The 59510-nt window shown below is 42.1% G+C and overlaps 3 protein-coding genes and 1 long non-coding RNA gene across 4 annotated transcripts; 3 read left to right on the top strand and 1 right to left on the bottom strand.

Annotated features, from left to right (window-relative positions):
* Window positions 1-21240: 21240 nt before the first annotated feature.
* Window positions 21241-24242, top strand: LOC109425828 (ATP-binding cassette sub-family F member 1). The gene is made up of 2 exons (XM_019701175.3): window positions 21241-23421; window positions 23483-24242. Exons 1-2 carry the CDS (start codon window positions 21399-21401, stop codon window positions 24154-24156), a joined length of 2697 nt encoding a protein of 898 aa, XP_019556720.3. The 5' UTR covers window positions 21241-21398; the 3' UTR covers window positions 24157-24242.
* LOC134289929 (U11/U12 small nuclear ribonucleoprotein 35 kDa protein-like) lies at window positions 24181-24923 on the bottom strand. Its single transcript, XM_062856761.1, has one exon. It carries the CDS (start codon window positions 24908-24910, stop codon window positions 24245-24247), a length of 666 nt encoding a protein of 221 aa, XP_062712745.1. The 5' UTR covers window positions 24911-24923; the 3' UTR covers window positions 24181-24244.
* A 7304-nt stretch (window positions 24924-32227) lies between these two features.
* Window positions 32228-33358, top strand: LOC134292142 (uncharacterized). The gene is made up of 2 exons (XR_009999490.1): window positions 32228-32597; window positions 32677-33358. It is a non-coding gene; the product is annotated as an uncharacterized LOC134292142 (long non-coding RNA).
* Window positions 33359-34688: 1330 nt separating this feature from the next.
* LOC134289930 (uncharacterized) lies at window positions 34689-37229 on the top strand. Its single transcript, XM_062856762.1, has 2 exons — window positions 34689-35023; window positions 35086-37229. The coding sequence occupies exon 2, from the start codon at window positions 35862-35864 to the stop codon at window positions 37227-37229; it is 1368 nt and encodes a 455-aa protein (XP_062712746.1). The 5' UTR covers window positions 34689-35023; window positions 35086-35861.
* Window positions 37230-59510: the final 22281 nt, after the last annotated feature.

A 59510-nucleotide genomic window follows, 5' to 3' on the forward strand; every position in this document is an offset into this window, starting at 1 on the left:
CGTTCGTGTTCGTGGTTCATCGCGTAGCCGGGCCAATACTCCGTTGTACGTGAAGTTTAAATTGCCGCATTCTCGTTGGAGGTTCACTGTTTGCTGCTCGGCTTGCTTTTTGATATGAAATACCTCCATGATCATCCTGCCCTCCGGGTGTTCGATGCGCTCCAGTACTGTCGTTTTCTCGAAGTTGAACACGTGGCCCTCTACGAAGGTGTGTACTGCCAAACCCGTTTCGTTTCCTTTTAGTTTTTTTGAGTGTTTTCATAGTACTTCGTCTGAAGTCTCCTCCTGCATTTCTATCAGTCGATTTCTCTAAGAATTTCGTCTAGAAGCTCCGTCTATTGAATATTTGTGGATTCTCTCAAAATTGGTTTTCAGAAGACTTGGACTTTTGAGGATTTCTGGGGATACCTCCAAGGATGACTTCTGAAGAAACCTCCATATCCCTTTTTGTATTCTCTTTGGAAATTTCTCCAGGAATTCCTTCAAAAATTTCTTAAGATTTTTCTTCAAGAGCTAAGTCTGGGATTCCTCCCAGATTAGCCCAGACATTCTCACAAAGAACTCCTGGAGTATTCCTAGAAAGAAATCCGGAAGAACTCCTACCCGAGCAGAAATAAATAACTGTTACATACGAAAGTCAGATAGCATACCAAAATAAGGAATTGAATGGTTATCCTGGTTATCTTATTTTGATATTGTGTAGGAGTTATGAGATCGACAAAAAAAAGGGCTGTTTGAGGTATCATTGTGTTGTTGAAAAAGGACTACTTGTATGGAAAAAAAATCGTCGCTTTTGCCAGATATTGTGTTTATTATTCACCTAGTAAACATGGAAAACTCACAAGGTATTATTTAAAGTATTCTTCTGTGATGAGCTTCATAATAGCTTATTCAGATTTTGCGTACCTGAGTTTGGTATTCTGCAGCTATTTTCTCTTGGTCGAATTGAAAGAACTCTTGAAAGATTCCCAGAAATAAATCCTAAAGATTCCAAAAGATTTTCGGAAGGAATTCTTGGAGTATTTCCAGAATCAACGCTTGAAGGATTCCTAAAAGGAAGTCCTCATAAATTTCCAGAAGAAAAGCGTAAAGATTCCCAGAAGTTTCCCTGAAGATTTTCACAAGAAAGTTCTAGCAAGTTTTCAGAAGAAACTACAGAAAGATTCCTAGAATGAACCACCGAAGAAACTTTACAGGATATCCAGTAGGAAATCCTGGGGTATGTCTAAAGAGGATTTTAAGGGAGCCTACTAGAAGGCTTTTGGAGGAATTGTAGAACTAATTTGTAGCTGAATTCAAGAATGAAGACCTACAAGCAATTCAGAAAAGAACTCCTACAGGAATCCTAGAAGGAGCTCTCGAAGGAATCCCAGACGAAACTACTACAGAAATTCTTGTAAGAATCCCAGAAGTATGGTTTTTTCGACCGCTTAGTCTAGAGTGTGCCATTCCAGATGGATTTCATGAAAGGGTGCCGGATGAAACGCTATGAAGAATTTGAGAAGGAAAACCCAGAAAAAAAACTTATTGACGCATTTCAAGAACTGGAATCCTAGAAAGAACTCTACAGAAAATAAAAAAAATGGGAGGATTCCCGTAGGAAATGCTGAAAAAAAAAGAAACATCGAGATGAATTATTGTACATAGGGGGGGGGGGGGTGGTAAGACGGACCACTGACTAGTTCTATCACTTAAGAGCTGAAATTTGGCTTCATTTTACGATTAACTCTATCTTCTTATCAGTTGATGATTATTAAACCACTCCATGAGAGAATACATAGTTTAAAAGTGCAAAAAATAAACAATCATTTACCTGGCTACGCGCTTTTGTAATGGGATCTAATTTTGAGGCGGCAATAAATAAGCTTTTTTAACATAAAATTGCGAAGTTTTCGCATTTTATTTTGAGTTTCCCAGTTGTTTTAAACTGTTCCGTCCTATACACAACGAAATTCAGGTAAATTTCATGGATTATGAATAACGGTGGTGGACTAAATAGTTTGCGTTGCGAGGGGGTAAGACGGTCCGCCTTTAGGGTGGGTGTTACTAGCGTATCGCGGTAACAATAAAAGACCATGTATGGTTTCCGAATTCGTAGCGGCCTTTATTCGTCCGAAGTTTAGGACCGTTTTCAATTCCTGTGCATGTAAATAACATTTTAGGGCATGTTTTAGGGTTAGGTTTTAATTTATAGTTCCTTACGTTTAGTGCATATATGTGTCTTTTAGTCTTGGTTCCGGCACTAACTTCCTGCGCACTGTCTTACTGTTCTGTCCTGTCAAGTTTTGTTGCATGTATAATGGATTTCTTGTTAAAGTAGATCGAGTTCTTACCTCGTAGGATGAACCAATCAAGCCTTAAGATTGCTCGACTCCTCCGTACTGTAGGTTAAGTTTGTACATATAGGTTCTAAGTTCAAGATAAATGTTTAGTTTTAGGGAAATTTTGCAAATTACATTATATACTACCTTGGAATTCACTTTTAAATGAAAAATAGTAATTAGGTTTATAACATTAGTGTAGAAAATTAGCTTTTAAGTAGCGATTAATATGATCTTCGTGGACTGCATATCACTTTTTCAATTCACTTTTATCCTCTACTTGTTTTGCCATCTCATCTGCCCTGACAGCCGATCCGTGACGCGCTGTCATACAGACAGTTGTGTCGACTGGCAGGGTCGATATTGTTAAGGTGGTATCGACGCCGAGGGGCTTCGGCGACAGTGGGTAAGACGGACAGTGTTGGGGTTACTTTGATGGTGCCATGAGAAACACCTTAAAACTCACACATTGTTCATAGATTGAAATCTATGGAGTACAAAAATGATTGTGGAAGCCGTGTAAAGCATTTTATATTGATTGTTTGTTTAAAAAAAATCATTATATTTGAATTTTTGTTGTTGGAACAGTTTGAACTTCGTAAAATTACCAGAGGAGTGCATACTGTTAGGCGTTTGTCAGTGTATTGAGGTTTCCAATTTACAAAATAGATTTTAATTTGCAAAAACACGTTTCGCTAAAAGATCCAAAGCCAAATTTAGATTCTACTATGATTGATCTACACACTTAATTTTGATTACCGAGTTCGGTAATTTTTGACGAGAATAAAACTGCTGAGCACCGAGCTCGTTCAGCAAAAATGCATTGTTTACCTTTTCCATACGATTTTGACAGTTGTTTTACTGAACCTCAGTAAAATCGATTACCGAAACAACCGAGATCGTACTGCTGTTATAATCTTGTCAAAAAAGTACCGAACAGGCAATTCAGAAATAAGTGTGTACCGAATATAAACGGCCATAAACATTATTATACACAATTAATGGCTTATTAGCTAATTTTCCAAACGTGTCCATCTTACCCACCCTACTGTTAAAAAACATACATTTGGAGATCACTTTTTAATTATCTCAAAAGTCATGGAAAATCAAATTTTATTGCAAAATCGACTTGCAGACTGTAAAGTACCTTGGTTGAAGTAAATAGTATGAAGATAAAATTTTAATTATCGTGTTGTTTACACTGTCAAAATAGAGTGTTTCCTAAACATGTCCGTCTTACCCCCACCCCCCCTACTGGCTTTTCGAAGCGCAGGAAGAACTTAGAACGGGGTTTCTGGTTAATTTATAGTAGTAACTCTTGAAGAAAATACAGAAGTAACTCCTGGAGAAATCCCAGGGATCCACGACTCTTTACTTATCCAAACAAAACTTATCATCAACGTTGAAAGTGTTCAAATTTGAAAAACGACTTCCAATAGATGATAGGATGGTGAAAATAGAAATATGATAACACAACAGTTTATTGTATAAATAATTATTCGGAAAGATCTCACCCAGTTTCAAATTCATAACGCGATAGATTAGCTGCGTTATTCACCCCAGATAGGAGCGATGCATGAACAGCGAGGAACAACACAATACTATTCTAGAGGAGTTCGTAGAGATTACACACAATCTCATGGAATTTCCAAAAACTATCGCAGAAGAAACTCATAAAAGAATCCGTGTACGAATGCCTGGAGGAATCGCAAAAGAAACCAGGACCAACGTGCCCTTGGAGTTTTCGAACGGAAGGTGATGCGTACCATCTACGGCGGAGTGCAGATGGAAGACGGGACTTGGAGAAGGCGAATGAACCACGAGCTGCATCAGCTGCTGAGAGAACCAACCATCGTCCACACCGCGAAAATCGGGAGGCTACGGTGGGTGGGTCACTTCATCAGGATGTCGGATAGTAATTAATCGGGTAAAAGTCATGGGCCGAGTAGAATGGAGACGACTCCAACAGAGAGCAGAGGACACTCAGGCCTTAGCCTGAACGATAAGGTAAGTAATCCAGGTAGTCAGCATCATGCGCCAGACATCATTATAACATATTCACGAGGGCATCGTGTATTGTACAATCTCTTTTTGGTTTTCGAATCACGTCGTATTAATGATCAAAGTCAAACAGTGTATAGTCTGTTTCCAAGTCTACCCACTGACTATTCCTTGGCTATCGTATCTTTACAACTTCCAACAATCACAGGAAGCGAACAAAAAACCTCCCAGACAACCGCATTCAAGGCTACTTCGATCTGTCACACCTACGCATAATAATAACACATGGGCAAGCCAGCGTACCAAACACATCCAAGCAATCTACCAGACTCGATGCCCTGCTCTGCCTGGAAGAGTCTGTCAACTTCCCCTGCAAATATCCCCCTGAGATAGACCACGAACTCTATCACGCAGCCGTCAGTACTCAGTAGTGTCGTCATCGGCACGGGATCCAGCCAAACAAGAGGACAAACAACCCATCAAAAGTCATCTCTTTACACCGTTTCACCAACGGTATAAATTTTGCTAGCGCATATAATAGCCTCGCTGAGGGAACGTATCTTTGGCAGATCTAAGATGATCAATAAATCAATCATCTAGGTAGGCGGCCGATAAACCTCCACCCGCGAACTTGAAGTCCGGTACGGTACACACACACGCATACTCTCGATGAAGTGGTCCTATCTGCTTCGAAGTGATTTTTCGGTCAAAATAAGTCCAGAGAGGGCTTTGCGGTAAAATGCGTCAGATATACGGACATGAAGTTCATAAGGCCAAGTGCTGCCTCGAAACATGGGAAATTCCTTGCCAAATTCGTTAAAAAATTTCTTTGATCGCAGTAGGCCGAAAGAAACGACGATTCAAATATCAGTCCTTATAAAAAGTATCTGCCAGAAATCAGGCAAAAAATCAATTATCAATCATTATCAATGTTTTGTATATAACATTAAATAATATTCTGCAATGCACAATGGGTATCTGAAGTACTGAATGGCCAAAGAATACATCATCAGGACACATAGAATTCGGATAACAACGATAACGCATCTTGCTTCATAGTTTCCTAGAGAGAATAAAAATGTTTCAAAAATTGAGCCTAAAATATTTTTGAATGAGCAAACTTCTTGACTTAGCATATATTAGAATTTTTAATAACAAAAAGGCTATTTCTCATATTATTAGCATGGCATCGAGTCGTTTTACTCCGCTAACGCATTTCACGCTGATTCCCCTCTGGTGAAGCAAGTGTCTTCTTCATTGGAGACGTGTGACAATTATTGATTTATGGTCCTGGTGATCCTCGCGTGCTCCAACCAGGTGACTTTATCAGGGCACCACATTCTATCAAATTTTATGGTGTATAGCAACTAAACTACTATCATCGAGTCGAGTCGAGTCGAGTATAGTTTCCGCCGCCGGTCGGTCCAATATTTGACCAGGCGTCGTAAAACCTTCTGCTGCATCAGAATGACCGCGGTTAATAGTGTGGTGCAGTTTCGGAAAGTTTTACGTTTTACATCCTTTGGGGCCGGTTGTAAACATCTCTAGTGTCTGCCGATAAGTGTATACCTATTTACTACATCCAAGAAGGCTGTCATCCAATTGATAAGAAAAGTCCTTGTCATTATTTGCATCGCGTCGCATCTCTCCATCAGTGACGCGAATGCAACTTAGTAGGCGGCGACTACCACGACGGTCAATTTTCACGTGACAGTCACTCTTGTGGGCACGACCCGAGGATATGGGCCCGGCATGCTTTGTTTGTGGGGTTGTACCTTCCGTCGCGACGATCCGTTGGAGCGCTCGCGGATGATAACCGGGCAGCAGCGCCGAAGGAAACCCGAAGCATGCGGCGTGTACTTGAGAGCGTGGGCGAGATAGATAGAGATAGGAGATGTACATTTTGGGTTTGTTTCAAGTTGAATTATCATCGTCGTCGTCGTTACGGTATTGACGGCATTGTCAATTGGACTCATGGTGTCATATATTTTAACACGTGAATAGAGCGAGGGATTTGCAATGTGTCGCATTTTTCGTGTTTACAGTTTTAAAGAATCGTGTCTGCCAGATAAGACAATAGATAGATAGGCTGTTTTACATGATGGAATGATTCAGCCCTATTATGAACAGTTTTCAAATCGTGGAGTCTGAAATGCGCTCATTTCCAGAATGCGAAGATCGACTCGCCATTTTCTCTGTAGTTCAAAGTACGATTCGGGAGACCGTGGAAGCAAAGAAATCCCACTTGTCCGCTCCGGTACACCCCAAGTAACAGAACTAGCTGAATAACAGTTTCTTAATCTAAAGTTTGCTTAAGAGTAGTTTGTTCAACTATAGTACAGCAAAAATATTTGTTGGGACATCCTTTCAACCCTTATGTGGTCGACAGGGTAGCCGGGTACCCAGCGCCCATTTAAAAAGCACGGTGTAGAAAAAAGCAAAAGGTTTGTCAGACACATAACGGTTAACAATGTTGTCAGGAGCGGTCTCGTCGCAATCTGCGCATTCTGGACATGCGGGGGAGCCTGCATGTCCGAATCTGTGCAGATATCACCTAAAAGTCCTAAAGCACCCATGGTCTGACAGAAATTGTGTCAAGTGAAAATTCACCTCGCCATGGGGCCTGCTTATCCACTTGGACACCCTCGTTATGAGCCTGTGTGTTTATCTACCGTTCCTGGAGGAATCCTATTCCCTTTGCCACTTCAGCATATATGATCTTCTGATGATTCGCCTCACGCCTCTAATGCCGCGTCGCTCGAAGCACTCTTCATCCTCTGCCACCACTAGTGATATGGACATTATGCCCGCTAGCACACATACCCCGTCCTTTGAGGTATTTGACATTACCTTCGACAATTCCATTATCGCCACGCTTGCTATTTTTCAGGCATATTCTACGTGACTTCCGAATTTCAGCTTATCGTCAATCATGACCCCCAATTGCTTCAGGGAGCGCTTAGAGATGATCGCATAGCCATTCTAAATATGACAGGGCTAGCCTCGATAGCCGTCTTGATAGCTATTGTCGGGATACCGTCCGGACCCAGAGGCTTGTTCAACTTAAGCGATTTCGCTATTGCGGTGAACTCGTCGTTTGTCCCGGAGCGACCTCAGTTTAGGCGATTTGGCCATAGGGGACGGGGGCCTATGGTCTCGAATTAATCTCTTCGTTATGTGCCGGTTTAGCCGCCATGTAGGCCTCACTTCGCTCCATTCTACCCTCATCGGGGCGAGCTCTTTGCTTCCTCCTTCTAGCTCTCAGGCAAGATGCGCGGAGTTCTGCGATTTCTTGAAACCACCACTATATCGGTTTGTGTCCATTTCTGGGTATAAGGATCGCCTTGGCATGTACGGCTTAATGCCCGACTAGATCATCGCTGGATAGATCGTCGGTGTTACCCTCCATAAGCAAAAGCTCCACAAATGCCGGCTTATATCGAAGAGCGACGTCAGCCATCCCCAATGACGATCGATGACCTTGGGCTGTGGCCGTCTTCCTCCGTGTTCCACCCTGTAAGGTCACAACAATGATTGACTCTGCACCGTTCCTACTGTAGATTTTTCCGGCGCCTACGTTCGCGACATCCACGTTCAAACTAGCCATAGCTTCGAGTAGAGCCCAGCCTCTCGCGACAGTCGAGCGGCTTCCTTATTCAATCGCCCAGGCGTTGAAGTCTCCACCAATAACCACGGGACTCAATTCCACTAGAGCGCGTTGTTGATAGCGGGTCCAGCATAAACGAGAACTGCCGTATTGGCCAACTGGGAGGGGCATAACAACTGCAGTAGTACAACCCGGTTATCTTCGCTATCACGCAGCCCTCGTGCGTCGTGGAAATTATTTCCTGGACCGGAAAAGGACCTCCTGTACAGATCGCCACCAGCTTGGCCTTATCCGCTGGTTCACATTATCGAGAGGGATGCGGTATGGGTTCAATGTGATGGTAGGGCGATGGCTGTACCCTCGCACAAACCTAACGACGAAGTGTTCCGGAAGCTTCTAGCCGAGATCGAAAACACCGTCAACTCCAGAACCTGCACTCGCACCTAAGGTAGCATCCACAAATTACGTAACGCTCTAGGGAGAGGGGATAGTATTTTCGAGTGGTACGCTCCTTACATTTATTTTCATACAAAAAAGCGTAGGGGTGGTGACGGTAAAGTGGACAACCTAAGCATTTTGTTCGTTTCCCGCGGAAATGCGGCAAAATCCGGCTGCTCTCCGAGTAACATGGACGGTAATGATATATACTCTAGAAATCTTGTAAGGGGTTGCATTTAAAAAATAGTGTTTTCTTTGATTATTTTCTTCACCAAATCGTGCATCAAAATAGCGCGAAAAAAATTGGTGGGGGTAAAATGGACAATCGATGGGGTAAAATGAACAAGTCGTTAAAAGTTATATAACAGCATATTCTTCCTATGTTTTTAAATACAAACTATCAAATTTCATACGATACCTTTATTTTGTTGTTTTCAAACTTTTAATACAAACTTTAAAATACACATAAATAATTATTTTAAAAATAGTGTAAAAAACAAGCACTGTTTTGGATGAAAATTATATTTTGTTGGTATAAAATATTTTTTTATAACTTTTTACTTCAACTATCTCACGAAAGGTATGACGGCTGATGATTCTGAAGTTTGCAAAAAAAATATGAAATTTTGGTGAAATTTGAACCGATTGTCCATTTTATTACCCCCACGGTCTGAAATCCAAAGCTTTTTTTTACAAAACAATTTTTTTTTTCGGTCAAATATATTCTTCTACGTGGACTTTATTGGTTTAGGGTGTAAAACTTGTAATAATTTGAAAATAACTTACGAGAAAACCTTAGCAATTATAAGCAGATTTTACATCATTCCCGATTTTTCACGTGATTTTTAAAGTTTTTGTCATCTTGAAGAGGTTTATTTGATTTTAATGTTTAAGATCAGCAAAGGTATAATGATTCATGCTTAGGCATAAGCTTCAATCGTTGAAACATTTTGAAAAACAATAAAAGCCATGAAACTGTACCCTGTCCATTTTACCCCACCTGTCCACTTTACCCCCACCACCCCTAATGGAGGGGAAAGAGGTGGTCAGAAAATAACGATTTTAGGGCCGGTGAAGAAATCACCCCTTAGTGTTACGTAATAAAAAAAAAGACACTGAAGCACACTACGACGAACCAGGGGAATGTCTCAAGAACTTGCTAACCAATTCTGGAAGCACTGGCTATCTGATCACTTGGCGGAGATAACTCGCCGAACGAAATGATACACTGACACGAAACCGATCGAGTTTGGTGATGTGGTGGTGATAGTTGATCCGAAGCTACCCAGGAACTGTTGGCCTCTAAAGGGAAGGTCATTGGAACCAGTGTCAAACAGAAGGATAGCCAAATCACAGTGGCTACCGTTAAAACAGCACTGGAATGTTTTTCAAGCGTTCCGTAGCTAAGCTAGCCATATTGGATGTATGGCACGACAAACAGTAAGCCGGACGGAGGACCGGGTGCATGTTGACTACGCTCCTGGCACCTTTATCGTATGTTTATGATATTTTTTATCATGGTCAAAATTAAAAATTAACCAACTACTTTCAAATTAAGAGATAGCGTCTTCGGCAAATTTGCTCGAAATAGCAATGCCTACAACTTTGCTGAAGAACTTGATCGCATAAGACTTAAAATAAAAAATATTTTATTCCAGATTTGAGTTAAGACGTGGACCACCATAATAAAAAAAAAATGGAAAAGATGCAGCAAATAGTTTGAATTTATTAACTTATCTGAAATTAACGATAACAGAGATGAGAAGTTTTTTCCTGTTAAAACGTGGATTCGGACCATTGTGCAGTGTTATCATGAATTTGATGTTGAACTAAATAAATTAAATGAAATAATCGATTGGGCCAAAAATTTGACAGCGAACTATAAATAATATTATATTATTATAGCAAAATTTGGATTTTTTCGGAGCTTTTGCAAAAAAGTTAAATACTATGTGAAAAAGTTCATAATAATAGCAGTAAATAAATATTTGTTTTTTTTTTAGTTCAGCAATTATTTTTATTATTTTTTCCCTTACATTCTTATTTGTAACACAGAGAACAGACATCCAAATCCAGTTCCAAAACTGTGTAAGAATTTTAACGGTAATTTGAAATGGCAACACAAGTGGACGACCGGCTTGGTGGTGTAGTGGCTACCGCTTATGATCCCTCTGCCAACCATATCTCACCAATACTCCGACTTCCGCATGCATTTGTGCAGACGCAGAGGTATATTCGGTCTGATGTGGATACAAACGATTACAATCATCACTTCCTTTTCCTTCCCCACATCCTATTTTGTATAGTATTATACAATCGTGTTTAGACTGAGTGAATTTGTGCATAAATTTAACTTTTGTATCTTTCACGAAGATTCAAAATTGTGGGACAAAGTAAATGCAACCTCACTGATGTACAGTAGACGTTCGATAACTGCAACATGTTTACGTTTCACTTTCGATAACTTTCGATTCGATAACTGCAACGTCAAACAGGCATCATTCATTTATTCATTTATTTAGTTGACATCAAATTCATGATAATACTGAATCAACAATTTGCCGCCATAATACTCGATTTGCAGTTGCAGCTCTCCAACGTCGGTCACGCCCAACACTCGCCAGATCACGCTCCACCTGGTCCGCCCATCGTGCTCTCTGCGCTCCACGCCTTCTTGTACCAACCGGATGCTTAGCAAACACCAACTTTGCAGGGTTGTTGTCCAGCATTCTTGCAACATGCCCTGCCCATCGTATCCTTCCGGCTTTGACCAATTTCTGGATGCTGGGTTCGCCGTAAAGTGCAGCGAGCTCGTGGTTCATCCTTCTCCGCCACACACCGTTCTCCTGCACGCCGCCGAAGATCGTCCTTAGCACCCGTCGCTCGAAAACTCCGAGTGCTTGCAGGTCCTCCTCGAGCATCGTCCATGTCTCGTGTCCGTAGAGGATCACCGGTCTTATTAGCGTTTTGTACATGGTGCATTTGGTGCGTGGGTGAATCTTTTTTGACCGCAGTTTCTTCTGGAGCCCGTAGTAGGCCCGACTTCCGCTGATGATGCGCCTCCGAATTTCACGGCTCACGTTGTTGTCAGCCGTCAGTAAGGATCCGAGGTAGACGAATTCCTCCACCACCTCGAAATCAGTCTAGTCAGCTTCCCAGGAATTTTCGTCCATGATTCTCCATAGCTCTCTCTCTCTTCTTGGCGTAACGTCCTCATTGGGACAAAGCCTGCTTCTCAGCTTAGTGTTCTATGAGCACTTCCACAGTTATTAACTGAGAGCTTCCTCTGCCAATGACCATTTTGCATGCGTATATCGTGTGGCAGGCACGAAGATACTCTATGCCCAAGGAAGTCATACCCAGCCTTTACCGTGCCAAGCGGGAGCCTGAGGTTTCTCCGATTTCACTGATACAAACACCAGAGGAGGTGGTCATTAAATAATGTAAATCAAGCATTGTATTATTGGTGAACATGTTTAGTAGTTCTGTTGGTGAATTCACCAATCGCCTTTGTAGAAATGTAGAGTACCTGACTTTGATGAGTAGTGTTGTTTTATTTGCAAATGATTAATTCGACCGCATAAAAAAACCGTGAGAGTAGTAATAACAGTTTTGTTCAACAATTACTGAAGCAAATATTTGAGGGGCCCAGATGTTAGGGGGTGTAAAAGGGACCATTTTGTCGATTGTGAGCTGTACATACAAAAAAATCTTCAGATTTCAAGCTTGCAGGAACTATTTTGAGATTATTTTTACGATGATTAAAAAAATTACACTAAATCGGAGAAAATTGGCTCGCTTTTGAAACTCCATATTGTTGTATGTGATGAAAAATTGGTGAAAAACATTAAACCTCGAAAGGTTGTTTTTTGTCATTTGCACCCCTTGCTTCTAACCCTCTCATATGTCAATTATCTGGAGAAAATTTTGTTCTGTCTTCAAAAATAAGCACTATAGTATACATCAAATACATCAAAATTTTTAATTTTTTTTTGCTGCCTTAAATACTATGTTAGTTCGGAAAGCCGAAGTACTCGCGGCTGTTTCGAGGTTAGGCATTACAAAAATTTTAAATTGGAAAGGAGGAAATTAGGGTACTTAAACAAAAATATTTTCTAGCTTCTAACTCTACCAAAACATTGATAGGACAAAATGTCCTGATCGGTAACGGAATGCAACTGTTTTTGAAAGAATAGTTTTCCGAATTCGGGAAAATTTGTTTGTGACAATCCTGAACAATTTATTACAAAACTTCTTGAGAAATCTTCGAGATTATGTCTTCCGGTAATCTGTAAAACATGTACATTCCAATAACTAGGGATGTTCGCAGGAGGTCGTCTTAGACGCAAGGATACAATTTTCTCTTGCATCTTGCAAGGCAGAAAAATTTATTTTCAACCAAATGGCTTCCGACGTTTGAATTTTATGCTGGCAAATTATGTAATACCTATGATCATTAGGATTATCAAAATTAATTACAACGAGAACTATCAATATGTCTAATTTCCTGAAGAAGATGTTAAACAGATTGTCTGAATAAACAAAAATTTAATTGTCTGATTGTTCTGATTGTGGCAGAACGCGGAGTTGGCTTTATAGTGATCGGGAAGCAGATGAAGCGAGTTATTCGGTGGAAGCCGATAAGCGACCGAATCTGTGTGTTGAGGATGAAGGGCAAGTTCTTCAACTACAGCCTGATCAGCATCTATGCGCCAACGAACGACAAACCCGATGACATGAAGGATGAGTTCTATGAGAGCCTTGATAATGCCTACGGAGAGTGCCCAAAACAAGATGTCAAAATAGTCATCGGAGATGCAAATACGCAGATCGGCAGAGAAAGTTTCTTTCGGCCTGTCATTGGAACGGAAAGCCTTCATTCTGTTACCAACGATAATGGTCTGCGCCTTGTGACATTCGCTGCTGCTAGAGGGATGGCAATCAGCAGTACCTACTTCGCACGTAAGAATATCCGAAAACACACCTGGCGACACCCGAGTGGTGACACTTGCTCCCAGATAGACCACGTGCTGGTCGACGGGCGATATTTCTCGGACGTCATAGATGTGAGGTCCTACAGAGGCCCGAACATCGACTCGGATCATTATCTTGTTGCCGCTAAAATTCGGGCGCGATTATCCAGCGTCACGAGTTCAAGAAACAACAGGACGATGCGTTTCAATATCCAGCGCTTGTCAGCCGAAGAGGTTGCTGCACAGTACCATCAGAAGCTAGACGAGAGGATAGGAGAGACCAACGGATCTGGAGATGTCAACAGCTTGTGGGGAAGTATCCACGAAGCAGTGACAACAACAGCGCAAGAGGTGATTGGTACCGCTCAGCGACGCCAACGTAATGGTTGGTTTGACGAGGACTGCCATCGAGCGACGAACGAAAAGAATGCCGCCAGAAGTCGAATGCTAGTGGCCGGTACCCGGCAGAACAGAGAGCGGTACAGGGTTGCAAGAGCAGAAGAGAAACGAATCCACCGCAGAAAAAAACGGCAACACGAAGAGAATGTTATTGCTGAAGCGCAGGAAAGTATGGACAGGAACGATATGCGGAGATTTTATGCAACTGTCAAGACTGCGCCAGTGCCCGCCATGTGCAATGACCGGGAAGGAAATTTGCTGACAGACAAAACAATGGTGGCAGCCAGGTGGAAGGAGCACTTCGAAGATTTGTTGAATGGTAGCAGCGAAGGAGCACCCAGGAACAGGATTAACATAATGGATGACAGTCAAGCAGTGGAACCACCAACACTGGATGAGGTTTAAAAAGCCCTTAAGGAGCTGAAAAACAGCAAGGCTGCTGGGAAGGACGAGATCCCGGTCGAACTTCTTAAGCACGGAAGCGAGCAGCTACATCAATCAATCCATCAGATTATTATAAATATTTGGGAGGATGAAGAATTGCCCACCAGTTGGTTGGATGGCCTCATATGCCCAATCTACAAGAAAGGGCACAGACTGGAGTGTGCCAATTACAGAGGGATTACCCTTTTAAATTCGGCGTATAAGATACTGTCGCGTGTCCTGTTCAACAGACTGCGACCTCTTGAGGAGTCCTTCGTCGGCGAATACCAGGCTGGTTTTCGTGAGGGCCGATCAACGACGGATCAAATGTTTACCCTGCGGATGATCCTAGATAAATTTCGGGAATATAACTTGCAGACTCACCATCTGTTCATTGATTTTAAAGCAGCGTACGATTCAGTGAAAAGAAATGAGCTTTGGCAGATAATGTCAGAACATGGTTTTCCGGCGAAACTAATTAGGCTGATACGCGCAACGCTGGATGGATCAAAATCAAGTATTCGGATCGCGGACCAAGTGTCTACGTCGTTTGTGACCTTGGATGGATTGAAGCAGGGGGATGCTCTTTCAAATTTATTGTTCAACATTGCACTCGAAGGAGCGATCAGGAGGTCAGGCGTGCAGAGGAATGGCTCTATCATCACACGGTCGCACATGCTCCTCGGTTTTGCGGACGATATTGATCTCATCGGCATCGATCGTAGGGCAGTGGAGGAAGCTTATGCTCCTCTGAAGAGAGAGACAGCGAGGATAGGCTTGACGATTAACTCTACCGAGACGAAGTACATGATAGCGGGTAGAGACAGAAGCAGGCCTAGTGGTGTTAGTGCTGAGGTAGTGATTGATGGGGAAGTGTTTGAAGTTGTTGAAGAATTTGTTTATCTTGGAACACTTGTGACATGTGACAATGACGTTTCCCGTGAAGTGAAAAGGCGTATTGCAGCTGCGAATAGGGCCTTTTACGGATTGCGTAGCCAGCTTAGGTCCCGTAACTTGCAAACGCAAACAAAATTCGCTCTGTATAAGACGCTGATTCTTCCGGTTGCCCTCTACGGTCACGAAGCGTGGACGTTAAAGGAGGTAGACCGAAAAGCTTTTGGAGTTTTTGAGCGCAAAGTGCTGCGGACAATTCTCGGTGGGAAACAAGAAAATGGAGTGTGGCGCAGACGCATGAATCACGAGTTGTACCAAGTGTACAAAGATGCGAATATTGTGAAACGTATAAAATACGGCAGACTTCAGTGGGCTGGACACGTAGTGCGAATGTCGGAAGAAAGAATAGCGAAAACAATATTCAGCAGAGAACCCGGTAGAGGTAGGCGACTTCGTGGGCGGCCGCGAACTCGCTGGCTGCACGCGGTTGAAGAAGATCTACACTCCTAAAAAATTAGAAATTTACACGTGACGTAAACCATCAACATACGTAAACATTTCATGACTGAATGGCAAATTTGACTCAATTTTACATCCATCATGTAAGTTCGAGTTGGTTGCAGAGTTGACAATCGTCCTTCTCGTCACCACTGCGTGAAGATAACAATAAAACAATCTTCGTCCGAAAGAACAACGGTGACGATTAGCCTTTTCGTCGCCGACTGCGGGCGTCACGACGAAGCTCAATCATAAATAGTCACCCACCAACTTTTCCGTCGTCCCCTTTGTTCCCTGGAAATGAGCGACGACGGGCCAAGCGAACGCCAACTGGGAATAGCTTTTATTGGCGTTTCGGGACTTACGATGATGTGAAACCTCACTAGCTCAGTTGGTAAGAGTGCTGGATTGGCAATCTAGAGGTTCGTTGTTTGATTCCAGGTGCAAATATTTTTTTATTCAAATCTTTTTTTTTTGTGTGTTGCTGGTGGCAACATTGACTCCGTCGGCTAGATGCACTTGGACGAAGAGCTAAACAAAGCGAATGAAGATTTTGTTTTCGTCACGACGCAAGCCCTTCACGACGATTCGCTGGCTTGAATGAGTCATCCGATGTGGAACGAGCAACGCACGGTGTGTCTGGTATAAGAAATTTATTACAAAAAAATAGGCATCGCTAATTTTTACGTTACGTGAAAGTTGACGCTACTAGCTTTCATTCAAGCCCAACATCGAAATATTCCATCGGGGGAACTTTTTCATACAAAAATTGGGTATGTTTGTTAAGTAGAAATAGGGATTAATTTGGAACCGTTCATTTTGTATGGGGAAAAACAGTATTCTGAAAAAGTTGTTCGAGATCCCGCGGTGGATTTTTTTGAGGGACCGTGCAAATGAAAGCTGGAAGTCTCTATTTTTGAATAGCGAAAAATTTGGCGATGCCCAATTTTTTGTTATAAACCTTTCCCATACACACGCCGTGAACGATGACGATCTAGTTTTCGTTCTCGTCGTCGACTTTTTTGGTCGTACGGCGACGATTTTCAGCCCTGATCAAGGTATCAGGTAGACACATATTCAGCCAAAGGCTGGTTTATTCCTCCAATTCTTCTCAAAATACAATCTTGAGGGGATATCCGCAAAAAATCAAGAAAAAGTGTTACACACTCACTTTTATGCAATGTTAGTAAAGTTCGGTCTGTGCGGCCTCTGGCTGAAGATGGTGTAATTATCTTTTCACATCTATTTTTGTTCATCGGCTAAAAGCCAATCTAATTTGGCTAGGATACATGTGTTTTGTTGTGCAAAAGTCAGTATTTAGTCCCTTTTTTGCAGTTAGTAAGTCACTATTTGGTCACTATTTTCATGAATTTGGTCACTAAATTAACTTTTTGCAATACTTAATCATAATGGGCAGGCTTGCAAAATGTGATAGTGCAGCATAATGGTCTAGTTTTCCATGTGTAAAAGTATAATATAACAAATTATGCAACAGAAAAGTGTTGCATAATGTGCTACATTAGGCAATACTTTGCAATGCCCAAGAATGATTTGCGACAGAGAACTTCTTCTGCTCACTATGCTTCTCACGTTGTTTTCATTACTGTCACTCCATCTGTGTTTCAGTTTTAATTCAAACCAGTGAAAATTCGAGGCTTAGTTCGGTTGGTGCACTTTCATGCCGCGATGGGAAATTTTCTGTATGGAAAGGATGTAATTTGTACATCACTTTCACGACGCGACTGAAGTGCAGCGAACATGATGTGATACCACACATTTCTTTTGCTGTGTTGTGTACAACGTATCGTATTCAGAAAGTATTTTTTTGTAATTGCAAAAAAATTGTATGCAACTTGCAAAAAGATGATTTTTTCAGCACTCGGCAAGCCTCGTTGGATAAATGGTCGACTCGTGCTGAAAAAATATTCACTTTGCAACTTGTTACATAAATAACTAATTTTAACCATACGTGTTTGCTACCAGCCCTGTTAAAGGAATCTTCAACATATTCGATGGATGAGCATTAGCATTAGCATTAGCATTAGCATTAAGCGAGTCGCACAAATTCGTAGGTGGTAAATACAGTCCTAGACCGCTGTTATGAGGGTTGCCTCCTTCCCGTCCGAACCAAAGCACAAAGATTTGGGACTAATCTCTGACTCTTAGACAAGACTGACGCAATCCTCCAATGATCGAGAACTGTCCTGGCCACGTTCTTGCGACTGCTGAGGAAAGGGAAAGGATGGTTAGTTTTGGACACCTATGAAATATGTAGACAGCTCTACGATCTGTCAGGCCTAGGTGTCACGGGAACTTGGGTGTTGTTAGTGGAAGGGTAAACTCCAAAGGATACGCTTGGTCAACGTTCAGGCGCACCGTAGTTGGACTTCTTAGAATCAGTTGTTTGCTCGAATCATCCTGTTTTCCTAATCATCTTGATGGCATTTGGTTGAATTACTAGATTCTTCGGTTGATAATCTGAAACAGGGTTGAAAAAATCTCATTCAATTGAATGAATTTCTTCTGAACTGAATGCTTTTTACATTCATTTTCAGCTCCGCTGTGAGATACTTGAAAGTGAACGCAAAAAAAATTCAACTACATTGTGGAGGTAATGACTGCACCATCATCAACATACGCTCTGCGCTGATGAATGCTTCATTTCAACACCGGCCGCATGAATGCGACTCGCCCATAAGCAAACGTGGTGAATTTTTGTCGTTTGAGTGCCGGTCACAGGAAAAATGTTGTTTTTGAACCTCGCCGTCTCCCCGGTGTGAGCGAAGAGAGAATTTTTATTCTCTTTTCAATTGCCTCCGTGAAGGACAGGGGCTTCAACGTCAGAAGCGGTGTGGTGAAAAGACAAAAACAAAAACTCACGTTCGTTGGAAGCTTCGGAATTTTTGCAACCGTGATCTGAAATATAAAATAATATTAACATCGTACGTCAAATAAGCTACATATTAGTGATACGCTCGCCACAGTTACATATTTTTACAATATTTTTTATATCATGCGATAAATTTACCTGAATCCTGCTGAAATAAAATGTTAATTAGCAGTACATTGAAACAAAATAAACTACAAAACACAAAAAGTGCATCAAACTTTGATCTTGGAATAATTATTAAGATATCAAGATCAAAATTTGATTTGGTAGATCTTACACCGCAACGCACCATTCTAAGGTGATCTACCCACGTTACGGGGGGGGAAGTATTCGATGGATGAATTGTTATTCATTTATTTATTTATTTATAGGATATTTTACGTCGATATCCTCGTTCCGTTCACCATGCCGAATATAAACCCAACCTCGCCGAATCCTAATCGATAAGAACATAGTAAGAATAAATTGTTGAAATGGTACAAAATTCGAGTAATTTTATTGAAGTTCAGTCTTTATTCAATTCGAATTTTTTAATTTTTACTATTTTTAAATTTACTATCGTAACGTGGGTAGATCACCTTAGAATGGTGCCTTGCGGCGTAAGACCTACCAAATCAAATTTTGATCTTGAAATTTTCCTGCCTAATCAGGTAGTAGTTTGCAAATACTCGAAGATCAAAGTTTGATGCACTTTTTTTATGTTTTTGTAATATTTTTGTTTCAATTTGGCTGCTAATCAACGTTTTATTTCAGCAGGATTCAGGTAAATTTATTGTATGATACAAATAATATTGTAAAAATATATAACTGTAGCGAGCGTATCACTAACATGTAGCTTATTCGACGCCAATGTTAATATTATCTAATCTTTCTAATCTTTAAGATGGCGAGGAAACTAGGACTTATTGGGCAGATAACTAGTTCGAAGCAGTCTAATAATGGTGTGCCTGAACATTGCCCAACCGCATCCATTGGCGTACCCTTCCACTAACAACACCTAGAACAACACCCATATTACCTTGACACTTAAGCCTGAGAGGTCGTAGAACTTTCTATATCTTTCTTAGATGTCTAAATAACCATCCTTTCATATTCCTCAGCAGTCGCAAGGACGAGGTCAGGACAACTCTCGACTGTTGGAGGATTGCGTCAGTCTAGAATCAAACCCACATCATAACAGATCAGAAAAGTAATGAAAATCATTCTCTTTTGGGATGGCCGTCATTCAGATTGTTTTGAATTTTGTCTGCAAAATATGCATGGGCACAGATAACAGATGTTTATCCTAAATTTTTGTAATTTGTAATTTAGCTTTATTATTAACGATAACCGTTTAGTGTATACACTTTGAATCGGGTCAAGGAAACTTATAGTAGAAAACAAAACTTAACTCAAAAACCTTAACTAAAACAAAACTTAACTCAAAAACCTGAGTAAAAATTGTAAAAACCAAATCTCGCGTTTAGTATCATACAGGCGTATCTACAATGATCGATTTCTCTTCATCGATTTACTCTTCGGATTATTCCGGGAAATACGTCCAATAGTCGGATGATCTATCGATGCATTTCGATGAAGGACGACTAGGACTAGCATCTAAAACAACAAAAAAAAAAACAAAAATGATTTGCCGGCCAAGTTATTAACCAAAGAGAAAATCGATGAAGAGAAATCGATCTTTGTAGATACGCCCGTATGATACTGAGCGCGAGAACGTATTATGTTGTCAGTTCAAAACTTAATTGGCGACATTTTTCTTTTACTTCCGCTCTCGCTTCCGCTCCTTTTGCCTTGCGTTAAACACAATGTCGGAAGTGGGGTGCTGTATAGAGTACCAGGTGTAGAATACAACGCCCCACCACCGACATTGTGTTTAACATAAGGCAAATGTGCCGGAAGTAAAAGAAAAAATGTCGCTAATCCGGGTTTGAACTGAAAACATAATACTCACTTCTTCCATCTATACAACCAATGGGGCACGTTCGGTGTAGTACTAGATTTGTAGTAATGAGCTGAATTTTAGTATGGTGAGAAGGTCAGTTCTCTATTTCTGTAATGAAATGGTGCAAAAAGCGTGGGTATTATGTTTTCTTGCCTAATTTGATGCTGATTGAGCAAAACTTTGAATAACTATGTTGTTTATATTGCAAGAAATGGAGAAAACAACAACACTGTTGCCCAAAGTTTTGCTCAAACAGCATTAAATTAGGCAAGGAATCATAATACCCACGCTTTTTGCGCCATTTCACTGCAGAAACGGAGAATTGACCTTCTCACCATACTAAAATTCAGCTCATTACTACAAATCTAGTACTTCACCGATCTGTCCTATTACTGCAGTAATTGCTATCAAATAAGGATTATTTGCGTTTGTCATTATCGTTATCTGTAAATGGCTGCTAGTTAGGTTTCATTATTAAAATGATGGTTGCAAAGGTTTACAACATTTCGTAGTATGAACGTCTGTTATCTGTGGCATGGGGCTCGGAATAGGCAAAATTCATTCAATTCATGGCGAGGGGGTTTCATTTAGTGTAGATGGGCTGGCTAGATAATGTGCACTGCACAAAATCATCAATTTGTTAAAAAAAATAAAGATCTTCTGACTTCTGATGAATTTTTATGATTTGTGATTTCTGCAACAGCCCCGGAATCGTCGCCATACGTTCATTTGATATGTTGGTGTCGATTTTTTAGTACATTAAATTCCTATCCCCAACGAACAAAAACAAATTAACTGACAGCAGTGACAGTTCTCGCTGTCATCGTTCCCTCGCCTCCCTTTCAGTTTCGCAAATTTTCTGGCATTCTTCACGTTTCTCTCTCACCTGCTGCTCGTCTTGGTGGTGCGTGTAATTATTGCACCACATTGTGTCTTTTGGCCAAGAAAATCTTCGGAATCTTGCCAAAAATCCAAGTGTTATTTGTGTTGATTTCGATCTAAATTTGTCACGATGCCACCGAAGAAGAAAGGAGGCAAAAAGAATCAGGACTGGGACGATGACGAGCCCGAGCAGCCGAAGGCAGTCGAACAGCCAAAGCCGTCCGGAAAGGGCAAAGGAAAAGCGAAAGCTGTCAACGTGGATTCCGACGAGGAGGCGGCGCCCGCCCCCAAGGGGAAGAAGTCGGCCGCTGCGGTTCCGGCGCCTGCTAAAAAGGGGGCTAAGGGTAAGAAGGGAAAGGGGAAGAACGACGACTGGAGCGATGAGGATGATAGCGGCAAGGAACTGAAGCTGGGCAAGGCGGGTGAGTCGGAGGAGGAGGAAGAGGAGGTGAAGGTGGCGAAACCGGCTCAGAAGAAAAAGCAAGCGGCTAAAGGAAAGAAGGGCGGTAAGAAAGATGACGATTGGTCAGATCGGGATGAGAAGGAGATCAAGCTGGGAGCGGCGGACTCGGATGAGGAAGATGCGATGATGAATAGCAAGGCGAGCAAGAAGAAGGGCAAGGCAGCGAAGGTGGTGAAGAAGGTGTCGAGTGAAGAGGAGGAGGAGGAGGATAGTGAGGAAGAGAGCGAGGAAGAGCCGGTGCCAGTTCCTGTGAAGAATTCCAAGGGTGCTAAGAAGGGAGGAAAGGGGAAGAAGGTGGAATCGGAAGAGGAGAGTGAGCCCGAACCAGAGCCGGAACCGGTGAAGCCTAAGCCAGAACCAGTGCCTGAGGTGAAGAAAGAAGCGAAGGAAGAGAAGAAGCAGAAAGTTCCGGAACCGGTGGTAGAACCTGAGCCTGAGCCGGAACCAGAACCAGTACCGGAAGAAGAGGTCAAGAAGGAAGATGTGGCAGAGGAACTTGCGGACAAAGTCGAGGAGATGGCCATTAGCAAAGAGAAGAAACTGACGCACAAGGAGAAGAAGAAACTAAAGCAGCAGGAAGAGTTCCAGAAGCAGATGGAAGCGATGACCCGTAAGGGAGGTCAAGGGCATTCCGATTTGGATAGTAACTTCACGATGTCTCAGGCGCAGAAAAGTGGAAACCAGAGCAAACACATGGAACATGCCGTGGACATCAAGATTGAGAACTTCACAATCTCCGCCAAGGGAAATGACCTCTTCGTGAATGCCAATCTGCTGATTGCGCAGGGTCGCCGTTATGGTTTGGTGGGTCCCAATGGCCATGGTAAGACCACGCTGCTTCGTCACATTGCTAATCGGGTGTTTGCCATTCCGCCGAGCATAGATGTGCTTCTTTGCGAGCAGGAAGTGGTTGCCGATGAAATGTCCGCCGTCGATACGGTTCTCAAGGCGGATGTCAAGCGGACGGCTTTGCTCAAGGAGTGCAAGGAACTCGAAGACAAAGTGGAAGCGGGAAAGATCGAACTGCAGGATCACCTCCAGGAAGTGTACAATGAACTGAAGGCGATCGGAGCGGATTCGGCGGAACCTCGAGCTCGGAGAATCTTGGCCGGTTTGGGTTTCTCACGTGCCATGCAGAACCGAGCCACCAAGGACTTTTCCGGAGGTTGGCGAATGCGTGTCTCCCTGGCTCGAGCTCTCTTTATTGAACCTACCCTGCTGATGCTCGATGAACCTACGAACCATCTCGATCTGAACGCCGTCATCTGGTTGGACAATTACCTGCAGACCTGGAAGAAGACCCTGCTGATCGTTTCCCACGACCAGAGCTTCTTGGACAACGTGTGCAACGAAGTGATCCATCTGGACAACAAGAAACTCTACTACTACAAGGGCAACTACTCGATGTTCAAGAAGATGCACGTGCAGAAGCGTCGCGAGATGATCAAAGAGTACGAGAAGCAAGAGAAACGAATCAAGGAGCTGAAGGCCCACGGACAGTCGAAGAAGGCAGCGGAAAAGAAACAGAAGGAGAATCTAACCCGAAAGCAGGAGAAGGGCAAGGGCAAGACGCAGAAGGTCGAAGAAGACGACGGACCGGTGGAGCTGCTGTCGAAGCCCAAGGACTACATCGTGAAGTTCAACTTCCCGGATCCGCCACCGCTGCAGCCGCCGATTCTGGGACTTCACAGTGAGTATTTTTCTTTAATGTTTAATCATTGAGTCGCTACATTTGGGTTTTTCTTTTTCAGACGTCAACTTCAACTTCCCCAATCAGAAGCCGCTGTTCATCCAGGTGGACTTCGGTATCGACATGAGCAGTCGCGTGGCCATCGTCGGTCCGAATGGAGTGGGAAAATCCACCTTCCTGAAGCTGCTGGTTGGCGATCTGGAACCGTGCACAGGTGAAGTCAAACACAACCACCGTCTCCGGATTGGTCGTTTCGATCAGCACTCGGGTGAGCACTTGACGGCGGAGGAAAGCCCGGCGGAGTATCTTCAGCGATTGTTCAACCTTCCCTATGAGAAATCCCGCAAAGCTCTAGGGACGTTCGGTCTGGCCAGTCACGCCCACACCATCAAGATGAAGGATCTGTCTGGAGGGCAGAAGGCTCGAGTCGCCCTGGCGGAACTGTGTTTGAACGCTCCGGATGTGCTGATTCTGGACGAACCTACGAACAATCTGGACATCGAGTCGATTGACGCCCTGGCGGAAGCAATCAACGAGTACAAGGGAGGAGTCATCATTGTGTCTCACGACGAGCGGCTGATCCGAGAAACCGAATGTGCCCTGTACGTCATTGAGGACCAGACGATCAACGAGGTGGACGGAGACTTTGACGATTACCGAAAGGAGGTGCTGGACAGCCTGGGAGAGGTCATCAACAACCCCAGCATATCGGCCAATGCCGCCGTGCTGCAGTAATCAAATCAGCTTCTGTTGTACTCGTTCATTATTAGCTTCTATTTTATCTTATTTTGTTTACTCCAATAAATCTTAGTTAAGCTAGAGCTCAGTCGCGTTTTTGGTACTTTTTATCTATCGTAGAATCCAACAAATCCCTCTTCCGCTTCGTTATCCGATGGAATTCGCTCTGACTCGAGTAACTCAAATCACTTACCGGTTTCTTCCAGGGTCGTTCCTTGCATCCAAACCGCAGCTGTTGACTTTTCTGCCTTCCGCCGAATCCGCCACCCAGTCGCCTCGGTTTCCAGCCCTCCAGCCTCCGTTCCCATTCTTCATCCACCAGAATCTCCTTCCCGTCCACATTCTTCCCGTGCATCTCATCGATCGCTTTCAGCGCACTTTTCCTCTCGGTAAATTCCACAAACCCATAGCCCCTCGACAGCTCCGTGACCACATCTCGCACCAATCGACATCGCACAATCACCCCAAATCGCCCGAACACCTCCCGAAGCCGTTCTTCCCCGACGGACCGCGCCAACCGACCCACAAAAACCGTACACATCGGATCGCCAACGACTTTTCCGTTCGGTTTGTAGCTGGAGTTCATCGCCCGCACAAGCGCTCGATCGTGCGGGAACTCGTCGGTACCGTCGATGGAACCCACCCGAATCGGATCGTACACATCCCGGACCAAGCGGGTCCACCGTTTCGACGAACCGGACGAAAATGACGACCGCGAAAAACTTGTGTTGCGGTCTTCCGGCCGCGCCATTACTGCCGTTTTGTTACGGTACTTTTGTTTATTTTGAGTTTTCTTTTACTTCATCTTCGCTGCAGTCAGGTTGTGTGTCGTGAACGTGCGCCGATGCACCGTTACACACACCGTTACATTTCTCGCGTTATATTTGAAAAGGGTCTATCTTCAGAACGTAAACATTAATGTCGTTTTCGTTTTTGTGGTGGTGCCGAGGGTGGTGCTACACCGGTGTAGCACTTTTGCACCGAAAGTGTTCGTTTTTGATTTTCGTGCTGCACCGGTGTAGCACTTTTTCTGCACCGCTCAAGATAGTGCAGCACTCAAAAATTCGAGAGTGTAGCGAGTGTACACCGTGTCCACCAATCAACGTTTGCAAAGTTGTAAATATTTTGGTTTTTATTCACGCACACCAATGCAACTGCACCGAAAACGTTCGTTTTTGCAGTGAAAAGTGTAGCACGAAGCGGTGTAGCACCTACACGGAAAATCCAAACTACCTAAAATTTGGGTCGATTTTACTCAAAATTGAGTATATCGAATAAACTCGTTACCCAAAATTAGGTTGTTTTCCCTCTCTGGCTCACCGATGTTGTCAAAAACAAACAGAGATGCATCTACCCAAAAGGGGTTCTTGACCCCAATAAGCCAATTTTGGGTAAATGTCGGTTTACTCAAAATTGAGTTGAATGAGGGGGGGGGGGTCTTAGGTTGAATTTACCCTCGAAAAAACCCAAGATGATTTTTTTTAAACCGCACAGATTCTGAAACTAGAGGTTCAAAGCAACGATTCTAGGGAATAGCATTTGAGGTACATTCGATTTTCATAATACTTCCCTTTGGACATAGCGTGCGACGTTAGGTTTGACGTATGGATTTGGAGAAAACTCTATTATGCTTTTGGTCGAAATACAAAGTGACCGAACGTGCGAAAATTGATTTTTAACCTACTTAGAAATGTCGCAACTCAATTTGGATTAGTGCATATTGTTGCTCTTAATTAGCTTAATGATGCGCAACAGAAAAAATAGATTCAAATTTACTTCGCAGCTGCAACTTCGCATGTGCTTCTAGCGACGACTTCGATTTGGTGGTGCGACGATAATATTGTCGCGTGTGAGAAAACTTCAGGTTTCAACCGTAATGACAATATCCACAGCCTTAAACAAGTCGCCAAATTTTCAATACAAGAATTTTGAATATTTCGAGGAATATTTTGCTGTTCAAATCAATAGTCCAATTTACTACTAAAATGCAAGGAAAAGAAAAATGCCAGAGGTGGAACGTTTTTTAATGGTTTCAATGAAAGTTTGGGTAACTGTGTTGTTGTATTATTTATTTCTGGCAACTTCAACAGCTCAGTTACTCAAACTTTTGCTCGGACAGCATCAAATTAAAAGAAATGTCTTTAAAATTTATTCTTAAGTTTAATTGGCTGTGTGTTCTTATCAGAATAAAACCCGTCGTCAAAACGGCCTATCACTGTTTTTTTTCAACCATTCATAAGCCAGTGCTCCGAATGAGCCAGTAACTTGGCCAGAAACGGTAAAATTGTGTTTTCATTGATTGGCCTTCTCGTTTAATAGGCCAACAACCGAAAATTTCCCGAACGGCTCCCGGCTCGAGCGCAGGCTGAGAGAATTTTCTCTTTCAAAAAGTGCCGAGCCTTAATTCGATGTCAACAACGGACTCACTCAGGGGCCTACCCACGCTAAGAAAATTTTAGAATCACACACAATGTGGCCTACACCGGGTGTAACATAACATGATTATCTATAATAATTATTGGGTTGTTTAGTGAATAAAATATTGCTGCTTTCTATAGTCTAATCGAAAGAGCTCATTTTTCTGAGTATAACGTGATTTTATTGGACTCCAATACCTTTGTTTTGATGGTTAAATTAACAAAACAGTTTTAATTTTCGTGGATAGAATGACAGTTCAATCGATGAAATAACAGTTCGACCCGAACAAATTTTTTTTCCATACAAACTTTAAATGCATTTTAAAAATAGTCCCCGCACTCCAAAAAATATGAAATTTTGGATTTCGTCTAATTTTTGGGTGGAGAATCCGATTATAAAATAATCCGGATACCGTCTACCCCCGTTGGTTTGAACGACACCTCATGCAAATCAACGGGGTTCATTTTCTAATTTGAACTTCTAGTAACCATGTTGGAATCGAAAAACACACTGATGGTAACCCTTTTTGCTGTTTTGTTTTGATTCTGCGTTCCGTTTCACCCCGTTCCATGAGCAGAATGACGTTTGAACCATTTTTAGTTTGATCGATGTGCAGATCAGCGGGGGTCAAATTAAAAAGTGTTCAGATTAGATGCGGTCAAACCAACGAGGGTAGACGGTACCCCTAAAGAATCCAATTTGTCATACTCTTTTGATAATTTTGATGATTTTTGAAGCATACACGGAACCGCCAAACTACCCAAAATTGAGTTCTTTTGATGCAATTCCATAGTTCGGCCCAATAAGCCAAAATTTGAGTAAATCGATTAAACTCACGCTAGGTAGATTGCATTTAACCAAAGACAAAAGCAAGACCTCATACTCTCATACATTACTTACAAATTTCAAGGCTCACGAAGTACTAGCGATCAAATATATAATACCTTCAACCAGTAAAACCTTGCGCCTTACTGCAATTTGAATTTCTAGTACTCCGTTTTTGTTGCTAGGAGTAACCAACATATTGTTTACGCAAGTACATATAAACAAGACAAAATGGTGTTGAAAACTCGTGTGATCTGATTTATCATGAATATCTTTTTCTATTTTAGGGTGCTTTTGGGCATTTGGGATGACATTGGGCAGTTTCCATTAAGCGGCCCACCCCCCCTTAAACCGGTCCGGAACCGGGATGAGCAGACATCGATGTCTTTCTTATGATATTTTTCTGTGCTGCAAACTGGCAGGCTCCAGTGCAATAGCCAAACTGGAGCCTGCCCGCCCGATAAAAAAATACAGTAGAAAAACCGAACGTTGTATTGTAACAGTACTATTTAAAACCATATTTTTACAATAGACACTACTGTAAAAATAAAAATACAAAAACAATAAAATGTAATGTAAACACCATACAGTAAATTGTAAATAAGATTTTTACAATATACTATACGGGTGGTTAAGTATCGTAACAATATAAAAAAATATTTTTTTCCATATATATTTTTTTGCAAAACCATACATTATATTGTAAATGAATTGTTATAAATACTGATACATGGATTTTAATAAACCGTACATTGTATGGTACACATATGGTTTCAAACAATAAAATGTACCGTAAATATATTGTTTTTAATTGTAGTTTCAGTACTGGTTATACATTTAATTAAATGGTTTTGGAATGGTTCTCTTTTGTTATGTTGTGTTGGTTTACATTACATAAACCATATAATGTTATATTATCTTGTCATTTTCCTCCTGTTAATGGCATCTCAGGCTTACTAGCATTATGAGATACGCTTTGGGAATTCTCCAGAGCGTTTTGTATAACCCTTCATATATTGGATCGCCCACGTCCAAGTCTGAGTCGAGGTCTGAGTAGTCTCTGATTGCATTAACAGTTGAAGCTTAGGCTCCCATGCCCCACCAGCCAGATAACCGGGTTTCGCAAACTAAGCATTATTTGTGGCAACACTTTGAGCGGCATGATGGAACTATGCCGAGCGCGCTAAGTATTATTAGACCACTAATGTAGTTGCATGAAGTGGGTGACGAGGTACATAAGTATCATTACAGCGTGCTTAACCGTTATTGCAATATTGAGGCTCCAGTTTGACTAAAGTTTGAAATACACGGAAATACATAACAACTCATGAGAAAACTGTCAAGTTCGATTCAAGTATAAGTTAGGTTAAAAAGCGAACTCGCAGACGAACCTATATTAAAAGTCATTTCAGTGTTCAGTCCAATCCATGTGTTAAAGATGGCTCTACGTCAAAGATAAAGTTTGTCAATCGCATTTGATTCGATTGTGGTCGAAGGCAAGTTCACATGAGAGAAGAGGAGAAAATTCCCCTAAATGCAAATACAGAAATAATAGTGTTGAACTCATCCACTGATTTACGGTAATCTGACCTGCATCATTCCGGATTGGCCTACATTAGTATTTCTCTCATCGCACTCTACACACCTAGCCCGCCATATCTCTTGAACCCCTGCTTGGACCTGCAGTTTTTAGGATAGGACATTTGGTTTACCATTGATTTAAACATGTTATTGATTTTCAATTGATGTTTCAACTTATTTACTTTTTTCTCTTTCCTATGAAAGCTTTCCTTTGCATCAAAAAAGTCACAAACATCAACAAAACAAAGCACGGAAAAAATGTTAAACTAAATAAATCTGGTGTTCGATTTGAATAGGTCGAATCTGCATATGAATCACAGCAAACATACGACCTATTCAAATCGAACACCAGAAATAATAAAAAAATCACGGAAAAATAATGTTTCGGAAAAGTGAATGCTTCAAACGTAACAAAAACAGTATAATATATTGCTACATAAAAATCCAATGTAAATGTATAGTATAGCGAACCATTTCATCACAATACACTTTATTGTAGCTGGTACACTGTATGGTGCAGAAATGGTTTTCACCATACACCCTATGGATAGTTTTTATCCGGGCGGGCCAAGGGTAAAGGCTTGTTTACAATTCGGAAAATTTGCCACGGGATATGCGCGCGGGATTTGGCACGGGAATCAACTCGGGAAATTTTTCCGCTGCCTATTCTCCTCATCTCTCCACAAATAATTTTGACGTTTGTTTACGAGTTTACATCGGTCCAGTCGTTTCGTTTTCTGGCGTTGGAATGATCATAGTGAAAATTCGTCGTTAAATAATTATTCAAAAGTAAGTAATTTTTATAGGCTTATAAAACATTTTTAAATGCATTTCAGGTGTGCCATCCGCTATCTGCATCTTATAGTTGTTGCTGCCCAAACCACCCAAATCCACACCTGACCTCCTGATGGAATTTCTGAGAAACTACTGGAGGAACTTCTGGAGAAATATCCGAGGAACTTCCGGAGCAATAACCGAGGAGTTCCTGGAGGATTTCCCGAGGAACTCCTACAAGAATTCCCGAGAAACTCTTGGAGGAACTGCTGTGGGAATTTCCGAGAAACTCCCGAGCAACTCCTGGAGGAATTCCCGGAGGGATTCCCGAAGAACTCGTGGAGGATTTATCGAGAACCTCCTGGAGGTATTTCCGATTCCTGCAAGATTCCTGGGTATTTGGGAATATTCGGGAATACCTCAAGATACTCCTGCAAACATTTCTGGAGCAACTTCAGCAAACATTCCTAGTGATATTGCTGGGAGAGTTTGTCTCGAACTCCTGAAAAATTTCCTGAAAGAATTCTTGAGGAAGCCGAGGAAGACCTTTCGGAGAAATTCCTATGTGAACTCCCGGAGGACCATCGAGGAAAATTCCTGAATGAACTTATGAAAGATGTCCCAGTGTATTAAAAAATCCCGGAAGAACGATTGGATGAACTGCTACAGAATACCCGAGAAACTTGTTTGATAACCCATTCAAAAAATGTCCAGATAAATTTTTTGAACAATTTCCCAGTGGGCCTGGCCATTTTAATATTTGTGTCATATCGCAGATATGCTGCAAATATTAATGTTGACAAGAAAATACCGGAAGAAATTTTGGTATTTCCAGGATGCTTTTCAATACTGGCTGTGCAAGCGCTAGAATAGAATAGAATAGAATAGATAAATTTTTTGAACAATTTCCCGAGGATCTTCTGAATGAATTCTAAAAGGAACTTCTGGAAGAAGAACTCTCGGTGGAACTTCTGAACGAATTTCCATAGCAATATTTGGAATAATTTTCGGAGAAACTTTTAGAGAATTCTTACTTCTCTTATGATACTTCTGGAAGACCTCCCGAAATAACTTTTGGAAGCATTCCAAACCGTCAATAATTCAATCCGGATGCAAGCCTTCTGAAGCACTGATTTCATGGATTTTGGTATTGGGCACAGTTTACATTTTCGATAATTTTGAAGTAAATTCTCAATAGCCTATTTTACGAAACTGTTATAGCAAGACAACATCGGTATAATGATGAAACCCACTGAGAGGGTTCTCAGAACATAGCATTAAGAGCACTGAGTGAATTATATACATGAATAAAGATGGGTTAGTTTTATGATGACTACCAACTTACACGGTTCACTTGTGCGTCACGAAAGAACGTCTTTTAACTTCTTTATACGGTTATAACAGTGTCGACGAGGTGAAATGTTGGAATTTGTGCTGTGCCTTTCACGACCGCTGGTATTTGTTACTTTTGGCGTGAATTTTTTGGTGCAAGTTCCATTTGGCGACATGCGTGCTAAATATGTGTCTGCTGTGAATTCTCAGCCGCCGATAGTTATTGTGCGTTTAGCACTAAATTGATTTCCGAAAAAACTTCATTGACTTCCGCTGCCTTTACTATGCGTTAAACGTAACGTCGGAAGTAGTGCGCTGTACAGTAAATCTGGTTTTCTATACAGCGCACTACTTCCGACGTAATGTTTAACGCATAGGAAAGGCAGCGGAAGTCAATGAAGTTTTTTCGGAAATCAATTTAGTGCTAAACGCACAATATGTAGTTTTGGAGTGAAATGTGTGTGTGTGCGTTTTTTTTTTGGTTAGTGTGCCAGTAATAGAGTTAATAAACTATAGAGGACGAATGTCGCTGGCGTCGCTGCCGAAACATCTCTTGCTGGCGGAGATAGGCCGGGCTATAAGTGTCAAAGCAAAAAAGTATGCAGTTTGACAGATAGATACCCGACATGTTTCCGAACGAGAACAAAGGGAACAGCAGCGACATTCGTCCTCTATAGTTTCTTAACTCTATTGTGCCAGTACCCAGTGCATTTCGTAAGCTTGACGTAAGTCTGACATCAGTCTTACAGTCAGTCTTACAGAGCTTGACATCAGACTGATGTAAGACTGACGGTCAGTCTGATGTCAAGAATCGTTTGACACCACCGTTTGCGTCAAGCTGTCGGGCTTCGAACATGCGAGCTGGAGTTCGACGAATCAGACTGACGTAAGTCTGATGTCAAGCTAGAACGTCGAGCCCTGTCAAGCTCGTTTTTACGGAGTTTCTTCTTCTTTTTTATTGATTTTGTGATTTCAGCACCAACATTTCAAAAGCACGTAACCGTTTTTTCTGTAAACAAGAGTGTGCTTACTCTTGTTTACAACAACGGTTACGAGCTTTTAAAATGTTGGTGCTCCATGATTAAAAATGCAAAAAAACCAAGGGTTTGGAAACTCTGACACCCTTGATTGTGTCGTAAGGTGTTGGTCGGGTGTTTTTGGGTGTTTTTGGGTGCTTGAGTAGATCGATGACGTTTTTGACAAATCATGTGATAGACGTCAATTTTTTTTCAAATTACTGGCAACACTTTCTAGATTCTCGTTATTTGTTATTTGTGTTATTTGTTTTGATTCGGAATGTGGAGTAAAAGTTTTGGCAGGAGTTTCGGGTAAAGCTAGTTTCTACCTTAGACGTTTCTACGATAATTTCGGCCGACCGACCTAGTTTTTGCGCTGAATTCGCAATTGGGAGTTCCTGTGCATCGAATATCGGAATAGTGACAACAGGTGCCCTTCGAAAGGGCTAAAGATTTCGCTTCTATCTACGCCTTCTACTCGTCGGGCGGATGGTACGTATTGAGTGACCATAACCTGAAGCTAATGTTTGCGTAAATTTCACTGCTTTATTTTACTCCGTTCCGTTACTAGATGACCTGCGCTGTTGATTAATGATAAAGAACGCCATATCCTTCGTCACGCAATTATTGTTTTTTGCTCACGGTACCGGAGTTTCAAGAGGAGAACAACCTTCAGCCACATCCGAACCCTCCGGCCACCGAAACCGTCGAAGCTGCATCCGACGTTTGACGCTAGTTTAAATTGGAGCCTGAACGGTTTCCCGGTGACCTAAGCACGCGGCGATGAAGAGCGAAGAGTTTTTTTTTTGAGGCAAAAACTACTGGCAGGAACGGGTAGAGGAATTTGCTACGGTACGAGCAGTTTTGTGAGCATGAGAAATGCGTATCAGGCTTGGTATTGTCGTCGCGGTTGAAACCCGAAGTTTCCCCACACCCGACAATCGAATTATCTCAAAACCCATACGTGAAACCTAACGTCGGACGTAGTGCGCTGGACAGCGGACCTGGCCCTCTATCCAGCGCACTGTGCCCGACGTACGTCCGACACACGGTTTAGGAGAAAAATCGATTTTCGCGTGTCAAAAATTCCGATTTTCAACTGCACGAACAATAGTATGACGATTTAAAGATAAGGCTTTGCAAATGTAGCCTGAAGAATCATGCAGCGGTTAATTCCGGTGGACAAAATAAATAAAATAAGCAGCAATTGTAATGCTACAATGTATTATCATTGCTGCTTATCTCATTCTCTACATTATGGTCAAGGATAATTCGGCCGAATACCCCCCACTGGACCACAGCAACGGCAGAAATCGGACTAAGGACTGTTCAATTTATAAAACGGACAACTTGCTTGTACGATATATTTTTTATTTTTCAATAAAATCATTATCAGTTTTTTGCATAACTTTCTATAGCTATTCTCAAATGTAGAAAAAAAATATAACATTTAGCAAAATGTTCTACACACTTAGAATAAATTACAGTATTCGGTGAAAAAAATCACCGAAACTGGTCTGTAAACAAGCAAACTACAGTATTACTGCGAAATCGATGAAATTGCAGGAGAAAATCGGTGAAATCTAAGAAATCACCGAAGAACCTGTGAAATCAGAGAAATTTACAGGATCCCTGTGAATATTTTACCGAACAGATCGGTGATGGGACTATTTTACCGTACTACTGTAAAATGCGTTTGACAGCCACGCCGGCAGCTTCGAGCATCAGTTCAATTACAATTTGCGCATCATCTCCAAGCAAGACTCTCTTGTCCAGTGGCAGCAAATGTGGTTCCTGATCAGAAGGCCATGTATTCAATCCCATCATCGACGTTTTTTATGAAAATATTGTGTTTTTGTGCTCGCATAAAATCGCCGTAAATTTGTAAAATTTACCGTACGTTCAGCGATATTGAGAATTCATTTGTAAACAAACATACCGAACGTTCTGCGATTTTTACGGTAAATTTGTAAAAAGTACCGAACGTTCCGGTAATTTTGACAGATGCATTTTCCTGAGATTCGCAGTACGTTCGGTGGTTTGAAAAATCACCGAACTTTTTACCGTACGTTCAGCTGTTGAGATTACGGTAAAATTTTACCGTAATCCAGGGGGGGCGACACTGGCTAAGTCATGATTCTTTCCATTGGTTTTATCTGGTTGTTTTAGCTTAGTGTAGCTTTCTTTGGCTTCTGCAACTTACAGAGACTTATCCCTCGATATGAAAAATTTCAAGGGTTGCGTCGTGGTTGTGGAACTTTTCAGAGGATATTTTGTGAAAAAAAGCTTTTATCCTTTTGAAGTCTACCATAGCATTTCAAAAAGGGTCAAATCATTAAATCATATTTTCAACTTTCATCTCTAATGGTTTCAATAAAACAAATATATTTCACATTGATTGTATGATTGAATAGTACAACATCGTGATAAATATATTTTATTTGACAAGTGCAACAATAATCAACACATCATATGTCGTTAAATGTGCGAAAATAGAAAACATAAAAATATTAATAATTGTTGGTTATTTTCGTATAGGTACTTTTCAAAACTTACACGCGACATAGTGATTTTAGTAAACATATCCCGCGCGTTTCACCCGTTTCACATCTTGCAGTTCGGTGGCGTGTGATCTATCATGGACAAATTCATCATTATCTTATTTATTTATGTAAATATTCAGTCCGAAACAAGATGGCGGTTGTACTAGTCGGTCGGGTCTAATTCGGCGTAGTGGAAAATTGGAATATTTCTGAAGAAATTCGCGGTATTTTCGGCAGTAAAGGGCGAATAAAGTTGCAGAAGGGTGCCGGGACGGCAGAAGTAGTGAATATCTGTTCGAAAAGGCGTGGATTGACGGTGTAGGAACAAAATCTTCGGTGAACGGTGAAGCACGCGGTTCGGCCACGCTGAAAAAGGTGACAAAAGAAGCGGAGAAGAAGAAGAAGGAAGGCAGAGACCTTACGGCCGGATAAAAAAGTGAAGAGAAGGAAGTGAAGTGACGAAGAAGACGAAAACGGAAACAAGAAAAACAGTGAGAAAAGGAGAAGAAGGACAGGGCCTTGCGGCCACGGAAAACAGTGCATAGAGGAAAACAGGAAGATAAGCCGAAAAAGTGACAAAAGAAGCGGGGAAGAAGAAGAAGGAAGGCAGAGACCTTACGGCCGGATAAAAAAGTGAAGAGAAGGAAGTGAAGTGACGAAGAAGACGAAAACGGAAACAAGAAAAACAGTGTGAAAAGGAGAAGAAGGGCAGGGCCTTATGGCCACTTGGAAAAAGTGAAAAGAAAAACCACGAAGAAAAAACAAGGAAGAAAAAGGAAGTGTAGAGGGAAATAATAGTTTGCAAAAGAGAAGAAAACTGTGAGAAAAAGAAGGAGGGAAGGCAGGGCCCACGGCCGCTTGGAAAAGTGGAAAAAGGGAATAAGAAGAAAGGAAGTGCACGGAAGAAAATAATAGGCGCAAAGTTATAGGAGCAAATACACGGAGATCAAAAAAGGAAAGCGGAAATACGATACGGGCTGGCGGCTTCGGTCTTAGGAGTGATCTCAGCGCCAAGAGCACGTACCAGAAGGAAGTCGACGTCGACCCTGGACTAGGGGATCCCAAGCAACCTGGCAATTGAATGACGACAAGACATCAGCACCACATATCTCGAACTACTGTAAGTACGTAGAACATAAGAAATAGCGAATACAGCAAAAGCCGATAGGAGGGGGTTTTGAAACAGCTAGCAGCCTCCCGCACCGTAAGGACGATGGCCTCGACTGGACCCCAACGCATAGCTCAAAGCAGGAAGACAGCGGCCGGAAGGGTCACCACCAGGCAGCAATCGGGGAAATCGGGCAGCACAGCGGCCAGCGTCGCTTCACAAAATTCAACCGGGAATGGAGGTCCCAACACGGAACCCAACCAAACAGCAACGGTGGTTTTAGAGATGATTGACACGGAGAAGAATCACCCTAACCACCCAACTCTCGTGGGAAAATTCCTGAGAGAGCGAGGCTACCTAGATTGCACAGAGATAACCAAGCTGGGCAAATTCCGCTTCAAGGTAGACACCAAATCTGAAGCAGGACTAAGGCGTCTAAACTTGGCAGAGATAAACCTGAGGCCGTACGAACCTAAAAATAGGAACCACACCATCGCTTTTGTTCGGGGGGTACCGGAAAGCTTTGCAGAAGAGGAGATGCTGGACAACTCGGAAGCGGAGTACCAAGTAATCCAGGTCCAGCGTATCAAGCGCCGAGACAGAAATGGTGGCCTCCAGGATACGACGAACATCAAGGTCACGGTAGAAGGAACCCAAGTGCCAAAATGGCTCAAGATCTACGGATGCAACTTCAGACCGGAGCTCTACATCTTCCCGATTCGCCAATGCCAAAACTGCTGGAGGTTTGGTCATGGAGCGAAGTTTTGCACTGCGAGGGCAAGATGCGGTACCTGCGGCGGGAATCATCCCACCAGAGAGTGCAATACAGATGCAAAATGTCCAAATTGCCGAAGCCAACACAGCGCAAACGACCCAGGATGCCCAGAAAGGAAGCGACACGTGAAGATCCGAGAAAAAATGAGGGAGAAGCAAATCAGCTACGCTCAGGCCGAGACCCAATACCCAAAGCTGCAGAACCGCTTCAACCTCCTCGAGGAGCTGGAAGAAGAGGAAGGAGTCGGATTTCCAACACTCCAAGAATACTCGCATCGCAAAGGGCCAACGGGTGGGCGAGGCCCCCAGAAAGGACAGGCGGTCTCTAATCCTCGTGGGAGTAGCCGCGAAAGAACGGAACACTCCGAAAACGCAATGGAAGTCCCGCCACAACACATCGAACGGCGAACAACATGCCCAAACTGCCGGGACAATCCACTCAAAGCCACCGAGTTTGAACGGTTTATTTCGTGGCTAAGGAAGGAATTCCTCGCGGAGAAAAGGTCTAGGCGTTGGATTGAGGACCTCCAGGTTCTACAGCAAAAGATAGCTCGGAAGGCGCAACACGCGAAGTCCGAACTAGAAAGAGATCAGTTGCTGGTGGAGATCGGACAGGACATACAGGCCATCATCGAAGGACAACCAACACCCGAGAAAGATATCCCCAGATCCAACACAGGTAGTCACAGTGGAGTGTAAAACGCTAAAAATATTACAGCACAACGTTCAGAGCATTCGGCCTGTCGAGACCCGGGAAGAGCTCAGCCATTTCCTCACAGAAAATTCAGTACACGTCGCGGTGCTGCAGGAAATTTGGCTTAAAAAGGGAGAGCCATTCAGGCTTGCGCACTATAGACTCGAATCGTTTAGGCGGAATCAGGGATACGGAGGGGTCGGCGTCTTAGTGCACGAGACACTAGACTATGAGACACTGGAGTTCGAAGACATCCTACCGATTGAAGCAGTAGGGGTTAAACTAACAAAAGGCTTCTATCCACTCAGCGTGATCTCAATCTATGTTCCACCCGGACACACCTTCGAAACCATCAGAAATAAGCTGACCAAGCTGTTTGAGATGCTGGAACTTATGCAAGGAGAAATCCTCATCGGTGGGGATTTCAACTCCCATCATCGAAGCTGGGACCCACAGGCGACGGCCTGTCCCAAAGGAATCCTTCTCAACAGCATCTTGGAATCTTCAAAATTCGTGTTGCTAAATGACGGCTCAACTACCTGCCTGTCCACCTGTGACAGATCCAGTTCGGCGATCGACCTCTCCATGGCAACAGCTGGGGTCGCATCCAAGGTCTCGTGGGAAGTAGTGCCTCAAGAATTCGGCAGCAATCACCTCTCGATAGTAATCGAAATCGGTAGCGATATTCCGGTGGTGCCCGGAAAAATCAAACGGGTCAACAAATCTAAAGCAGCTGCATTGATCAACCAGCTCAAGCCCCAGTATATATACGACCCAGAGGAAATGCAAGCAATATTCGAAGACAGCATCGAAAAAGCCAGTTTCGTAGTCCAAAACAAAAAAGGGAACTATCTAAAGCGGTGGTGGACCGATGACATCAACGAGGCATATAAGTTCAAGCGGGAAGTACTCCGGAACTATAATCGAAGTAAGACGCAGACGAATCTCATAAAACTTCAAAAAGCACGAGCCATTCTCAAGAGGTTGATACGAAGAGCGAAACGAGCTTATTGCCAGGACATGACCGAAGCGGTGGACGAGACGACACCCCCTAGGCAGCTCTGGAACATTGTTAAGGGACTGGATACCGCACTTACCCAACCAGTAACCAGGAAACCGGAAACTACCTTGGAAGACGCAGAGAGGTTCCTTGCATACTACTATGATGGCAAACTGAAGGAAGTTCGAGGACCCGCATCTGATACACCCACCGATTGGAACGGATACGAAATGGCGCTACAGACAGAGGAAATCCTGGACGCCCTGTCCAAAAGGAAAAAACACTCAGCTCCAGGAGAGGACGGCATGTCCTATGACATCCTAAAAAATCTCAGGATGGACATGCAGCTGAAGGTATGCGAGATGCTCAACGACGTTTTCGTCTCAGAAGTCATTCCGGATAGGTGGAGGTATACCCTAATCAAACCAATCCCGAAAAACAAAGGCAACCCGCTAGATCCTGCATCCAGTCGTCCAATCGCTCTCATGAATGTCAACATCAAACTAATAAACTCTGTGGTAAATAGCAGATTAAAAGAGATAGCGGAGATAGGCAAGTTGCACCCCACTCGGTCTTTCGGTTTTCGGAAGAACTGTTCAGCACAAAGCTGCGTGAATTATGTCGTCAATGCAGTAAAGGACAATCAGCGAGCAGGGAAACATTCCATAATCGTTTTTCTGGACTTGTCCCAGGCATTTGACTGCGTTAACCTCCAATCCCTCCTCAACATTCTCCAGTCGCTAAACATCCCCAATAAGCTAATCTCGTGGATACATACATACCTAAGCGACAGACGCCTAGTCCTCAAAACGAACGAAGGGGATGCCTTCAAAGTGGTCAGCGAAGGCCTTCCCCAGGGGTGCCCCTTATCACCAATCCTCTTCAACTTTTATACGTGTGGCCTACACAAGATTGAACAAGAAGGATGCGAACTGGTTCAATTTGCCGACGACTTCGCGGCGCTTGCTACCGGAAACAGTCCAGAAGAAGCAGCAGACAACGCTAACAACTTCCTCAACCTGCTCCAGGTTGGTCTACAGAAACTCGAATTAAAAGTCAACACATCCAAATGCGCAGCAGTGGCATTCACGAGGAAGGACATCGGGGGAATCAGAATCAAGATAGGTCAGGAAACGGTAGCCCTGAACAATACCCATCGATACCTGGGATACACGATGGACAGGTCGCTCACGCACAGGAAACACATCGAAGAGATCCGCGACAAGGCTGGAGGGAAACTAAAAATAATCAAAATGCTCGGAAAGCGCACCAGCAACGCCAACCCGAACACATTGATCAAAGTCGGTAACGCCATCATCCGGAGTCGCCTGGAGTACGGAGCCCAAATTTATGGAACTGCAGCTCAAACACACTTAAAGAAGCTGCAAACAGTCCATAATGCATACCTTCGCAGCGCTATGCGTTACCTCAAATCTACACCGATCCACGTCATACAAGCAGAAACAGGACAAATGCCACTTGATGTCAGACGAGAGCAGCTAACCCTCAAGGAAATCCTCAAAAGTACGTTCCACGCGAACCAGCTGCAAAAATTCACCGAAGCGGCGATCAACAAAAGTGAGGGAAACGGTACGTACTGGACAGAAATTTCAGTGAAGTATAACCACGTCGTCTGCCAGATGCACCCAAAGGACAGCAGGATGGCATACTTGAACAGGAGGCAATACTCGGACTACACACTGGAAAGGAACGTCAGGGAAAACATCTTGGACGTCCAAGACAAAAAGGAAAACCTTAGTCACCAAATCTGGCAGGCGAAATTCTTGGAGATGAAGAACAAACAATACCAGGACCACCATCATCTGTACACGGATGCATCTAGGACTTCGAACGGAACGGCTATTGCGGTCTACAATCATACTTCACAAGAACTAATCTCCAAGAAAATAAACCCCAACTACACGATCACCAACGCTGAGCTGCTAGCAATCCTCTCGGCCATTGACATAATAAAGGAAAGGCGATACCAAAAGGCAGTCATCTTTACCGACTCAAAGGGAGCCTGCCAAATCATCAGGAATAGAACCAAGGTGCACGATAACTTCCTGGCGTGGGAAATTGTTAAAAACATCAAGGATGGTGGGATCAAATTGCAGTGGATTCCCAGCCACCAAGGAATACCGGGTAATGAAAGGGCGGATGAGGCAGCAGTACGAGCCACCGATGGATCCCAAACGGCATTCAACACGTTGACGCTGTCCGACACAATCCTCCTAGCCAAGTCCGAAATCTGGGAAGACTGGATTGAACTATATAAAAAGACTTCCGAAGAAAAGGGCAGATGGCACTTCGGCTTCATGGAAACCCCCGGGGAAAAAATCTGGTGCCATGATTTAAATCTCAACACAGAAGAAAGAATTATAATAGGACGGATCAGGACAGGGCACACAACCACCAAGGAACGCAAACATCAGTGGGGTTGGGAACCTAATGATAGGTGCGACTACTGCGAGGAGAAAGAAGACATACAGCACCTACTTTATTATTGTCCCAGATTCAACATGGAAAGATCGGAGTTCCCAGTGTTGGAGTACTGTAAACCACTCGAAACAATGCTGAAAGAAAATAACGAGATGGATCTTAAAGAAATCGTTGGATTTATTAAGGAAACCAGATTAAAACTATAACCCATGAACCACACCACACAACATCAACAGAACTACAACAACTAAGACAACACCGGGGGCGAGATGGACCGTTATCGGTCTTAGCCGTGTCTGACAACAGACCCCACAAAGAAAAAAAAAAAAAAAATATTCAGTCGAGTGGAAACTAAAGTTTAAAATTCAGCGCATTCAGAAGCACTACACCTTTTTGCTGAATCTGGAGGAAGAGCTGCTAAAGGTCATGGCGCCGGGCAAGAAACTGTCGGATGTTTGCAACGTCGGCATGAGCTACGCCAAGGAGGAGCCCAAGGAACTATCCGGGCTGGAGAACAAGAAAGCACCGGAGAAGGAATCTAAGTTCTACGCTCTGTTCTTTGGAGACACGGCATTTTCCTCCAGGAACGACGAAGGAGATGTTGGGTCGCAGTGGCAAACGTTCAACGGTTCTGGAGAGCAAACTCCGTAACGAGCTAACACAGGTGTAAGTTTCTCTGTAATTTCATTGCCATTTGACTCCGTCTCATCTGATCATTACTTTTCAGAAATTACCGTTCTACGAACACCAAGGGACCCGGTGAGATCGCTGTCCCATCCACTAATTTAAAACACCGCCTTTCGGTTGATCAAGAAAGTGCAGAAACAATTCAAGTCGCGTGAAGCCGATGAACGTCAGAAGGAAGTTTTATTTAAGCAGGATACGTTGGCCTCTCACAACAAGAATAACCCGAGGCTCAAGGATATATCCGGCCGAACATTGTGAGCAAACGTTTGGCCGGTTCGGTTCGTTGGTGGCCCATTCCAACGGCCTTTGCTACACGTCCATCCGAGGCGACAAGGTGGATATTCCGTACAACATCAAGAGCTTGTTCTTCTAACCGTGCGACGAACTTCGACATGGTGTGGCTAGACGTTCTGGGTTCCGGAATCGAACGGCGGAGGTAAACCCAACGACGATACCGAGGACTCTCAGCCGAGGACAAAGAGGATGACGCGTACGAACCGAATTGAATTTGAACGAACCGAGGATGAATTTGATTCGGTGAACTACTCGGAAGCGTCCGACGAGGACGGTAGTGGCAGTGCTGCTACGATGGTTTGTTGGCGTGAGGTCAAACTGCCGTTGTCATTTGTCGATTTTGGGTCGCATGAAGATTGGCAAGGATTGGTCCGATCTGGAGCGAGGAGGATCACTCCGCAACAAGTATGATTACGTGGACGGCCGGAAATCATCAAAGAAGCACCATCATAGGTGAGTAATATATGATGTCAATTGCTCTATGCTGGATTCTCTTCGCGCTAACACTACGCTAATTTATTGAAAGCATGCCGTTTTTATATAAGATCGATGTATGCTGAAAACATCCTCGGTCAAGAAGAATCGACCGGTTAGACACAGGTGAATTGCTTCTATCACATTAATTTATTTGTTGTTTTCGTCTTTAATTTGGCAACCTCTGAATAGATTTTATCCTAGTCAACTTCTTCAGGAACTCATTTACTGTTGCACCTGAATGTCCAATCCAAATCAAAGATCCGAAATCGAACCTTCTATCCCTCTAATCAAGTTCGTTCAAGATCCTTTAACCCTTTGGAGACAGCATTTTCACCTCGCTAGTCTAGAACACGTTTGTGATGGTCGATTTTCCCGGCTGGGCACATATGAACCATCCGTCCCCAAAGGGTTAAATTATTTTTAACTAGCTGTCGAGGCAAATGTCATAGCTCTGGCCAGAAACAAGTAAAGCAGATTCCCCTCCATTTACATGATAAGTTTGTATAAATAAATTGAAATACTACTAGGAGGGACAGCAGAAGCTGGGGCGTGCAATTGTTGTTCCGTCATTTTTACATGTTAGACTAGATTTAAAATTTTATGAGTAATAATGTTAATCTGGTAGTTACAGAACTATTTTTCTAGTCAAGGAACAAACCGTTTTTAAATCCATTTCAGCTGTTCCTGCCAACCATCGCAGATAGTACCGGGGACTAAACCAGCTGCTAAACATCCGTCATAAGGCAATCCATGAGACAGATGCGATCAGCTGATTTTCTTTGTTTACCATGTATTTTTGACATTGGTCGATCGGGGTGACAGTTGAACACAAAGGAATTTGTTAAGCACTGAGAACACTCGACGAAAATTTGGTAAGCTGCACGTACACTGTGTTTACAATTTCAGCTGTCACCCCCACCGCGATATGTCGTCATGGATTGCCTTATACCTACATTGAAATCGTTACATGTATGTCAATTATGTTTAAACAATTTAATGATCAAAAAAAAAACGATCAATTCTGACTATACATGTCAATGGTTGCTCCTCCGTGATTGATCTGAACTGGTACCAGTTGCACTGAGATCCAACTGAATAAGGGGCTGGGACATTCCACTTATTCTCAAAGTGCAATTTTAGCAGCTCATGCATATTTGATCAATAACGGCGCCGGCCAAGTCCTTATAGTCAGCTGGGAAGGGAAAGGAATGTTAGAGTGTACTGGTTGTTGCTACTAGAGACCGAGAGCACTCTGCGTCCTCACAACCCGCACGGACTGGGGTATTTGTTAGACGAAAAGGATGGGAGATCTGGGAGTCACCGTTGGGTCGGTGATGCGATCCATGGATAGGGTTATTTATAGTGTTCGTGATAGATTGTGTGGTGAATAAGGTGAATAAGGTCAAGCGGCACAGCACGCTTTGGTTGCATAACTTATAGGCGTTATATATACACTGTGCTGTGAGTGGAACTTGGAAGGAAGGGAAACGACTTTTTTCAATTCGTTTCTGGTTCTAGCGATGGCTATGAACATATGAATAAACATGAGTTGTATATGTAGAGAAGAGAGAGCGAGAGAAAGTGGATAGAAAGATACAAAGTAGGATGAAAAGGACGGGCCAGGGATTGAACCCATGACCTTCTGCATACGAATCAGAAGCGGTAGCCACTAGACCGCCAAGCCCGTCACAATTATGTTTAAACAATTTAATAAATAAAAAGTGTTGGGGGGAGGGGCGACGTGAATTTAGTCAGCGGGCGGTTTCGCCGGAAACTGCAAAACATCCGAATCAACCCAAGCGAATAACCTATTTAAAGTATCGTTAGGGACTGTAACTACCATAGCGCATTGGAAAGCAAATATGTCTGATATATTTGCTTTGTAGTAATTCCATCTAGTTATCAGAACATGTCAGAACTCGTCGAGAAGAAGGTTCTCCAAATCCTCCGAAGGTGTTTGGTGAAACACAATGGATCAACTTTGAAATCCGAACAACTCTCTTTCGATAGCCATCAGAACTTATCGAAAAGAAGGTTCACCAAGTCCTCCGCAGGTAGACATCTACTTTGAATGCCGAACAATTCTGGAGTTCGATTTGATTAGGTCCTAAGTAACAAAATTACAAAAATTGAGCTTTTGCTAGCAACATAATCATCTTGAGTTACTTTATTATTCACTTGAAACAATGTATACAATTTAACTCCTAGCGAAAACATATAAGCAAAACTTTTAATGACGTATGTGCTAAATTTTCATAGCATCTCGTTTTGTTACTTACGTCCTTATCAAATAGCCGTAAATCACATTCTCTACAACGAAAGTCGAATGTTTCTTGTGGTAATAAAAAACTCGTTAATTGCGCTAAAAACTTAATAGATTTGCTATGTTTGCAATATTATCACAACCGCAGTGCATTATTCACTAAATAAAGTACTTACTTGCATGGATTTATTAATAATTATAACATTTTTAAATAGACAACCGGTGGGTCGAATGTCCATCACCCACGAGCAGAGGGTCGTAAGAAACAAGATCAGTTTTACCCGAGTTTTACCTAGCACAAAACCCCACTGCCGCTGCTCAATTAGTTCTTTTTTTGAATAGACACATCACCGGAACACTATACTCTTCATCTGCACTTAATTCACTGAGAGAACTTAGTTAAATTGTTAAAAAACTATAGAAAAGTAAAATAACTTAAGTGCACAAACGGCACAAACACCGTGCAAGAGGTCGAATGAGCCTGACGAATGTAAACAGGAATCGATAAAAAGTCTTATCAGATTCTAACCTCAAAGTCGTAAACAACCTGTCAAGCTGCAAAGGGTCTGATCAGCTAGGTCGAATGTAAATGACAGTTCGGAAGAAGGTCGGAAGTGGCATTGGTTCAGATGGTCGAAAAAGAAATCTCACCGATCAAAGAGACCTAAAATTTTATTTCCAATCGATCGCACGTTATTTCTGTATAATTTGCAAATGCATAGCAGTTAGTACCGTCTTACCCCTCTGGTTCGACACGTTTTAATACGACACTTTTTAATTCGTACCCCGCTTATACGACACATGTCGAATTAAAAAGTGTTCGAATGTCACAGCGATGTACACTGTAAATGCAAAACAGTTTGATATTGCACTTATACTCGCACCCACAGCAACTCCTCTTGCAGCCGCAAATTTCGGAAGTTCTGAGTTGGTGCTACTCAACACCCAAACCGCCTGGAGACCAACCGGAATGGACAAAGGATGGCAACAATCGTAGAAAGAACGAGCTTTTCATTCGCGCCACCGCAATATTTGATTATTTTATGTTTCATAACAAATCCGGAAATCAAAACAAAAACAAAAATAGAGTTGCCAAATTTCAATGACCATGGTGGTGTAGGGTGACCAGTTTGTCGAATTAAAAGTTTACCCCGGTTATACGACAACAGTCGGTGTCGTATTAGCGGGGTAATACGGTATATTTGTTGGGATCAAATGTGTGACATGGGAGATTTTATGTGAGTTTAGCAGTTGTAATGTTAAATGCAGGGCCCTACATTTTCAATTTCAATTGAAATTTTCAGGCGAAGTTTGTAAACAATGTTTTCAATTGTCAATGGAAACAAGGCGCCGTCGTCGTCGCTCAGCCCGACTGTCATCGTCACCGATGAACCGACGCTGCCGCGTCGTCGCTGATGCCACTTTTTTTCGCACTCACAAGCTCACGCACGCTCGTTCGACATCGAATGAATTTCTCTGTTATAACTCAATTAATGAGTGTAACAACCGTCAAATCTGTGTAATGTTAATGTATGCTATGCATATTTTACTGAAATAGTTTATTACCCATAAAAATATTAAGCAAACATACATTTTAGACAATTTGAAAATTTCAATTGAATCCCAGTCGGTGTGAAAATGAGCCGCCACCCGTCGTTGCGTCGAAGAAAATGACAAGAAGGGCGGATGAAGCGAAGCGCATGCATGTTGTTTTGAATGTTCCCGTCGTCGGCGTCCGTCCGATGCTGATGGGCGCTCGCTTTCAGCGTCATGTTTTGGTTTCGACGATGTAGGCCCCTGGTTAAATGAGAATTGATTTTGCTTCTCATAACTTTGCCTGCCATTTTCTCAGTTTGCGGTACATGTTACATTCGACCTAATCAAATCGAGCTCCAGAATTCTCTTTGTAGGGATTCCTCATAGCCATCAAAACTTATCGAGAAGAAGGTTCACCAAGTCCTCCGAAGTTGTTTGGTGACGCACAATACGTCTACTTTCAAATCCGAACAATTCTCTTTGTAGGGATTCCTCATAGCCATCAAAACTTATCGAGAAAAAGGTTCACCAAGTCCTCCGAAGTTGTTTGGTGACGCACAATACGTCTACTTTCAAATCCGAACAATTCTCTTTGTAAGGATTCCTCATAGCCATCAAAACTTATCAAGAAAAAGGTTCACCAAGTCCTCCGAAGTTGTTTGGTGACGCATAATACATCTACTTTGAAATCCGAACAATTCTCTTCGTAGGGATTCCTCATAGCCTTCAGAACTTATCGAGAAGAAGGTTCACCAAGTCCTCCGAAGTTGTTTGGTGACGCACAATACGTCTACTTTCAAATCCGAACAATTCTCTTTGTAGGGATTCCTCATAGCCATCAAAACTTATCGAGTAAAAGGTTCACCAAGTCCTCCGAAGGTGTTTGGTGACGCGCAATACATCTACTTTGAATGCCGAACAATTCTCTTTCCTCATAGCCATCAGAACTTATCGAGAAGAAGGTTCACCAAGTCCTCCGAAGTTGTTTGGTGACGCACAATACATCTACTTTGAAATCCAAACAATTCTCTTCGTAGGGATTCCTCATAACCATCAAAACTTATCGAGAAGAAGGTTCACCAAGTCCTCCGAAGTTGTTTGGTGACGTACAATACATCTACTTTGAAATCCGAACAATTCTCTTTCCTCATAGCCATCAGAACTTATCGAGAAGAAGGTTCACCAAGTCCTCCGCAGGTAGACATCTACTTTGAATGCCGAACAATTCTGTTGGTAGGGATTCCTCATAGCCATCAGAACTTATCGAGAAGAAGGTTCACCAAGTCCTCCGAAGTTGTTTGGTGACGCATAATACATCTACTTTGAAATCCGAACAATTCTCTTTGTAGGGATTCCTCATAGCCTTCAAAACTTATCGAGAAGAAGGTTCACCAAGTCCTCCGAAGTTGTTTGGTGACGCACAATACATCTACTTTGAAATTCGAACATTTCTCTTTGTAGGGATACCTCATAGCCATCAGAACTTGTCGAGAAGAAGGTTCACCAAGTCCTCCGAAGTTGTTTGGTGACGCACAATACGTCTACTTTCAAATCCGAACAATTCTCTTTGTAGGGATTCCTCATAGCCATCAAAACTTATCGAGAAAAAGGTTCACCAAGTCCTCCGAAGTTGTTTGGTGACGCATAATACATCTACTTTGAAATCCGAACAATTCTCTTCGTAGGGATTCCTCATAGCCTTCAGAACTTATCGAGAAGAAGGTTCACCAAGTCCTCCGAAGTTGTTTGGTGACGCACAATACGTCTACTTTCAAATCCGAACAATTCTCTTTGTAGGGATTCCTCATAGCCCTCAAAACTTATCGAGTAAAAGGTTCACCAAGTCCTCCGAAGGTGTTTGGTGAAACACAATAGATCAACTTTGAAATCCGAACAATTCTCTTCGTAGGGATTCCTCATAGCCATCAAAACTTATCGAGAAGAAGGTTCACCAAGTCCTCCGAAGTTGTTTGGTGACGCACAATACATCTACTTTGAAATTCGAACATTTCTCTTTGTAGGGATTCCTCATAGCCATCAGAACTTGTCGAGAAAAAGGTTCACCAAGTCCTCCGAAGTTGTTTGGTGGCGCGCAATACGTCTACTTCAAAATTCAAACAATTCTCTTTGTAGGGATTCCTCATAGCCATCAAAACTTATCGAGAAGAAGGTTCACCAAGTCCTCCGAAGTTGTTTGGTGACGTACAATACATCTACTTTGAAATCCGAACAATTCTCTTTCCTCATAGCCATCAGAACTTATCGAGAAGAAGGTTCACCAAGTCCTCCGCAGGTAGACATCTACTTTGAATGCCGAACAATTCTCTTTGTAGGGATTCCTCATAGCCATCAGAACTTATCGAAAAAAAGGTTCACCAAGTCCTCCGAAGTTCTTTGGTGACGCACAATACATCTTCTTTGACATCCGAACAATTATTCTCTTCGTAGGGATTCCTCATAGCCATCAAAACTTATCGAGAAGAAGGTTCACCAAGTCCTCCGAAGTTGTTTGGTGACGCACAATACGTCTACTTTCAAATCCGAACAATTCTCTTTGTAGGGATTCCTCATAGCCATCAAAACTTATCGAGAAAAAGGTTCACCAAGTCCTCCGCAGTTGTTTGGTGACGCATAATACATCTACTTTGAAATCCGAACAATTCTCTTTGTAGGGATTCCTCATAGCCATCAGAATTTGTCGAGAAAAAGGTTCACCAAGTCCTCCGAAGGTGTTTGGTGAAACACAATAGATCTACTTTGAAATCCAAACAATTCTCTTCGTAGGGATTCCTCATAGCCATCAGAACTTGTCGAGAAGAAGGTTCACCAAGTCCTCCGAAGGTGGACATCTACTTTGAATGCCGAACAATTCTCTTTAGTATGGATATTCTGAAACGATCGCCTAAACTCAAGTCAGTAATCGATACAATAAATTCCTGATTGTCATTCGAATTAACCTCCGGCTCAAACTTATATTTATATTCAATATTTATACAACATGAATATCGTCGTAGAACGCGACAATTTGGTAAGGTTCTGAAGCAGCACTAAATTCGACCAAAGGCACTTTTTCCCGGCCTTCTCGCTCCAACATTTTTGTCAGGTCCTAAGCCACCGCCCAGTTGCTTCGCGTGCAGGAAAATTCCACTTCGGCTGGCGCGACTTGTTTGTTCCAACCGGTGCACGTACTTCTCAATTTTCCACGACGAGTGAAATGTCCTCGTGAAGCCACAACCGTCGCGAAAAGGACCCACACATCCACGGTCAGCTTGTTCCCGATCGCCGCGTGAGCTGGTACAATATATGCCGGACAGAACAAGTTCGCTCGACATATCATCGGCCCTCGTCTTCCGGCCGCAAAAGATGATGTCCTTGGGCTCTATGTTGGTCACGACGTTCATCACCCGCATATACTTATTCGGCGACGGTATGCATTGCGGCCAGGTTCCAATGTACACCTGGACCGGATTAATTATGTAGCTTTGGACACCCGGTGGCACTTGTCTAGTCTGCCGATCGGGGGCGGATGTGTAGCAGGAGTAACTGTTTTCGAATTTACGGTTCGAACCCATATCCAGCATACGATCCACCTCGTCCAATAGGTACCGGATGAAAATATCGATGACGTTGGCAGCCAACAGATCGTTCAGCCGACCGGGCGTAGCAATGATTATCTCCACGCCACCCTTGATCTGCGCTCTCCGATCGCCACCTTTACAAATGAGATGATTTGTACCTGTACAAATTGCTTTGATGTCCCGAAATTGTTACTTGAATACCTTCTCAATTTGCAGATCCAGTTCACGAATTGAACACTAGAACGTTCAGTCCGCCCCGGCTTTGTCTCGCGGAACCGGTTGGCCTTTGATGTGGATAAACGCCGGCAATAAGAAAACCAACGTTTTCCGGGTTCCAGTTTGATGACCAAACTGCTTGCCTGAGCCGGAGCCGTGTCGCACTAAAAACAAAACAAACAGCAAAAAAAAAAGAACTAAAAAGTCGCAAAAAGATTTAGACAATCAGAGCGACTTTTTTGGCTTTTTTCTGGTTGGATGAGGTTGAGGCGGATAAATAGGGATGTGCAGGGATAACTTGGATAAAAAAAAATAATTAGGTTGGCTCGACATTGATGCGGATATTATTGAAAAAGTCAGCTTAAAAACTAGTGTCGTCCCCTCTGCCGTAATCCGTCATTTTTTCTAAGTGTGTATATTGTGTAACTGAAGCGGTTTTCGTAAAACATCAATAAAAACCCATTTCTCAAAATTCGACATAACTTTCCACATACATGTCCATTTACATGAAGTTTTTAATGTATTGGAATCTTACACTATTCTACTAAAGGTAAAGCTCAATAGTTGGTCAGTAATAATGCACCAAGCAGCCTCCAGCTTGATATAGTGAGTTGACTTGTTTTCATAGAAATTATTAAAACATATTTATTCAAGTCATGTGTTACAATAGCACAACGGATTCGTCTAAAATTTTGTCCAGAGTAGTAGAATATTGCTTTCTGAATTATACAGAAGAAAAATTTACTTTTAATTGTGTTATTCATCAAAAATTTAATCCATAAAGATGGTTGTTGTAAAAAATTGCATAATTTTTGCTTCATTGATGCAGATTTTCCGACTCTAGCGAAATTTGTTATTATTTATTTTCAACAAAGTTGGTCCTTAGTTATTGTACACCTTATTAAATAATAATCGGATGTAAAGTTTTTATTTCCACCATCATTGTTTTGCCAAATTTGCATTAGGTTGCATTGTTACTTGAAACAACCTTCAAAGAACGAAGCTGTTTGGATTGCTGTACCTGTAATGGCGCACAGTAACCAAGCCAGCAATGCTATTAAGAAGCAGTTTTCTGAATTCGAATCCACATTATTCCCACTTTCGACTGGATGCATACAAAAATAGTTTATTTAATATTTTCATGCCCTTTTTGCTTTACAATTGAATTTTATTCAAAAAATCGAATCTCACTTGAGACTTTAATATCTCAACAACTAATTTTTCAATTGAGTTTAAATTTTGCCAGAATGTTTATTATTAATGCTGCTACAGCATGGCACACACTTTTCTGATATTCAAAACGATATACCATATGTGAACAGTAATTTTATACATATTTTCAATTTTCAGCAATCGATAAAGTCACCTCATTTAACACCTGGGCGATTTTCTATAAAATAAAACAATTTTTATTCGATTCGAAAATTATTACTATAATGAATGATGATGTACTAAACAACAAAGCAAGGGTGGTTAAATTTGAACTACGCGTTTTGTTTTTATAGCCTTGTAAAGTTGTCCGTTTTATAAATTGAACAGTCCTTAAGGATTAACCGCACAATTCGCAGCAAACCTTGCTGCATAACGCGAACAGTCCCATCAACGATTACTCCTGCCTAAAAAGAACCCCCTCTTACATCCCGCTCTTTCTCGTGTAACAGAGTGAGTGAGCAAGAAAAAAGGAAAAAGTTGACTACCCCAATGGAAAAGATGCTTCAAATGACCGCCATTTGAACATAACAAATGGAATACAAATAAATATAGAGTTTTAAAGAACAATTTCTTGTAACTTTTATTACTGGAATAATCGGATTGTGGTATGTACATAAGACGGATCAGATTTTCATCAATCACGCTTTTGAAGATCATTTGAAATCTTCCAGCCCTACCAACCAGAGGCGCGCCTTCTTCTTACAACCATTATTAGTGACCTCTGCGCTATGATATTTACTGGGATAGAGATGAAATATACTGGCACGTCTCTGTGGATAACTTAAGTCCTACGCCAGGGGCCTTGACATGCGATACATAATGCTGTATGTCGACGCACTGATGGTGGTAGAGGGATAACTGCGTGTCCTTAATAGAATAGACGTTACCCATCAGCCATATTCCTCTCCCTTCTACACCTGGAGGACACTCGACAGGTACCGATGAAAAACGGCATGTTTTGATTTTTCCTGCAATATTAGTATTAAATGTATAACAAAAAAAAAATACGGAAATTAATATAACATACCGGACTGGTACCGAAAATTGGACACATGACAAAATAAATTATTGTCATGATTGGTTTTAACCATAATCCAATCTCCAATTGCAATTGTTTGCAATACAATGTTCCCTTGAAAGTGAATTGCAGCAGAGCCACCAGTATTATTCATTTCTCGGAACCGCAGTATCCTGTCACAGGAGCGTTTTACACGCCCGTCCATGATCAGCCACAGTAAAAAAGATTTCCGCACGTTGAAATCAATTCCATTGATCTGCAAGCGCAATGAATGTGCAGTGCCGTCTGGCACTTTATGTCGCATCAGCTGCGCAGCTTCTTCTCTTTCAAATATCGTGCTTATATCTTCGGAAGCTAGTTGTTCGTCTGAGTCTAAAATATTTAATTTACCAGTTATTAATTAAAAGATAATACTATGTATTTCTTATATATTTCAATCACTGAAGCTGCGATTACACAGGGTCAAATATTTGTCCAAAAAGAAATCAATGCACAAACATCTTGTTCGACTCGATCGAATATGCATAAAGCTATAGTATGACACTCTTTGACCAATTCCAAACATTTAACAACTTTGACAGTTTGCCAAGATTTTTTTTTAATTTGTCTTTATTATAGCGACTTTCAGCCTTAGGCTGGTTGGTCTCTTTTTTGCCAAGGTATTTGTCACTCTCGAAAAATGAATAGGGACACCAAACAACTTGCTAAAATTTATCTGTCAAAAGTGGTAAATTAGTTGGCGTCTGTACACAGAGTGTACGAGCACCTTAAGTGTCAAACAGATGTTTTTTTTAGGGTTTATTCCATATCGAATATTCGACCTTTAAGGTACTGATACAATGAGTGAAATCTTTATCGTAGATTATACGTTGAAATCAAACATAATTTTAAGTTACAGGATTTGATGACAAAAGGCTTAAACTGTTCATTACACTCCACCTACGTCCACGCATTTTTCGTGAAAAATATGGGATGTCATTTTAAAGAGCATAGTTTTTTCAGTGGTTTTTTTTAAAATAATTATTTATATTAAAATTGACCTTTAACATATAGGTTTTTTGATTATGCTTTAAATTTTTGTTTTTGTCAACTTGACCAAATTTTATTCGTAGAAACTTGATGTTACATATATCCCATACACTCAATTATTTTTTTTGCATGGGTCGGTTTTTACTATAACCCGGTCAATTTTGAACCAATTCTCATGAAAATTTGTACACATGTAGACATGGTTAGTACTACCCACGAAACATCTAGTTGATAGGTTCAAAATTGACCGAGTTATTGCAAAAAAAAAAAAAAAAACTACCAGAATCTGATGTACTTCATCCTGTAATAATCATTTCAAAATTATATTGAACTCACCAGTCACACCTTCAGTATCTCGAAATGATGACTCGAAAGAAAGATCCACTTGCGGTTCACAAGCCTTCATGTCCACACCAGTAGTCGCTTCAGAGTAGACCTGTGCGCCGACTATATTTTGTTCGGCGGCGGCGTGAGGGCCATTTTTGGTCGGCGGCGGCGGCGTCATCGGCGTCACGCCGGTGGCAGCTTTCGGCGGCGGCGGCGGCGTGAATCGGCGTGACCAAAATTTGACCATAATGTCAACATTGGCAAAGCAAAGAAGTTGTTATTACGCTCTAGAATTTGGAGTCGGAGCTTTTTCATGACCACTGCCACCAGTGATTATACATATTGTGACATTACCTGTATCCTTAGTGTAATGCATGTTGCATTACTCCATTGCAAATCAAAGGCAATCAAATATCGATTTTGCTATCGTTTCTGTTTTTTTTTTCAGAACCTTCAGTAGCTATCAAACTTGATAATAAGGTCTCACTATTTACACTAAGTAATCCAGAATGGTTTCAGAAAGAAATATTAGAAGGAATTCCAAGAGGAGCCATAAAGAAACTCCTGAAGGAATCCATGAATAAAATTCTGGAATAATCTGGACTAATGCAGGAACTGCTGTATGAAACTCTGAAGAAACTTCTGCAAGAATCGCCGGTGGTTCAAGAATCTCTTTTAGAGAGATTCCTGCAGAAGCTTCTTAAGAAATCGCTGATTGGAGTTTTCAAGGAATTTCCGAAGGAATTCATTTTTTTCATTTTCATTTATTTAGTTCACATCAAATTCATGATAATACTGAATCAACAATTTGCCGCCATAATACTCGATTTGCAGCTGCAGCTCTCCATCCTCGGTCACGCCCAACACTCGCCAGATCACGCTCCACCTGGTCCGCCCATCGTGCTCTCTGCGCTCCACGCCTTCTTGTGCCAACCGGATCAGTTGCAAACACCAGCTTTGCAGGGTTGTTGTCCGGCATTCTTGCAACATGCCCTGCCCACCGTATCCTTCCGGCTTTGGCCACCTTCTGGATGCTGGGTTCGCCGTAAAGTGCAGCGAGTTCGTGGTTCATTCTTCTCCGCCACACACCGTTCTCCTGCACACCGCCGAAGATCGTCCTTAGCACCCGTCGCTCGAAAACTCCGAGTGCTTGCAGGTCCTCCTCGAGCATCGTCCATGTCTCGTGTCCGTAGAGAACCACCGGTCTTATTAACGTCTTGTACATGGTACATTTGGTGCGGGGGTGAATCTTTTTTGACCGCAGTTTCTTATGGAGCCCATAGTAGGCACGACTTCCACTGATGATGCGCCTTCGTATTTCACGGCTCACGTTATTGTCAGCCGTTAGCAAGGAACCGAGGTAGACGAATTCTTCTACCACCTCGAAAGTATCCCCGTCTATCGTAACATTGCTGCCAAGGCTTGTCCTGTCTCGCTCAGTCCCACCTACCAGCATGTACTTTGTCTTAGCCGCATTCACCACCAGTCCGACCTTTGCTGCTTCACGTTTCAGGCGGGTGTACAGTTCTGCCACCGTTCCAAATGTTCTGGCAATAATATCCATGTCATCCGCAAAACAGACAAATTGGCTGGATTTCGTGAAGATCGTACCCCGGCTGTTGAGCCCGGCTCGTCGCATAACACCTTCCAGGGCGATGTTGAATAGTAGGCAGGAAAGTCCATCACCTTGTCGTAGTCCCCGTCGAGATTCAAATGAACTGGATAGCTCACCCGAAATCCTAACGCTGTTCTGCACACCGTCCATCGTTGCTCTTATCAGTCTAGTCAGCTTCCCGGGAAAGCTGTTCTCGTCCATAATTTTCCATAGCTCTGTGCGGTCGATACTGTCGTATGCCGCTTTGAAGTCGATGAACAGGTGGTGCGTTGGGACCTGGTATTCACGGCATTTCTGGAGGATTTGCCGTACGGTGAAGATCTGGTCCGTTGTCTGCCGAGTACTCCAGGATGGGCCGCACAATACAGCGTCTTCAGGCAGTAAATGTCCTTGAACTTTTGGGCAAAGCGAAAGAGGAAACCAAGTTGCGACGATGCTTTCGCCACGACATAGGCGACGTGGTCTTTGAATGTCAGTTTTGAGTCAAGCAGGACTCCTAGATCCTTGACTGTCGATTCGCGCTTCAACTGGACACCTTCCAAAGCGTAGTCAAAATGGATAAGGGACTTTTTACGGCCGAATGAAATAACAGAACATTTCGACACATTTAGTGACATCCGATTTAGAGAACACCATGCAGCGAAAATTTCAAGCTGTCGTTGCAAAAACACTGCGTCTTGACGTTGCTTGATCACGAAATACAGCTTCAGATCGTCAGCATATGAAAGTTTCCAGCATTTGAGCATAGAGTTGACATCATTCATATACAACAGAAATAAAAACGGTCCTAGATGACTGCCTTGGGGAACGCAAGAATTCATATACTTAAGGCAATAATCATATGTACAAACATCTTCAATATGCGGCATTGTTGAAGAAAATTTTGATAGTTTCTTCGATGATTTTATGCTTCCGAATTCAACGTACGAACGTGTGTAGCTTTGTTGATTGATTGATTTGTCTTTATGAAAGAGACTTTCAGCCCTTGGCTGTAGCTTTGTTGTTCGATCAAGCTCAGATTTGTCCGAGGATTTGTCGTTGTTCAACCTGTTATCCTGTCTGGCCTCCGTTCCTGTTCATCCGGCGGTTTTGTGTTCAAAACTTTATCTACACTCAGAGAAAAATCTACACTAAATAGTATACATCTCACACTAATCACTATTCGCCCTTATTGACTTTAGACTCCGTTTATATCCTGGGTATACAGGCTAAGTATAACCGCAGACAGACGTTCTAGCTCGAACAAATTTATTCAAATTTTCCATGTAAATTTTCACTAGCGACACCTAGGCAACCGATTGCCACAGTGCAGTCGCGTGCAGTTGACATTTTGAGAAACCACGTGCTTCCAGCCGCTTACTTACCACCCAATTCACCACCCACCGAAAAATAAAATCAAAACAAACACTGTCAAAATCATTCCTACATTTGCGTCACATTCACAAAGATTTCCCAATGCCAGTGAAGTTCATCCAAATGCAGTTTTATTCAAGCAAATCTATGTAAAATAAAAGTAATAATGTGTAAAATATTTTACAAGAGTCCTGCGCTAATTTGTGCAAAAGATTTTAGACATTAAATAAAAGTCATTTACTCTGCACAAATTATGTGGAAACATTATTAGCGTGCAACACGTGCGGTTTTTTTTTCGCCATCCGGCTGGAAGACGACCGTGGTGACAGGTGTTGGTCGCAACGCACATTTGAGGCAGCGATTGAATATGAACGTCGCTAACGCCATCTGTTCGCTGATTGCCACTTGGCAATTTGTGGCGGCCATGTTTTTTACACAAGCTGCTGAGTCAAACTTGAACGTCTGTCTGCGGTTGCTCTTTCCCCCGAGAGCAGCTGACACCTGACCCTCTTCTGAGCATATGCTCTAACTCTAACGGACCCGAAAACTTGGACATCGACTAACGGCAACTCATAATCGACCCCCAATCGTGCTGGAAAAGGAACAAGAGCCACAGATCAACATCCTCGTGCGCATCATTTTGCCATGATAGGATAGAAAGTGGAAGAAGCGCAACGGCAACCAATTCGAAATAGTAGAATTAGAATAGAATACATCTAGGCGCTGTACATAGTGTAAGTACAGCATCCAATAGGCTCCTAAAGTCCTATCGGGATTCTTGTTTTAAACCACAATATATGGTTCAAGAGTACATATTTACTCATTTTTTGACGTTTTTATTAATCATAGTTGAAAATATATAATTTTTATTTTTTTAGCCTTTTGTCTCGTCCCTAGCTTATAACACATACTTTGAGTGATTTTTTTTCACCGTGTATGTCAGATAGGAACATTTTTGAAATCCCAGTGCGAAAAATGTCGAGCTCAGTCACACAAGGTTGATCTCAAATGTCAAAGTAGAACTATTTACCATTTTACTTATTTCGAATTTTCTCATTATTCCTTTGTTTTTCAAGTTCGAGTAAAGTACAATTCCGATTAGAATACCATGCTTGATCGTATTATTCAATATAAGCGAGATTTCGTCTTTAATTTTAGGACCCTATTGAAATCGCTCGCGCAGTGTCCTAGTGGACAAGAGAGCTGTAAATTAGGTTAATTGGTTGAAGATTTAAAAAAAATCAAAATCATACTAAAAATCGAGCTAAAAATTGCGGATTTTTATGTCAAGGTGTGAAAAAATATCATGTCATGAGCGTCCTATATTGAAAGGTCTCGCATGGATTTCTGTGTCCTGTAGCACAAAACTGAACAATTTTGTAATTAACCTAATTTTTCACAGACGGTACAAGTTTTCACAATCCAAAAAAAGTTGAAATATCCTACAAAAAAGGCATATCCACTGAAAAGACGGCCAAGGTTTTCCGGGTATAGTCCTCTTTTTTTTGTTATTAATTATTATTATTTTTTTAATATATTTCGGCTTGGGGAAACTACTGTACCGCCCGGTTTTCACAGATACGTGTTAGAGTTCGAATGAATTTCTATGGTTTTACCCTTCTTACACCCCATCTTCTTCTTCTTTATGGCTCGATGTTCGCATTACAACTTGGCCTGCCTCTCCTTGAACTTAGTGATCCACAGTTATTAATTCAAGGGCTTCCTTTGCCTGCCATTGCATGAATTTGTCCATTGTGTGGCAAGTTCAATGATACACTATGCCCAGGGAGTCGAGAAAATTTTCCTGACCGGAACGGAAATCGAACCCGCCGTCTCCAGATTGGCGATCCATAGCCTTAACCACTAGGCTAACTGGAGACCACCCATAAGAAGGGTATAAATATCGCTCATAAAACCAACTTTCGATCCGAGACCCGGAGGGCGCACGTTTCTCAGCCATAGTTATTTTTGACAAAGTGTATCATAATAAATTTATCCGCCATCTATCAACCGATTTGGGTTCTCTTGGCACCAAATGAAAGCTACAGCATCATTTTAGAACCCTATTCAATTTTATTTCGACTGGACATTTGGTTACTGAGATATCTTTTGAAGAGTAATTGAGAGTAGTTTCAATAAATTCCTTTTTTATTTTATTATTATATTTTTTTTTATTTTATTATTATATTCAAGAATATGTAAGCTATTCTTTAAACATTCCATACAATATTCTAGGAGGTGCATGACTATTCTACTAGTTTAGCCCATGGTCAATAATGCTATTTTGGAAACCAATCCACTAGATTTCAAAACTACAATATTTTCTAGAATGATAAAAAAGCATAATCATACATACAAAACGAATATGTTAAATACAAATAATAAAACGATAATTTCAATAAGTGTAAGGGTTCTGTTCACTGTTGAAAGTAATAAACAAACATTTTTATCAGCCCAATTGGGCTCTTGTTTTTTTCATGTTTGCTGGATTGTTCCATCTGTTGCCGCTGCCTAACAAGATCAGTTTTTGAATGGAGCTACAATTAATCGACCTTTTTTTAGTTGATGACTTCACGACTAGCTTACGCAGGAAAAGGAACGTTCTAAGCTGTAGAGAAGTATGTACGTACATCGAGGATTTTCATTGTTGGCGTAATTGTTTACATATTTGGAGGAGGATGTAGCACCGACGAACCGACGTGACAGTGGTGATTCAAAAGTGTCCCCCCCAAATTTAACGGTCGACCACCGAAGCGAGCGATCGCTTCTGTCAAATCAGCGCAGACGCGAACCGTTTCCTATATGAACACACAGGGGTTCGGCGTCGAGTTATCAAATCATCGCGAGCCGTTATAGAGGTGGCGATAGTGTTCGGCTATTTTTCATCATGGCGTCGCGGACAACAAATTTGAATTTATTTGTACTAGCTGTCACGTCGGTTCGTCGGTGGATGTAGTGCAGTCGTGTGCAGAGTCGATAACTGCGGTTGTGCTGTGTTTCATCGGACTAATATTTGTATGCATGGATACCCCAGCAGTGTTTCTCAACGGAAAAAAGTAACATATCAGGTCGGTGTTGACAGTAATGGACAGTAATCAGTGCTCGTGTTAAACATTCGCTTTTGATTTATGATGGTGTTAATAATGGTCATTGATGTTAATTTTGTAAAAGTTTCAAACATACCAAAGATATTCATTAAATAAGCATGTTTTAGATTGTTGTATATTTCTAGATTGAGT

This window comes from Aedes albopictus, chromosome 3, assembly GCF_035046485.1.
Source record: "Aedes albopictus strain Foshan chromosome 3, AalbF5, whole genome shotgun sequence".
NCBI classification, from domain to species: Eukaryota; Metazoa; Arthropoda; class Insecta; order Diptera; family Culicidae; genus Aedes; species Aedes albopictus.

Bases quoted from the DNA above. Each gene is read 5' to 3' on its own strand.
- LOC109425828 (XM_019701175.3), top strand. From the start codon at position 21,399: ATGCCACCGAAGAAGAAAGGAGGCAAAAAGAATCAGGACTGGGACGAT. The intron at 23,422-23,482 runs GTGAGTATTTTT...TTTCTTTTTCAG, and splicing joins GCCGATTCTGGGACTTCACA to ACGTCAACTTCAACTTCCCC.
- LOC134289929 (XM_062856761.1), bottom strand. From the start codon at position 24,910: ATGGCGCGGCCGGAAGACCGCAACACAAGTTTTTCGCGGTCGTCATTT.
- LOC134289930 (XM_062856762.1), top strand. From the start codon at position 35,862: ATGGCCTCGACTGGACCCCAACGCATAGCTCAAAGCAGGAAGACAGCG.